Source organism: Mesoplodon mirus (genome assembly GCF_964341445.2).
Source record: "Mesoplodon mirus genome assembly, chromosome: 16".
Classification (NCBI taxonomy): Eukaryota; Metazoa; Chordata; class Mammalia; order Artiodactyla; family Ziphiidae; genus Mesoplodon; species Mesoplodon mirus.
Window position 1 is genome coordinate 60,518,894 of NC_138992.1, and position 60,948 is coordinate 60,579,841.

Genomic DNA, 60,948 nt, shown 5'->3' on the forward strand with positions numbered 1-60,948 from the left:
GTAATTTGTACTGTATAAACTCAAGACACTCACACTTTTTTTTTTAAGTTGGAAAACAGTTTAATGATCACTCACCAAAATTCATAGAAGACTCTTAAATGTTTACAGGGACAGACTATTCCACTACTCCTGCTGTCACCGTGTCCTTCACGGTAGAGTATCACAAGTCAAAAGTTTCTGGTTGTTTTGTTTACTTAAAACCAAATGTAAGAAACAACCTAAGTCATTGCAACTTCAGGCCTCAATGTGAAACCGTCAAACCACCTTGGAAAGGTTTTCTTTCTGAAAGCAGCATTCTTGTCCAGAAGATGCTTAAGGCTCATCAACCTTTCTTCTTCCAAATAACCAGTAATAGTTAAATGCCTCAAAATGCCCTCAGAGGTCCCAATATTTAGTCAAGTCAAGTATGAAAGAGGCTGCATGCCTTCACGGTATAATGAATATCAGAGTTTTGAGAAAGACATTAAAGCATCATGGAATCCTTCGAAGACTGAGATACTAAAGCACTAAATAGGATTTTTTTTCTTTTTTAAAATGGATCATATTTAAAGATTGGTCATTGTAAAATTTTAATAAAGAGACTAAAAACCAAAGTTTTCCAGATATCATGGTCCTTAAAACCTTATACATAGCACCAAATTAGTTAAGGAGTTGAGTTTCTAAATCTCAGTTGAACTAAATTGAAAAGCAGCTCCATCAAGGCTCATCGAGGTTAAACATAGGCAGCACCAGTTGAATGATTTTAGTTCATCCTGACTGTTCTATCAAGTGGTCTCTAAAAGTTACTGAAGCCTACACAACAGAGAGCTGCGAAGAAACCTGCCCAAATGTCTTACCCAAATACTGCTGACCATAATCCGTATACTTTCACTGGAAGTTCTGGTGAAATTCAGTGGACATGCTTCATTGGCAAAAGCTAAAATGTAAAATCATGTAAAACTTATAAATATTTGGCAGCCTTATTTAGAAGGAAAATTCCATAATCTGGGTTCATTTGCAATTCTAGCCCTCTCCCATGTAGAATGGTAGACCAAGAGAGCCACCCAAATAAAACATGTAAACATACACTGTGCTTTTCTCTGACTGGACAGGGAAAAATTAAGAATTAAACTTTTAAATCTATTTGTAGTGCCTTCTTCTTGTATGTCTTCCATTTAAATTTTATTCAAATGAACCAATAAAATGTAGTCAATACTATCACAAAAAATTGGCAGGATGAAGAATCCAATACTAATAAAATATAAGCCATTAAGCTGAATCATTAATATCATTAAAAAATAACTGAGTGTAATCAAACTTAAAATATTCAAATGTTTTGTTTTAATTTTTATTGGAGTATAGTTGATTTACAATGTTGTCAAATGTTTTTGATAAACAAAACATAACCAGTAAATGACTGTTTCTCCCATGATTTCAAGGTATAAAATTCACTTCTATTTCAATACATTCTTTGGCCATTATGGTCATATATGTATTTGTAAGAAAATGTCTATTACTAAATTATAGAGATTTTTCTATTCATGTTCATGTCTACATATCTGTTAACTCTTTTTCCACTAACTTTTGAAGAATGTATACATTGAGACCAAAATTTTCTTTTTTTTTAAATGATTTGTTTATTTATTTTATTTTATTTTAATTTTTGCGGTGTGTGGGCCTCTCACTGTTGTGGCCTCTCCCGTTGTGGAGCACAGGCTCCGGACACGCAGGCTCAGCGGCCATGGCTCACAGGCCCAGCCACTCTGCGGCATGTGGGATCTTCCCGGACCGGGGCACGAACCCGTGTCCCCTGCATCAGCAGGTGGACTTTCAACCACTGCACCACCAGGGAAGCCCCCAAAATTTTCTTTACTTAAACCAAGCTCAACAACAAAAGAATAAGGAAAGAATAGTATATCTGTTCAGATAGATAATTTTATGTAATATTAATTTCTATTAAATTTAAGTTTTAAAGATTAACATGTGCAGAAGTCACTTGCTTGCATTTTTGAGAAAAAATTATTTTTGCTTTTAGTGCAAAAATTTTTAATCTTTTTTTAATTTCTATGAGATATGTTACATTGGAATTGTGAAAACTAATAATTGCATGGACTTTTTTTGAATTTGTCTCACATTTAAAAATACCTTTCTTAGGAATTTCACAACTAAAAATCTGCATGGGGAGAGGGTCTCTAGTGCCCCAAAGATTATCATGTAAATTCCAGTGTTTCTATAGCAGAACTCCTTAAGCAGTGACTCTTAAATTCTTTTGATTATGGTACACAGTAAGGAATCTCTTTTACATCATGATCCAGTACACACATGCATACATATGGAAAATAATGTTCCAGAGAACAATACTACTTATTACATGGGAGGTACTCTATTTATTCTTCTGTTTTATTCTATACTGTTTCCTTTCTTTCTTTTTTAATGCCAATCATAATCAACTGAATTCATTTCACTATTCATTACTAAATTGTTACTACTAGCTTGAAAATGCTGCTTTACACCTAAACTATGTCTTTCACTTCTTTTAACCTGTTTCTCTATCACTATAAAATCTAAAACAGTGTGGTACTTATATAGATGCTAAATAAATGTGGGTGTGGGTGTGCACACACGCCCGTGTGCATATGTAGTTTTTTAAACAAATTTTCATGAAGCCTAAGGCCAAATGACTAGAGTTACAGGTACAGACATGGTAAAAATTTGCTTTATTTAGGTTTGACTGAAGATGCAGTTAAACCCACTGCCATTGTTAAAGCATTGTAGTCCTATGCCCACACGCAATAGGGCATCAGGAAATTACTGAAGGCAATGTGCCAGTATCATTCATTTGAAAGCAGGATTATGTGACCCTAAGTTTCATTCACACTCTCAACAACATGGTCTTGGGACTGCTATACAGTGAAACTGTCTTGTGCACAAAAAAGATTCTTTCTCATCATCCATGTCATGCATTGTTCTGCAAAAGAAGAGGACATGAAATTAAGACTCCTGTCTTCTGTGCATTTAACCTACCTCTGACTTTGGATTCTTCACCGAGACATACTGGGGCCTTTACATATAAGTTAGATACAGTACTTATAAGGCATAACCAGGTTCCTGGACTTAAAAGTAAGATTGGTAGACACTGAGTAGCTCCATGTTCTAACTAAAGTATTATTGAAGCAGTGTCCATACTCACTAACATGCTTAAAAGCTTTGACCTACCTCTAGGTTGATCATCTGTAAATTAAGCACTGTGAACAGAAGATGCAACAGAAGTTCACAGGCTAAAAAAGAAGACAGATATGGTCAAAGGGACACCCCACGGGGATGAAACAAGAAGCAAATCCCAGCTAAAGCAATATCTGGGCCCCACGCATGTGTTCTTTGCAGTTGATGCAACTTCAGGGATTCTTCCACTTTGGGTTTCATGATTTTACTTCCTGACCTGACCCTCTTACCATGACAGATCACTCCAGTTTTGAGCATCCTTTGAATTCCCATTTCCAGATGGAATTGGGCTCTTCTGTCTTTTGGCTCTTCACGTGCAATACCACTCCTGGTCCCCAGCTCAGTTTAACTCCACCGACCTCTCGGTGCCCTCTCTGAGTCATCACCTCATTACCCTTTTGTACTCAGCCCTCCGGTCAATATCAATGCATATGTGTAAGTGTGTGGATAACAGAGTTAAGAATCAAATGCTTTAGAAAGAGAGGGAGGAATAATTACCTCTGCCTGGGGAAGTCAAAGAGTGCACTTAACCTGAACATTGAGGCTGAGAAGAAGAGGACCTATAAGAAGACGTACTGGAGGGACAACTACTAGAAGATTCTATCCAAAGTGGCTGATTACCTCACATCACTCAAGGCAAACATTCATATGAGGATTATACCAGAATTTGCTATGGAAAGAACAAAGTCATAGAAGAATGAGGGAGAAGAGGGAATGTACAAGAAGGAGAAAAAAAATAGGCTTCAAAAAATATCCAATAGCGTGACCACCATTTGATGGTTCTACTTTCTTCAGGTACATCTCTCAGTAGGTAAAGAGTTATTTCACACTTAAAAGTATTCACAAATATATATGTCTTGTTGAATGACATTTGCCCCCATTTAACTGCACTTAAGTGTTAATTGAGAGGTTTATAATAATTTTTAAATTATCGGTTATGGTAATATTTAGTGATCTGCTTTTTGTTGATAGCAGTTTACTTTTTTATCAGACATACAATGTATTTTTTTATTTCCTAGATCAACATGAGGCACTTGAACAGTCAAATACATGGAAATTTGTTTTTAATTTCTGCCCCATATGTTTTCTTTCCTTGGTACCAATAAAAAAGACCTAAAATAGTCCTTATCATCTTACTTGGCTGTTCAGGACATTTTCATCCAGGATACTTTGCGTAGTTTATACACATTAAACAAAAATTGGGGGCCAAGATTTTTCATCTAAAATTCCCTGAGTCCTTTTATTCATCCCTTATGCCCATCATCCCTTGTCCCATACTTAGCTCACACAGCAAAAAAAAGAGGGAAACAACGTGGCAAGATTTCAAAGCCAGTAGTGGAGGGAGTGGAGAGCGGGAATTAAAAATTGGGTTTTTTCTCACTTTTTGTCTAAGCCAGAAAGTTGCTGGTTTTCTTTTGTGATTTTGTCAGTCTCTTTACTAGAAAGGAACCATTACTTAAATTATTTAAATTATTTAGCCCCACCCAGAAAATCTAAAGATGGTCTACGTCAGGACTTCCCTGGTGGTCCAGTGATTGAGAGCCCCCCTTCCAGTGCAGGGGATGCAGGTTCTATCCCTGGTCGGGAACTAAGATCCCACATGCTGCAGGGCAATTAAGCCCGCATGCCACAAGTAGATAGACCGTGTTCCACAACTACAGCACCCACGGGCTCTGGAGCCCCCGCGTACCACAACTAGAGAGAAGCCCGTGTGCCGCAGGTGGGACCCAATGCAGCCAAAAATAAATAAATTATATATATATATATATATATATATATATATATATATATAAAAGGATGGTCTATGTGCTGTAATATAATTCTCATGGTTGTTAAAAATACTACCTTAGATGATACAATTCTAAGACACTGCTGATTATATTAAATTTTCTCCCTATAAATTTAAAGTTCGTTTTAATACCATAATATTTTTGGTATGATAAAATAACACACATAGAGATTGAGTGTAAAATACCTTCTGTATTAGTAAGAATAATGCTAACACCTGCAACAACAACAACAAAAACCACCCAAAGGTTCATGTCTTAACCCTGTAGATTTTTCTTGCTAAGATAAGTTCAGTGTGGGTGTCCTGATCAGCAGCAAATTCCCTCTGGCCTATGTAGATCCTTCTGTCTTTTGACTCTGCCATTCTCTGAGTTTGATATCTGTCTGTTCCAATGGGAGGAGAAAGTATGTGGGCAGGATCAGGGAAGATTTGTAAGGGCCAAGTCTCTTTATGGCATAAATGACTTGGATTTGGTAATACCTAATTTCTACCTGCAGAAGAAGTACCATGGTAAAAAAAAAAAAATCCCTAAATCCCTTTTACTTCTATGATTCTAGGTCTTTTGGAAGTTGATAGATTAATATTTAGCTAATTAGCATTCATATCATTTGTCTTCTTAATCTTATCATTCGAGTATGGTTTAGAATAGATCCATATCCATATAATGTTGTTCTTTATTTAGTACACTGTTTTGTGTAATTTCACAATGTAAAGTCAATATTTGAATTTTATCTACAAATAAAATGTGCATAGTTGCATTTACTGCAAAACATTGAGTAGACTTCATTCAAGACTTAAAGACATAAATTAGTACCAGTATGCAATGATACATAAGCATGACATTTTGCTGGAAACAGATCACTCCATCCGGTATTGCTTAGTGCTTTTTTAATAAGGTTATATTAAATTTTTGTAGTGAAACTTGAAACCAAATGAAACTTTCTTCTTGGGGTTTATTTCTAGAGGTTTGGGTTTGTCTATAAACTCCAAATCCATGTGTGGTTCATAGAAAATGTTGGTAAGACTCAATCAACTTTTAGAAAACCTGGATATAATTTCAAGCAATTAGGAACAAGAAGATGAATGTGCTTTGTTTACTTTAGACCAAATTCTGTGGCTTTGAATTTAGAATTGAACAATTGGAGTTCAAGTTCCATTCACAGGGAAAACATGACTTCCTAGTGGAAAGACCTGGAGAAAACAACTTTTACTTTGGAAAAATATAAAAATTGTTCATGCATGGGCTCTGGAACAAAACATCGTGGTTGAAAAGAGGTCGCCTGAGAAGAATTTAAAGAAACTGTGTAATACAGTATGTTACTGCTGGTTGTTATTCTCACTACTGAAGTGAACTCCCAGCAGCCATAAGAGGTGTCAACACATATAATCTTCTTGGGCAAGAAAATGTTAACATAAGTCATATATTAATGAACAAAATTCAACAAGTTGCTTTTAAAATAAACAACAGAATGTTTTTAAAAGCAAACAGTTATCAGTGCATTGTCTGAATTCAGCTGATTGTATTCCAGATAATAATTCCTGGGAGGTAAATAAATGAAATCATTATCCTCATCATTTCAGAGGCAGGAAATCTGCTACTTGGTGTTAAGGGTTGAATTCGTGTGTGCTATGTGATAATGTGAGCCTAACAACCTTACTGCTCAGACAACAACTACCACCAAGACCTGGGTTGATTCACATGGTTGAAGAAAACTGTTCTATTTGTGTGCTTATGCTTTTCCTTTTGGCCTTTTATAGATTTTGATTGGATAGCTTCATGGAAGAAGTGAATTTTCAAGAGATATAGCTAAAAATACTGGTAAACTGGAAAACTAAGAGAAAAAATAACTTCTTCCAATTATATAGAGTGTGGAAAAGAGATACAGATCATGAATGTCAGAAGATGTAGTTAAAGGGATGATTAAGCCCCAGACCTGGGGAAGATGAAGAGACAGACTTAGAAATGAGAAAACTTCTGTCATGGCTTATATACGGTGTTGGATTCTCTTTTGCTAGAAAAACACATTTTTAAATTAAGGATGGAAATACTGTAAAAATTCAAAAACAGGCTATTAAATCTAAAATTTCTGAAATCAGTTTTACTCCTCAAAATTCAGCTGGATTCTTCTCTCCCAAGAGAAGAAAATGAGATTTCTAGAGATAAGTTTTGGACTAACCTGGGCTGCTATTTGAGTGGGATCCATTTGGAACAAGCTTGGGTCAATTCTAAAGTCAATGCAATCTGGTTTTCAAATAAACCTGGACTGAGTTAAAAGTTGGGATGAAGCCCAAAAGAAACCTGCAAACAGGTGAAATTTAACAAAACAAGCTAATTTGAATTGATTTTCAGATTTCTCCTGACCCAGTTCTGGAGGGACCAGCCAAAATATTGAATGGTTATTCTGGATTTGGATTTGTTTAAATAAGTTTGTATGCAAATACCCAGGGAAACAAAATGTCATGTTTTGTGAAACTTTGCTTAATTTGAAAGCCATAACCTGAAAAGACCCAAACTTAACCCAGGTTTGTAAATAGCACTGGAAAGTTTTAGATTTTGCAAGCTGATTGATTTATAAGCAAATTGAGGAAGAAGCTTATTTTTTTGTTTTGTTTTGTTTCTTTTTTGTTGTTGTTGTTTAAATGTAATTCAGATTCCATGAATTCTAAATTTTTAATTCAATAACTGGGGGTGAAAACCTTAGAACTGCTGGAAAGAAGAGATTCCAAATAGAGAGTAATTCAAATAAAAGGTAAACAGAATTAATAATTCAAAATTCTCCACTTGGATAATTCAAACTCCCAAGCAGATACGTACACAGAAGAAAAAAAAATAGAATTCTAAACAGAAAATATTTGTTACAATTTCATCTAGATTACTGATGACAACAAAACTCCAGCCTGCCATTTTCTCCTCATTAATTATTTTTCTAACTAAGGTCCCAATCATTAGTATAATCATCTGAACCCAGCACTGATGAAGAGAACTCAAAAGCAGTATTCACCTATAGAAAAAAGGATGATAGACTCGGGATTAATTCAAAGCATGTTACTCAACATTTTTTAATTCTTAGGCAAAAATCAGTAAACTCCAATTAAACTGTAAACTTACAGAGGACGAGTGACAGTATTTTCTATATCCTTTTTAAAGTACTCAAGATATCTAACAAGGTGTTAGCTAGAGAATAGGTCCTATTAGGACTTCATGCTTTTAGAACATACCAAGTTCTATCCACTGAAAAGATCTAGAAAAAAATATATCATCCTAATAACAGTAACCAACCCTCACATCAATTTCCCATTAACAGGGATCAAGACTCTGAAAAAAGAGCTGGTTCCAAGTCTGGGGCAGGAAATGTAAAACATGTGCTTGAAGCATTTTATCATACCATAAAGCAAGGGAGCTATCAAATTATATTATGCACATAATAACTCAGAAACCAACTTGAGTAGACTTATAGTGGCCAAAGATAGAACAGTATGAACATTAGTAAGATAATAAAGGCAGTGAATTGAAACATATGTAATATGTTTAAATGCCTGCAAAATATTACCAAAAATCCCTCATTGTTCATCTTTGGAGAATACTGGGAAACCAATCCACTATTTTGAAAACTGGAAAATAATAGAAAAGGACCAAGTCGTTAATGTACACTTCAGCATGGTAGCCAATATTAGGACATGAAGGAAAAAGCAGAGGATAGAGATCTCAAAGATATGCAAGCTATATTGATTTAAACACAGAAGGTAAAGTAAAAAGTTCAACTCCTCTCCCTCAAATACCCCTTCACAATTCCAATTCCCTCTCCAGATTCAACCACTATTAAGAGCTTTAGTGTTACATTTTTTCATATGTGCTTACATATTTCTGTACATAAATGGAATCACACATAGTAATACACATATACTAATCTTCAGTTTACTCTTGACAATCTTTCTACTTACTCTTTTAATTGCTACATATTATTATGGATGTGCAATAATTTGTTTATTAATTCTCTTATTGATAATCAAGATGGTTTCCAGTTTTTATGTTCCAACTGTGCTACCATGCACATCCTTATTCATATGTCTCTGTATTCATATGCAATTGTTCTAATAAAATGGAATCTTAAGGGTCAAATAATTGGGTCAGATGATACATGCAATTATAAGAGCCTTATTTGGGTACAATTAATATAAATAAATATACAGTTTAATAATTTTTGACATATGAATACACTTATGAATTCATCACTACCCACAAACACATGCAAAAACTATCCATCACCCCCATGTTTTCTCATGCCCCTTGGTAATACCTCTCTCTCACACCTTCCCCAATCCCCAAGCCATCACTATCTGCTTTCTGTCACTCGTCAAAGGAAATTGCACTGGACTGAGATAAACAAGCTAGGAAGACTTTATTCAAAACTATTGCAATAGAGGCAGGGGAAGACCTTCAAGATGGCAGAGGAATAAGACATGGAAATCACCTTCCTCCCCACAAGTACATCAAAAATACATCTACATGTGGAACAGCTCCTACAGAACACCTACTGAACGCTGGCAGAAGAACTCAAACTTCCCAAAAGGCAAGAAATTCCCCCACGTACCTGGTTGTGTGGCTGACAGGGTCTTGGTGTTCCGGCCAGGTGTCAGGCATGAGTCTCTGAGGTGGGAGAGCCAAGTTCAGGACATTGGTTGACCAGAGACGCAGCCCCACATAATATCAATCATCGAGGGCTCTCCAAGAGATCTCCGTCTCAATGCTAAGACCCAGCTCCACTCAACGAACAGCAAGTTCCAATGCTGGACACTCAATGCCAAAAAAACTAGTAAGACAGGAACACAACCCCACCCATTAGCAGAGAGGCTGCCTAAAATCATAATAAGTTCACACACACCCCAAAACACACCACAGGACGTGGTCCTGCCCACCAGAAAGATGAGATCCAGCCTCATCCACCAGAACACAGGTACCAGTCCCATCCACCAGGAAGCCTACACAACCCACTGAACCAACCTTATCCACTGGAGGCAGACACCAAAAAGAACGGGAACTAGGAAACTGCAGCCTACAAAATGGAGACCCCAAACATAGTAAGTTAAGCAAAATGAGAAGACAGAGATACACAGCAATGAAGGAGCAAGGTAAAAACCCACCAGACCAAACAAATGAAGAGGAAATATGTAGTCTACCTGAAAAGGAATTCAGAATAATGATAGTAAAGATGATCCAACATCTTGGAACTAAAATGGAGAAAATAAAAGAAATGTTTAACAAGGACCTAGAAGAACTAAAGAGAAAACAAACAATGATGAACAACAAAATAAATGAAATTAAAAACTCTCTAGAAGGAATCAATAGAAGAATAACTGAGGCAGAAGAATAGATAAGTGACCTGGAAGATAAAATAGTGGAAATAACTACAACTGAGCAGAATAAAGAAAAAAGAATGAAAAGAGTTGAGGAGAGTCTCAGAGACCTCTGGGATAACATTAAATGCACCAATATTCGAATTATAGGAGTCCCAAAAGAAGAAGAGAAAAAGAAAGGGACAGAAAATATTTGAAGAGATTGTAGTTGAAAACTTCCCTAATATGGGAAAGGAAATATTTAATCAAGTCCAGGAAGCACAGAGAGTCCCATACAGGATAAATCCAATGAGAAACATGCCAAGACACATTTTAATCAAACTATCAAAAATTAAACACAAAGAAAAAATATTAATAGCAGCAAGGGAAAAGCAACAAGTAACATAGAAGGGAATCCCCATAAGGTTAACAGCTGATCTTTCAGCAGAAACTCTGCAAGTCAGAAGGGAGTGGCAGGACATATTATAGTGATGAAAGAGAAAAACCTACAACAAAGATTACCAGCAAGGATCTTGTTCAGATTCAACAGAGAAATTAAAACCTTTACGAACAAGCAAAAGGTAAGAGAATTCAGCACCACCAAACCAGCTTTACAACAAATGCTAAAGGAACTTCTCTAGGCAGGAAACACGAGAGAAGGAAAAGACTTATGATAACAAACCAATAACAATTAAGAAAATGGTAATAGGAACATACATATAAATAATTACCTTAAATGTAAATGGATTAAATGCTCCAACCAAAAGACATAGACAGGCAAAATGGATACAAAAACAAGACCTATATGTATGCTGTCTACAAGGGACCCACTTCAGACCTAAGGACACATACAGACTGAAAGTGAGGGGATGGAAAAAGATATTCCATGCAAATGGAAACCAAAAGAAAGCGAGAGTAGCAATTTTCATATCAGACAAAATAGACTTTAAAATAAAGAATGTTACAAGAGACAGAGAAGGACACTACATGATGATCAAGGGATCAAACCAAGATGAAGATATAACAATAGTAAATATTTATGCACCCAACATAGGAGCACCTCAGTAAATAAGGCAAATGCTAATGGCCATAAAAGGGGAAATCAACAGAAACACAATCAGAGTAGAGGACTTTAACACCCTTCTTTCACCAATGGACAGATTATGCAAAATGAAAATAAATAAGGAAACACAAGCTTTAAATGAAACATTAAACAAGATGGACTTAATTGATATTTATAGGACATTCCATCCAGAAACAACAGAATACACTTTCTTCTCAAGTGCTCATGGAACATTCTCCAGGATAGATCATATCTTGGGTCACAAATCAAGCCTTGGTATATTTAAGAAAATTGAAATTGCATCAAGTATCTTTTCTGACCACAATGCTATAAGTGTAGATCTCAATTACAGGAAAAAATACACACACATGGAGGCTAAACAATGCACTACTTAATTACCAAGAGATCACTGAAGAAATCAAAGAGGAAATCAAAAAATACCTAGAAACAAATGACAATGAAAACACGATAACCCAAAACATGTGGGATGCAGCAAAAGCAATTCTAAGAGGGAAGTTTATAGCAATACAATTCTGCCTCAATAAACAAGAAACATCTCAAATAAACAACCTAACCTTACACGTAAAGTAATTAGAGAAAGAAGAACAAAAAAAACCCAAAGTTAGCAGAAGGAAAGAATCATGAAGATCAGATCAGAAATAAATGAAAAAGAAATGAAGGTATTGATAGCAAAGATCAGTAAAACTAAAAGCTGGTTCTTTGAGAAGATAAACAAAGTTGATAAACCATTAGCCAGACTCATCAAGAAAAAAAGGGAGAAGACTCAAATCAATAGAATTAGAAATGAAAAAGGAGAAGTAACAACTGACACTTCAGAAATACAAAGGATCATGAGAGATTACTACAAGCAACTCTATGCCAATAAAATGGACAACCTGGAAGAAATGGACGCATTCTTAGAAAACCACAATCTTCTGAGACTGAACCAGGAAGAAATAGAAAATAGAAGCAGACCAATCACAAGCACTGAAATTGAAACTGTGATTAAAAATCTTCCAACAAACAAAAGCCCAGGACCAGATGGCTTCACAGGCGAATTCTATCAAACATTTAGAGAAGAACTAACACCCATCCTTCTCAAACTCTTTCAAAATATAGCAGAGGGAGGAACACTCCTAAACTCATTCTACAAGGCCACCATCACCCTGATACCAAAACCAGACAAGGATGTCACAAAGAAAGAAAACTACAGGCCAATATCACTGATGAACATAGATGCAAAAAATCCTCAACAAAATGCTAGCAAACAGAATCCAAGAGCACATTTAAAAGATCATACACCATGGTCAAGTGGGGTTTATCCCAGGAATGCAAGGATTCCTCAATATACACAAATCAATCAATGTGAAAAACCATATTAACAAATTGAAGGAGAAAAACCATATGATCATTTCAATAGATGCACAAAAAGCTTTTGACAAAATTCAACCCCATTTATGATAAAAACCCTCCAGAAAGTAGGCATAGAGGGAACTTACCTCAACATAATAAAGGCCATATATGACAAACCCACAGCCAACATCGTTCTCAATGGTGAAAAACTGAAACCATTTCCACTAAGATCAGGAACAAGACAAGGCTGCCCACTCTCACCACTATTATTCAACATAGATTTGGAAGCATTAGCCACAGCAATCAGAGAAGACAAAGAAATAAAAGGAATCCAAATCGGAAAAGAAGAAGTAAAGCTGTCACTGTTTGCAGTTGACATGATACTATACATAGAGAATCCTAAAGATGCTACCAGAAAACTACTAGAGCTAATCAATGAATTTGGTAAAGTAGAAGGATACAAAATTAATGCACAGAAATCTCTTGCATTCCTATACACTAATGATGAAAACTCTGAAAGAGAAATTAAGGAAACACTCCCATTTACCATTGCAATAAAAAAGAATAAAACACCTAGGAATAAACCTACCTAATAGACAAAGACCTGTATGCAGAAAACTGTAAGGCACTGGTGAAAGAAATTAAAAATAATACAAACAGATGGAGAGATATACCATGTTTTTTGGATTGGAAGAATCAACATTGTGAAAATGACTCTACTACCCAAAGCAATCTACAGATTCAGTGCAATCCCTATCAAACTACCAATGGCATTTTTCACAGAACTAGAGCAAAAAAATTTCACAATTTGTATGGAAACAGAAAAGACCCCTAATAGTGAAAGCAATCTTGAGAAAGAAAAAAAGAGCTGGAGGATTCAGGCTCCCTGACTTCAGACTATACTACAAAGCTACAGTAATCAAGACAATATGGTACTGGCACAAAGACAGAAATATAGATCAATGCAACAGGATAGAAAGCCCAGCAATAAACCCACGCACATATGGTCACCTTATCTTTGATAAAGGAGGCAAGAATATACAGTGGAGAAAAGACAGCCTCTTCAATAAATGGTGCTAGGAAAACTGGACAGCTACATGTAAAAGAATGAAATTAGAACCCTCCCTAACACCATACCCAAAACTAAACTCAGAATGGATTCAAGGCCTAAATATAAGGCCAGACACTCAAACTCTTAGAGGAAAACATAGGCAGAACACTCTATGACATAAATCACAGCAAGATCCTTTTTGATCCACCTCCTAGAGAAAGGGAAATAGAAACAAAAATAAACAAATGGCAACTAATGAAACTTCAAAGCTTTTGCACAGTGAAGGAAACCATAAAGAAGACCAAAAGACAACCCTCAGAATGGGAGAAAATATTTGCAAATGAAGCACCTGACAAAGGATTAATATCCAAAATTTACAAGCAGCTCATGCAGCTCAATATTAAAAAAACAAACAACCCAATCCAAAAAATGGGCAGAAGACCTAAATAGACATTTCTCCAAAGAAGATATTCATGTGTTTCATGTGCCAACAAACACATGACAAGATGCTCAACATCACTAATCATTAGAGAAATGCAAATCAAAACTACAATGTGGTATCACCTTACACCGGTCAGAATTGCCATCATCAAATGTCTACAAACAATAAATGCTGAAGTGGGTGTGGAGAAAAGGGAACCCTCTTGCAGTGTTGGCTGGAATGTAAATTGATTCAGCCACTATGGGGAACAGTATGGAGGTTCCTTAAAAAACTGAAAATAGAACTACCATACAACCCAGCAATCCCACTACTGGGCATATATCCTGAGAAAACCATAATTCAAAAAGAGTCATGTACCACAATGTTCATTGCAGCTCTATTTACAATAGCCAGGAAGGACATGGAAGCAACCTAAATGTCCATTGACAGATGAATGGATAAAGAAGATGTGGCACATATATACAATGGAATATTACTCAGCCATAAAAAGAAACGAAGTTGACATTTGTAGTGAGGTGGATGGACCTAGAGACTGTCATACAGAGTGAAGTAAGTCAGAAGGAGAAAAATAAATACCATGTGCTAACACATATATATGGAATCTAAAAAAAAATGGTCATGAAGAACCTAGGGGCAAGACGGGAATAAAGACACAGACCTACTAGAGAATGGACTTGAGGACACAGGGAGGGGGAAGGGTAAGCTGGGACAACGTGAGAGAGTGGCATGGACATATATACACTACCAAACGTAAAATAGATATCTAGTGGGAAGCAGCCGCATAGCACAGGGAGATCAGCTGGGTGCCTTGTGACCACCTAGGGGGGTGGGATAGGGAGGGTGGGAGGGAGGGAGATACAAGAGGGAAGAGATATGGGAACATATGTATATGTATAACTGATTCACTTTGTTATAAAGCAGAAACTAACACACCATTGTAAAGCAATTATACTCCAATAAAGGTGTTTAAAAAAAAGAAAAAGGAAGAGCTTAGGGGGAAAGCGGACTTTAAAAATGAATTGAAAACAAACTCAAAGGCACTGGACCTTCATTACAAGTTCCTCCTGCTGGGCAAGAGGCTGTTAAAATGAAATAAAGAATTTAAGCAAAAAAAAAAAAAGGAAAAAGAAAGTGTGTTCACATTACTCTATCATCATGTTGAATTAATTTCAAGATAGACTTGTCCTGAGTAAATTCAAATTAATTAATTTTAAATGTTAATATTTTATGATTATTAAATTAATACATGCTCATTCTAGACAATTTAGAAAGAAGAAAAAATAAGCAGAAGGAAAAAATTGAAAAAAAAATTCTGTATACTTTCTGATTAAGAATTCCATCTTTAAGTCATTTCTCTCTTCTCTAATTTTACTGTAAGGAGTCAAGAGAAGCCAAGCCACGTCTTCAACACCAGGCCTAGAAATTTCCTCAGCCAAATATTCAGTTTCATTGCTCACAAGTTCTACCTTCTACAAAACATGAGAACACAAACATAATCTAACCAAGATCTTTGCCACTTTAGAGCAAGGATGACCTTCCCTCCATTATCCAATAACATGACCCTCATTTCCACCTGGATCTCATCACATTGGCCTTCACTGTCCATAGGCCTATCAAAAATCTGTTAAGATTACCAAGGTATTCTCTAAGATTCTCTATAGCCTTCCTCTTTTATTTCTGGGTTGTCACCAGAATCACCCTTTACAGTCTGCTCACAACTAAGGAGGTTTTTTTCTACCATGTACCTCAAAACTCGTCCAGCCTCTACTCATTACCCAGGTCCAAAGCCACATCCACATTTTTAGGTATCTGTTACAGCAGCACCTCCACTTCTCAGTACCAATTTCTACCTTAACCCATTCGGGCTGATATAACAAAATACTGTAGACTGGGTGGCTTATAAACAACAGAAATTTATTTTACAATTCTGGAGGCTGGGAAGTCCAAGATCAAGACAGCAGCATATTCAGTGTCTAACGAGGTTCCATTTCCCTCTTGATGGCTATCTTCTCATTGTAACCTCACATGGCAGAAGCGACAAGGGAGCTCCCTCGGGCCTCTTTTATAAGGGTACTAATCCCACTGGTAGGATTCTGCCCTCATGACACAACCACCTCCTATAGGCCCTACCTCCTAATACCACCACATTGGGTTAGGATTTCAACATATGAATTTGGGAAGGGATACACACAATTAGTCTATAGCACCTGTTAAAGGAAAACCTTAAGCAAGAAAAAGACATTCAAATTAAGGAAACAATTACACTGCTTAGAATAGAAAATTTATGGTATGTATTTTGATTATATGAAATTATAAGTCAGGACTTAATATTTTAATTGCAATATTTTCAATCTCACAGACTTTAAGTTGAAAATATTTAAAGAAAAATCATTCTTATTTTATCTTTTGAAAAATTTCCAATGACTTTATACTTTACCAGAAAAAAAGAAGTAAATTAAATTGAAATACTTCAACATTGTCTTTAAAAGGATGGGCTGTGAGCCAACAGCTACCATGTGTATACTTGCCCTATAACTTTTTTTGTATACATTTCTATACTTTCTTGTAATGAAAGAGGTGGGCCTGGCCACAGGCCCCTTGGTGAAACATTTGTCAAAGAAATATTTGTGGCAAAGAAATATTTGTCATGCACTCTTGTGGTGAAACTGCAAGTTTGTTTCTCAAAGGGACATAGTATCGCCTTCAGACAACAAACTCGGGGGTCTGAGAATTTCTTTAGATCTGGAAGCTGAGTGAAGGATCATGATTTTCCATTACAACAACTGTTAGACTTCTCACCCACACTCAATTTTTTCTGGTTATACAAGCCAAGTAACCCCCTAGTGGGTTTTGCCCATATAGTGTTCCTCTGACAACACATGGTCTATTAGCTGCCCAACAGGTCCCTGTGGGTCAAGGACTATTGACTCCCCGTTGCTCCTCATTTTGGTAATTATGTGCACCTTTTACTCTGTTGATTAAATGCTACCAACTAGCCTCTGTCAGTTCCGAATCCTTTGGAACTGATACCAGTTTGACGACACTGATAGTTTGATAGCAGTATCTTCCACTGTAAAGCCTGGTCAATCAAGATAGCCACTCCCGAACTTCTCAAACATCTCACTTATCAGTATTGCCCTTAAACTCAAGCAAGCAGTCTAGGTACCTCCAGGGTACACCCCCAAGGTACCCCCCGGGATTCTCTGCACTTTAGAGGGATATGTTTACATTTTTCTAAGTTCTCCTCAGGTGCCTGGGACTGGCAATGACCAGCAATTCCATGCAAGTGGAGAACTTCAAACTTGGACCTGGACTCACATCCCTCTTTCTCCCATTTGGGACATTCTCCAACTACCTAGCCTACATGTAGGGTCACCACATGCCCTGAGGAACCCCATAATCTGCAACTATGGGACTCTCTGGATCAGAACCCAGTTCTAGGAGAGCAGCCTACTAGGCAAATCATTCCTACTGACCAGTGCAGTTTTTCTTTCACAGGATCACATGAGGTTGGTTCACCAGAATAGTGTTGACACACTGATTTGAGGTGACTCTCACTCACGTCAGACACAGGACAAGTTCAGGGCTCTTGGCTAGTGATGGTCACTCTTGGGTTTAAGTCACATGTGTGAACCCATGCCTTCTTTCACATAATGTGATTTTGAGATTCATCTATATTAGTGTATATATCATTAGTTCATTCTTTTTATTGACGAATAGTATTCTATTGTGCAAATATAGCACAGTTTATCCATCTATGATGTACATTTCCATGGTTTCCAATAATTGGCTAGTATTATTAAAGCTGCTATAAACATTTGTGTATAGGCCTTGTACCTAAATGTGGATATTGGTTATCAGTCCATTGGGATAAATACCTAAGAGTGGAATTGTTAGATATGTTAAGTACCTGTTTAATGTATAAGATACTGCAAAACTGTTTTCCAAAGTGGATGTAAAATTTACCTTTCCCTTTAAATTTATAAAAGTTCCAGTTGCTCCATATCCTTGTCAAGAATCAATATCATCGGTCTTTTTAATTTTTGCCCTTCTAGTGGATAGAAAGTAGTACCTCACTGTGGTTTTAATTTGGATTTGGCTTAGACTGTATAATGTTAATACCTTCTATACTGGCATAATGATTGGTTTATTTTATTTCCAGTTGAATCCAACTATCTCATTGGATTTGATGAATAATGATGTTGAGCATTTTTCATGTGCTTGTTGACCATTTATGTACCTTCTTTTATGAAGTCTCTATTCAATTCTTTTCAAATTGAACTATTTGTTTGTTATTATTGCATTGTAAGGATACGTCATATATTCTGGCTTTAAGTCTTTTGTTAGATACAAATATTGTGACTATTTTCTTCCATTTTGTAATTTGCCTTTTTATTTTCTTCATGGTGTCTTTTGGAAAGCAGGCAGTTATAATGTTGATGAAGTCTAATTTATCATTTATGATGATGAGTACTCTTCTGTGTCCTCTCTCTCTAAGGAGTCTTTGCTCATCACAAAGTAGCAAAAATTTTCTCTTATATCTTCCTCTAGAAGTTTCATAGTTGTAGCTTGTATATTTAAGTCTGTGATATATTTAAAGTAATTTTGTGTACCGTTTGAGATTAGCGTTGAGGTATATATATGTTTATATAGATATCTCTTTGTTCCAGCATCATTTTTGAAGAGAGTGTAAAAAGATAATGTAAGTCCTGCCTCCAGCTTTGTTCTGTCTCAAAATTGTTTTCATTCTTCTAGGTCCTTTGTATTTTCATATAAATTTTAGAATAAGATTGTCAATTCCTTTTTAAAAGGGGAGAAGGGTTACTGGATGTCAGCTGGCACTTCACTGAATCTATAGATAAATTTAGGGAGAATGGACTTCTTAACAATATTGAGTCAGATCTTCACTAACTTCTCTTATCAAATATTTGAGGTTTTCAGTGTAACTGTCTTGCACATCCTCTGTTAAACCTAAGTATTTTATCTTTTTGATGTATTGTAAAAGGAATTTTTTATTCCATTTTTCAAATGTATATTGCTAGTACATATCAATACATTGAGTTCTTCATATTGATCTTGCATTCTGTGACCTTGATAACTTCACTTAATATTTTTAAGTTTTTTTAGAAGATTCCTTAAGATTTTCTATATAGACAGTCATATCAATTGCAAACAGAAACAGGGTTTTTTTCTTCCTTTCTGATTTTATACCTTTTATTTCTTTTAGAAGTTGCCTTATTGTACTATTTATTCCAGTAGGATAATGAATAGAAGTGATGACAGTGACATCTTTACCTTATTCCTGATCTAAGAGGGAAAATGTCAGTCTTTCACCATTAAATGATATTAACTTGGATTTTTTGTAGATGCCTTTATCAGGTTGAGAAAGTTTCCTTCTCTTCCTACTATGCTGAACGGTTTTATTTTGAATGTGTGTTGAATTTTACCAAAATCTTGTTCTGTATGTGCTGAGTTGATCATATAATGTTTCATCCTTGTTCAGTTAATGTAGTTAATTATGTTGTGTGCTTTTCAAACATTAAAATAAGCTTGCATTCTGTAAACAAACTCTACTTGGCCATAATGTAGTTGTAAATCTTTTGTATATATTTGTGAGTTCATTTGCCTGTACTTTGTTGAGGATTTTTGAATCTTTGTTCGTGAGGGATACTTGCCTCTCTCTTATTCAATTCAGGCTTCTATAACAGACCATAGACCAGTGGCTTCTATACAACAGAAATTAATTTCTCACAGTTCTGGAGGCTACAAGTTCAAGATCAAGATACCAGATGATTGAGTTCTGGCAAGAGCCCTCTTGCAAGTTGTAGATGGCCAACTTCTCATTGTGTCCTCACATGGTGGAAAGCAGACATTAAGCAAACTCGGACCCCTTTCCTGACCTCATCTATTCCTAATTACCGCCCAAAGGCCCCACCTTCTAGTACCATCACATCAGGAGTGTAAGGTTTCAATATACGAATCAGAGCGGGGGATGGAGGAGGACACATTCAGTCCATAACAGTCTCTGATCTCTTCTCTTATAAATCTTTGTCAGATTTTGGTATCAGGCTTATACTGATCACATGAAATGACTTGGGAAACATTCCTCTCTCTACTTTCTGAAGGAGAGTTTATATATGATTGGTATTATTTCTTACTTTGTGCATGATAGAACTTACCAGTGAAACTGTCTGGGCCTTGAGTTTTCTTTGTGAAAAGTTTTTTGATTATTATTACAAATTCAATGTATTTAACAGTTATATGGCTATTCCAATTGTCCACTTCTTGAGTCGCTTTTGGAAAGTTGTATTTTTCAGAAAACTTATCCATTTCATCTAATTGCCAAATTTGTTGGCACAATTTGTTCCTAATACTCTTTTATTTTCCTATTAAAATCAGTAAGATATATAATAGTATTTCTTCTTTTATTTGTAATATTGGTAATTTATATTTATTCATTTCTTGGTTTGTCCTGTTGGGGCTTATTGATTTTATTACTCTTTCAAAGAATGAATTTTGAGCTTTGTTAATTTTTCTGTTTCTAAATCATAGACTTCTGTGCTGACTTTATTATTTTTTCCTATTATTTTTTCCTTCTATTTTTTATTTTCCCTTCTACTTATTTTAGGTTTAATTTACTCTTTTTCTTTACCTCTTAAAGTGGAAACATGTCAACTTTTTTAAACCTTCCTTCTCTTCTGTTATAGACTTTTAAAGCTATAAATTTCCCTCTAAGCACTACCTTTCCTGTATCCCACAAATTTTGATATGTTGTATCTTTACTATCATTCAACTCAAAATATTTTATTATTTTCTTGTGATTTCATCATTGAGACATGGGTTATTTAGACATGTGTTATTTAATGTCCAAATGTTTTGACATTTTCTAAATAATTTAATTATTGATTTCTGATACAACTATTGTGGTCATAGAATACAATCTGTAATTTACAAATCTTTGGAAACATATTGAGATTACTTTAATGATCTAACATATGTCTGCTTTGATGAACTTTCCATATGCAGTTGAAAAGAATGTTTATTCCATGGTTATTGGGTACAGTGTTTTGTAAATGTTGATTAGCTCAAGTTGGTTGAGAATGTGCTCAGATCTTCTATATCTAAACTAATTTTTGTCTACTTGTTTATTAATCACTGAGAAAGTGGTGTTCAACACTTCCATTATTCTTTTCCATATGTTCTGTCAATTTTTTCTTCATGAATTTTGAAGCTTGGTAATTAGATACATATACATTTATGATTATGTCTTCCTAATGAATTGATCCTCTTTTGACTTATAAATGTCCCTTTTATCTCTTGTAAAATGCTTTATCTTAAAGTCTACTCTTTCTAAAATTAACATACACCAGCTTTCTTGTGCCATTTGGTTGGTATATTACTTTCTTTTTATGTTCAATTTATGCATATATTTAAATTTAAAGTGCATCTTTAATAGATGCATATACTTGTGTCTTCCATTCTTGTCTAATCTGACAATCTCTGACCTTCAGTGGGAACATTTTACATTTAATATAATTTATATTACATTTACATTTAATATAATTATTGGTATAGTGTGTTTAAGTCTACCACCTTGCTATTTGTTTTCCATTTGTCTCTTCTGTTTTGTCATTCTGTTGTTCATTTCATTGATATTTTATTTATATTACTTCTATTGGTTTCTTAGCTCTTCTTTAGAATTTTCAGTGTTCTTTCAGGGCTAACAATGCATTCTTTATTAGAGTCTGGTTTGAGTCAAAATTGTACAATTTCACACATTACACTTGACAACACTTCCTTCTTCACACTTCTCACTTGTTACTTGACACTCGACACACCCCTCTTCACATTTCATACATATACTCCACAAATCTAACAGCCTTGCAATATTATAATTCCATTTATCCAATGCCCCCAACTTCTGTGCTTTTTTTGGTCATATATTTACTTCTACATATATTATAAAATCCATCTATAATGTTATCATTTTTGTTTTAAACAGTCAGGTGCCTTTTAAGGAAATTATGAAGTGATAAAAATAATCTTTTATACCATCCACATGTTGCCACTTCTGGCAAACTTCTTTTCTCATTTGTGTAGATTTGGGTTTTCATCTGGTTTCATTCCCTCATCAGTCTCAAGAATGCCTTTAGAATTTTTTGTTTTGCAGGCCTGCAAGATCCAATTCCCTCAGCTTCCATTATCTGAAAATGTCTTTATTTCACTCAGTTTTTAAGAGATATTTTCTCTGGATATAGAATTCTGAGGATTTTTTTTCCCGTCAGCACTTTCAGGACATTTCTGCTCTCTTCTGACATCCACTGTTTCTGATAAAAACTAGGCAAACTTTCTTATTGTTGTTCACTGGTATGTTATATGTCCTTTTTCCCCTCTGGCTGCCTTCAAGATTTTATTTTTATGCTTAGTTTTCAGCAGTCCACTATGATGTGCCTAGGTGCAGCTTTCTTGGTATTTATCTTTCATTGAGCTCAGTTTTCTTAGATTTGTAAGTCAATGGTTTCCATCAAATTTGAGGAAATTTGGCATTATTTAATTATATATTTTTCCTGCCTCATTCTTACTTTCTTCTCTTTCTAAGACTCCTATAACACATATATTAGACCATCTGATATTATCCATGTGTCCCTGAAGTTCTGTTCCTTTGTCTTTCCTTTACCATCTCCTATCTGCTGTGAAGCCGATCCAATGAATTTTTCACTTCAGTTATAGTGCTTTTCTATTTTCGAATTTCCATTTAGTCCTTTTTATGGTTTTTATTTCTCTGCTATGAATCCTTATCTATTGACTTAATCAGACTGTATTTTCTTTTAATTCTATTAAAAGAATTAAAAGATCTATTCATTTTTATTTTTTCGAGCCCTCTGTTCTTAAAAAAAAAAAAAAAAAGGGCTTCCCTGGTGGCGCAGTGGTTGAGAATCCGCCTGCTGATGCCAGGGACACGGGTTTGTGCCCCAGTCCGGGAAGATCCCACGTGCTGCGGAGCAGCTGGGCCCGTGAGCTGTGGCCACTGGGCCTGTGCGTCCAGAGTCTGTGCTCTGTGACGGGAGAGGCCACAACAGTGAGAGGCCCACGAACCCAAAAAAAAAAAAAAAAAAAAATTTCTGCCAAGAATATTTATCCATGCATTAACTTTGGAAATTATTGATTTGTAAGATGTACCTGAACAACAATGGAAAGTGTGGAAGTTGTGAGAATGGGCTGGCTTGTCTGGGGCCTAGGCTTGACTATCAGATCTAGATGCAGATCCTGTATCCTGGCTTTCACACTTAATATATGTATTAGCTTGCATCAGGTACCACATCTCACTGAGGCTTGGTTTTCTCATCTGTAAATTGCAGATGAGAACAAAGTTCTCTTGAGAATAAGAGATATTATGTGTAAAGGGCCTAGCATTGTTCCTGACACATAATAGGTTCAGTAAGTAGTAGATCTAGGGCTTCCCTGTTGGCTCAGTGGTTGAGAGTCCGCCTGCCGATGCAGGGGACACAGGTTCGTGCCCCGGTCCGGGAAGATCCCACATGATGCAGAGCGGCTAGGCCCGTGAGCCATGGCCGCTAAGCCTGCACGTCCAGGGCCTGTGCTCCGCAACAGGAGAGGCCACAACAGTGAGAGGCCCGCGTACCACAAACAAACCAAAAAAAAAAAAATAGTAGATCTGTTGGTCTTTAGTTGCTTTAAAATCTTTACTAAATCCAACATTTGAGTCATATCACATTGTTTCTATTTACTATTACTTTTTGTTTTTGCATGTCTGGTAATGTTTTTATACTGTGCACTGGACATTGTTAGTGATACATTACAGGCTCTGGATTCTGTTATCTTTCCTCTAAAGGACGTTGACTTATTCTAGTAGGCAGTTCATTTACTGACTAATACCCTTCATATCGTGTAGGTTCGGTTTTATGCCTTGTTACAGAGGATATGTGGAAAACCAAGACGTTCCCCAAGCAACTCTAACTTGGCAAGACCCAACCTCCAAAATCTGTCTCCCCTGTAGATCTTGTCAGGGCTTGGTTTTAGGCTTTGTTAGGGTGGGTGTAGAGCAGTGGTCTTTGAAAGGAGGTGATTTTCTCCCCAGGTGACATTTGTCAAATCTGAAGACATTTTTTTGTTGCCACAACAGGGGAGCAAAGGGGAGTTACTAGCGTTTAGTGGGTAGAGACCAGGGATGCCGCTAAACATCCCACAGCACATGAAACCCCTCCACATAAGAATTATCTGTCCTGCAATATCAATAGTGCCAAGATTGAAAAGCCCAGGTCTAACTTAGGGCTTTCATTAGGGCATGGTTCTGCCTGGGGGGTTAGCGAGGTGTTCAGGAGGCCCTCCACTCTGCCTGGAATGGACTTCCAGTGACTTTCTTCACTACATGATGTGTAATATCTCTGGTAGGTTACTCTCTGGTAAGCCTAATATATCATGCTCTGCAGATGCTATTTCTTGAAGGTAAGATTGCAAGGAAATGACTGGAGAAATGAGAAGAATTTGTGGCTATTTTTACAACATAGCCACCTCTGCTTTTAGTGCTAGTAATTTTTAGTTCATCTAAGTTTCTTAATGCAAACCTTTACTTTCTTTTGAGCACTAAACTTAATATAGAATCTCTGAAATTATATCATTATATTTTTGATATAATGCATATTTGATGACGTATATGTGTGACTATTGAATATCAGAACCTTACATTCAAAAGATAGCTTAATCTGATAAAAAAAGTTATACATGCTGACCATATGCCTCAAAAATTACCTGACACTTTGAATTACATTTCATTAACATCTCTACATTTTCACCCATATTATTGGCTTTTCCTAGTAAGGGAGTTCAGTGACAGCACATTGTAATTAAGTAGCCAACATATAAATAATGAATAAAGGCTTAAGACCAAAAAAAAAATTCTGTCCTTCCCAAAGGAGTTTTTTTTTTATCATCTTTATTGGAATGTAATTGCTTTACAATGATGTGTTAGTTTCTGCAGTTCCTGCTATATAACAAAGTGAATCAGCTATACGTGTACATATATCCCCATATCTCCTCCCTCTTGCGTCTCCCTCCCACACTCCCTATCCCACCTCTCTAGGTGGTCACAAAGCACCGAGCTGATCTCCCTGTGCTATGGGGCTGCTTCCCATTAGCTATCTATTTTACATTTGGTAGTATATATAAGTCCATGCCACTCTCTCACTTCATCCCGGCGTACCCTCCCCCCTCCCCATGTCCTCAAGTCCATTCTCTACATCTGCGTCTTTATTCCTGTCCTGCCCCTAGGTTCTTCAGAACCATTTTTTTTTAGATTCCATATATATGTGTTAGCATATGGTATTTGTTTTTCTCTGACTTACTTCACTCTGTATGACAGTCTCTCGATCCATCCGCCTCACTACAAATAACTCAATTTCATTTCTTTTTATTCCCCAAAGGAGTTTTATGACAAGGTACTATGGGTGAAATATGCCACCCTACTTGAATCAGAGTATATTAAGGCCCATAATAAGCAGGAGTTGTCTCCAACTCCACATGGTGGTGTCACCTTGCACCTCACAGCCTGCTCTACCCCACTGCCTCATGACACACATGTCAGTCTTCTTCCTAGGACAAAATCCAGGGCTCAACTCAGGCACAAGTAATAAAGTATATTGTTTTCATCAATGTACTGCATTTCTAACCCATAACGTGAGTTCGCCTTCTCTTTTCCTCTCTTCATTTTCATAATGTAATACACAATTAAAACAAAACTATTATCCCCACTCTAGAAATTATACTTCTTCACTTGGCTTGGAATCTACTACCCTACTTAGTAAAACACGGGTGTTGTGGAAAATTAGAAAACCAAGACATTCTGGTATGACTAAGTAGAAACAACATAAATGGGCCAAATATTTTGCATAAACAATATGAAGATTATGTCTAAATACTAAGTTGTTCACAGTATTAATTTGACTCTTCTGTCATTACCATACTGCTTTTTTCTTTCTGGGCAGACTATAGAGTGGTACATGCACATGATGTTCCATGGTATTCAAAATTGTTGCCTTTTGTTTGCAAACTTAGGGAAAATGAGGTCAATTCGATTCTCATTTCGTTGGCTTTGTTCAATGTAAAACAGAAGTAGTACTCAATTTCTCTTTGATGATTAGAATAATGGCTAAGCTCACCAAGGCTAGAAATATGGATAGTAATTTGAATATTCATAATCCATGACTCGGTAAAAGGAAAAGAATTAGCTATATCAAAAATATACATAAATATAATAAAAAGAGTAGTATTTGAAACCCAGTGAACATGTAACAAAACTATTTAAAAAAAAAAAACTCTTGTGTTTACCATTTTCATGCTATATACCCTGTTAAGTGGCTGGCTGCAAAAGAACCCCTTTAATGATCAGGATCAATATGGTATTCTTTAAGCCACGATTCATTTTAACCATAAAATTATGTGTATTTAAATAAATCGAGTCAGTAATTTTTATGTTACAAGGAACATATGACATCCTATAGCTAAATATTTTGAATACCTAACTTCTGCTTATTTTACCTTAATTACAACATTATGCTTTGACATTAAATGGAAAAACATAATCTGATTTATCAAAAAAGATTACAAAGTTAGTACTTTCAGGACACATTTATTTTCCAATTGATTTCATTGATCTTACAGGCGGAATAGTATCTTGATCTATTACATTCAACAACACCAAAAAGTCTACAACTCTGGTGTCAATATCAATAATTACTAAAAATCAAGCAAGCAATTTACAACTATCTGCAATTAAGGAAATTAGATCCAAAAGGCATGTAACAGCAATAACAATAAAATAGTATTTGTGTTAAGACATAAATAGCCAACATAAATTTAGTACCTCAGGCATTTTTCTAATTTATACAAATTCTGGAAATTGAGGAGCACATTGGCCAGTCCACCAATGATCATGAAAGAGAAAATACATAAATGTGCCTATTTTGCTAATAGTATATATTTCAGCACTTTATCTTGACGTTGTGTGGTACAGTTATCCCTTCCAAGCATTAGACGTCAGTACTACATATGCCTCAAGCTCTTTTACAGATGAATGATCTGATGAAGATGCCCTCATTTCAGAAACTAAGGTCATAAATGTTAATCTTCACTTGTAACATTTCGGAAGACTTGCTGAACCTAAAGAAAGCCCAATCTCAGACTGCTGGATGAACAGCGACACCTAGTGATCATTTTAGCCCTAAACAAATATCTTAAAAGTATAAACTCAAGGGTATCCATGAAACAAGTGAAATTGACACAAATGCATCACCTTTAATAGCGACACAAGCCTATTTCCAATGAAACTGTATCTGAAAATCATAAATACTTTTAGTAGATTTTCTCTTGATCAGTAATAATATAAATTTAATGAAAAGCCAGCATTGGACTTTGAATCTTTATTCTTAATCAACAACACTTATATAGGTAAATATCCTCCTTTGTAGATTTTTGTAAAAATCCAATTTCAATTTCTTCATGTCTGAGTTCTTGCTCATAAAAGGATGACATAAAGAACTCTGAAACACTCTGACCTACTGAATAATCAGTTCTGTGGCTCTTTTATGAATACATGGTTTGGAATGTCCCAGAAACAAATTCAGACACTCTATACAACAATGCACTGAGGTTCAAACTCAAGACATTATAAAAGCTGCCACTCTGTTCATTATTATTGGATTGAGTTTACACTGGAGATGTTATTAATTTTTTGGAAACAGAGAGTATCCAGTTCAACAATATTTTCTAACGCAACTGATTCATGAATTATGGAATCATTTTACCATCAAAAAGTCATCGTTTAGTAGGTATGACTGTTTCCTGTTAATGAAAAAGTTGGTAGGTACATTCTTTGGCCATCTGCACAGCCCATCTGAGGCAGTCCAAGCAAGCTTCTGCTGTTCGCTGGAACCTTAGCTCACCATTCCCCACACACACTTCCCGTCACACCTAACACTGCTCCCCACACCTTTCTGGCCAACTCCAGAGAAACTCCACCTTCCTGTCACCAGGAAAGATTCTTCCTGGGCACAAACTGTATCTTGCAGTTCCATTATTGTTCATGGGACACACAGGGTTTTTCCCTTCCAGAAGGACTGAGGCACCCCCTACAGTGCCCAGACATACATGAAGGAATATAGGTGGAATCACTATCTATCGACTTATTTCATCTCCCCTAAATTAATTGCCAAGGATCAAGACTAGATTTTCTCCTTCCCTGTAACCTTTTAAGGCTTTGTTGATGATAATCAATAGATGCAACGTTTAGACAACAGTTTTTGCATTAACACACAAGCCGCCCTAAATGCAGAATGAGCCTATTTAACACTCCCAGATCAACAAAATACCCACTCCCGAGCCACATGCCATGCTAGCAGTTACCTGGGACATTCACCTAAATGACACCTGTGGGCACAAAAGGGCTGGAGAGGCCAAGACTCCCAGTGACTGTTCACAACAGGCACCTTCGAATTGGGGAACCATGAGGACATTTAAGAGTTTCATGTAAATGCTAGTCACACATGTTCCAGTAGGCATCTCATGCCCAAGGAGGTAATCAGTTAATTTTAATAAATTAGTGACTGTGATTTATGCGCATTTAAAATGAACACTAAGGTCAGATTAGGTGCTGTAAGTGTAAAGCCCAGGGTTTTCTCCAGCCAACTCCCCGCAGTAACTCCCCAGTCCTCTTTTTCCAAGGTCCTCAGTTACAGGAGGATGCACGGGCTGTAGCCACTAGTAGTCAAATATAATGTTTACTAAGGGGACGGGCAGCCATGAGTGGCATCGGAGGCACCTGGAAGTTGCCTTCTATTGTCATCATTATATAGACTTCATTCTCCCTTTTCCCCCTTCTTTGTCCCTTTGCCTCCCTTATTTCTGCCTAAAGCTAACAGTGAGAGTATGAAACACTGCTGTGCCCTGCTGCTATCTGAACTCCTGTGTTGAGTAACAAAGATGATTTCTGAATTCCAGGAGAAAATACTGCTAACTATTCAACACTCAACACACCCAGATAGTCTCAGATGAAGAGCTACGGGCAATCATAGGTTATTATTACTGTCTGCTCATAATAATAAACTTCTCCCCCAAAATATCCCAGAACTTGAACTGACATTTTGAGCGAAAGGTCTATTCTCTGTCAACATTCACATATCTTGACTTTGCACATGTTTTAAGGATGAATTAGTTCAGGTTTGCAAATAAGTCCTCTCAAAGTTACCAGCCCACAAAAACATCTTCATTGCCTCCTCTCCCTGCAGAAACTAGCCAAAGAGTGAAGTAAATTATGCTTTTTACTAGCTGCCCAGGGTCATTCTTCACTGGGCCCGGAAGAGTGGAGAAGGGTCTAGTTGAATGGCTAGATGAGTTGCCGCCACCAGATCCCCACAAGCCTAGAAATAATTTGGTCTGGGTCTGAGCACTAATATCATGCTGCCAAGTCTCTTTCTGAAAAGAGTAAAAGCAAAATATCCCATTCCTGCAAGAAAACCAACCACAAGGATGGTGCCAAGAACTTTTGGGGCCCTTTTCTTGGCCACCCGGAATGCGGTTGGCAACACTGCAGAGATTAATATATTGTTGACATGTCCTAAAACCTTGTTAAATGTTTTTCTCTTCAAGACACGCTCGTAATAGGTTTCCAAGTTCGGTCGCTTTCCATTTCCCCAGTTTCTCCTCGCAAACCCCAGGAACTTCAGTCGATGCAGTGTAACAGCAAGCGAGATGTCAGCCAACGTGAAGGATTCCCCGCAGAGCCATGGCTGGCGGCCCTCTTCTAATTAGAGAAAGGGACATGGAGGATAAGGGGCAAGCACTGTACAAATAAACTTTGGTTGGCATCTTTGGTCTTAGTCTTGACGGCAAGGGTGAGTGTAGCAAAAGATGAAGGCCGTGGTACATTTTCTTGACAATACTCAGCAAGTAATTCTATGCTTTAAAAAAAAAAAAGTCCATGCAAATGTATCCCAAGCTAGGGGAGACTTGTGTGACATCTGTCAGTGCCACTAGTGACTGTGCCACTTGAGCTCAAAGCCTGTCTATCATTTTGAGGGGTTGAGAGCCTCCAAGCCAAAGGAGTTAACAGATATTTCCTTCTGGGTTAAGAAAATGACAGGTGTACTTTAGGAAAGTCCGTATGTCACTCAGCAGGTGTTGTTTTTAGTTACTTATTTAAAACAGAAGAAAGTCCCTACTGTGAAGCAAGTTTCAGGTAAAATAGTCTTTAACTTTGTTGTCAATCAGAATAGTGCAGATGGTCCATATGTCTGCACCTGGGCTTCATCGTGAAGCCAGGTTCACAGGTGTAGCAGGTGGATGCTCACCAGCCAGCCTGCACATACGCACAGGCTGGCTCCCATGTTATACTTTACTTCAATTTGCAGTTTTTCCCCCTGCCTAAGGAAAAAACTAGAGGGAGCATTCAAGCAGGTACTCAGGGTATTCAACCAAACTAACCACTTCAATTAAAATTTGTGAAACAGGCCAGGTAGGAATCTACGAAGCATAACTTAAATTGTGCAGAAAAATTCTTCACCAGTCATATTTCACATAGATGCAGAGTTACAATTAGACACCTGGGTTTTGCTGAATTTGACACCTAGTATTGTTGCTGTCATAATTTAAACTGCCCATGAGTACTAACAATTAAAAACAGATTACAGAATGTTTTTGGTGAAACCTAAGAATGTTCCCATAAATACCCCTGATGTCCAGAAAAAGAGAAAAAGGACACAAATGGGAACCTACCTGGGGTTTCTTCATTTCTTCTTTGCAACTCAGTTTCAACCTGATCCAAGACTTTTTCCAACTCATCAAGAATTTTCTTCAAATATTTGACATTGTCGTGGTCAAGGAGCTTGGACTAATTAACAAAAATAACTTATAGGTTATTTATGCCTGTAAAAATAATCAGTGTAGAGCAGAACAGACACAAACTCGTGCAGAGTTGGAGCCTGTTTATTCTAGACAATGAGAAGAAATAGAATAACTTTGTTAAAGCAAAAGCAAACCTGACAGAAAATGTCCTGGCTGTGAAAATATCCCAGGGGTCAGACCCACTGTTCACTGGCAACTCCTGTGGAACCAAATGATCAGAGAGGGCAAAGAATATGAGGGGTTGGGCTTCCCTGGTGGCGCAGTGGTTGAGAGTCTGCCTGCCGATGCAGGGGACGCAGGTTCGAGCCCCGGTCTGGGAAGATCCCACATGCCGCGGAGCGGCTGGGCCCGTGAGCCATGGCCACTGAGCCTGCACGTCCGGAGCCTGTGCTCCGCAACGGGAGAGGCCACAACAGTGAGAGGCCCGCGTACCGCAAAAAAAAAAAAAAAAAAGAATATGAGGGGCACGAAGACTCCTCTCATGCCCAACTCCAGAATACAATGTCAACAGCCTTCAACAAATGAATAACTGAGGGCTCAGAGATGCGAGAGGAATCTGAATGCAGTGAGTTAAAGAGCAGGTGGAGAGTAAGGCGTGCTGTGTGAGCAGGCGTTTCTCTGGAGAAGCTCACTTATTTAGCTTGTGTAGAATAAAGGAGGCTGGGAAGTAGAGGCAGGATTGGGAGGGCTGACGTTTGTTAGATTTTCAACGTGGGAGAAGCTTACACAGTTTGCTGGAGGAAAGAATCAGCAGAAAGAGAAAGGCTGACTCTAACTGATGAAGCAAAGACCTGCTCCTCAGGAGGCAGACACATCAAAATGCATTAACTCAAAATGGATTTAAGACTTGAAAGTAAGACCCGAAACCATAAAACTCCTAGAAGAAAACACAGGCGGTAAGCTCACTGACTTAGTCTTGGCAATGATTTTTTTAATCTGACACTAGAAGCGAAAGCAACAAAAGCAAAAATAAACAAGTGTGACTACATTAAACTAAAAAGCTTCTTTCTGCACAGTAAAGGAACCCATCGACAAAATGAAAAGGCAACGGACTAAGTGGGAGCAAATACTTAAAAATCATATATCTGATAAGGGGCTAATATTCAAAATCTATAAAGAGCTCATATAACTCAATAGCAAACAAACAAACAATCCAATTTGAAAATGGGCAGAAGATCTGGATAGACATTTTTCCAAAGAAGACATACAATGGCCAATAGGTACATGAAAAGATGCTCAACATTGTAAATCATCAGGGAAAACAAATCAAAACCACAATAAGATATCACCTCACCCCTGTCAGAATGGCTATTATCAAAAAGTCAAGAAATCACAAGTGTTGACAAGGATGTGGAGAATGGGCAACACTTGTGTTCTGTTGGTGGGAATGTAAATTGGTGCAGCCACCATGGAACATAGTATGGAGGTTCCTCAAAAAATTACATATAGAACTAACATATAATCCAGCAATTCTACTTCTGGGTATTTAGCCAAAGAAAAACAAAAACACTAACTCGAAAGATATCTGCACTCTTATGTTCATTGCAAAATTATTTACAATAGCCAAAACATGGAAACAACCTAAGTGTTCATCAGTAGATGAAGGGATTAAAGAATTGTGATTTGTATATATAGAATGGAATATTTTTCAGCTATTAAAAGACTGAAATTTTGCCATTTGCAAAAATGTGGATGGACCTTGAGGGCACTACGCTAAGTGAAATAAGTCAACCAGAGAAAGACAAATCCCATATGATCTCTCTTATTGGTGGAATCTAAAAACAAACAAATAACCAAGCTCATAGATGCAGAGAACAGACTGGTGGTTGCCAGAGGCAGGGGGGTGAGGGGTTGGGGAAATGGGTGAAGGGGATCAAAAGGCACAAAGGAAAAAAACTGAAGGCATGTGGGGTATATGTATTAAAAAAAAAAAAAACTCGCCGGTAGCTTTATTGGTATAAAAAAGTCATAGACAGAGGTCTAGCTGCCTCAAAGTGGAAAAATACCTGAAATGACAGCTTCCTAGGATATTTTATTAACTTGCTTTTACATTTTATAAGTTTCCTTGGCAACCAGCATGAGCAATGACTGCTTTTTAAGCAATTGTCATTAGGTCTGAATATCAAATCTAATAAAGACAAATTCTTTCTAAAAGCAGAGCATAAGCCAAAGGTAACATGTGTTCTGGTGACTTGCGATATTTAATAGAAGATGTTCTAAAAAATAGTGATACTGTACAAAAAGTAGAACATTTAATACAAACAGTGGATGTCAGTTGAGGACAGCCCGGTTTACTTACCTGAAGTCGCTTCTGTTTTGCAATGTACGCCTCTTGTAAATCTGGGTTTTCTTCGGCAAGTTTTTTCAGCTCAGACTCTGTGTTACCAATTTGGCCTGATAACAAAATCATTTTTGACACAGAAAATTATTTCCTCCCTTCCATACAAGAAACAAAGCAAAGCAGGGAAACTCAATGGTAAGAGCATAAGCCCTGGGGGTCGTGCCCTTCCTCTGCCTCAGACTCCCCCTCTGTGTGCCTCAGTTTCCTCACTTTGAAAATGGAGCTATCTGGTGCTTTGTGACCACCTAGAGGGGTAGGATAGGAAGAGTGGGAGGGAGACACAAGAAGGAGGAGATATGGGGATATATGTATAAGTATAGCTGATTCACTTTGTTATAAAGCAGAAACTAACACATCATCGTAAAGCAATTATACTCCAATAAAGCTGTTTAAAAAAAAAACACTACAAAGTCTAAATAAATAAATACTGCACTCTGTTAAAAAAAATGTTTAATGCATGAGATCCCCTATGCACACACGTTGTCTCTCTCTCTCTCACACACACACACACACAAACACACACACTCACTGGAGCAACCAGTTGTTCTTTTCTTCCTAGTGACTCTCTACTCTTTTTCTGAAGATCCTCTCTCACTTGTAACATTCTGACTTTCCTAAACTATAAGGGTGACCTTTCAGCTATTATATTACTAAGAAGAATGAATCAGGAAAATAAGAAAACTAAACACCCATCTTGATCCTTTCATTGTCCTCTTAAAAGGGGGTTTCTACCTCTACGTTGTTCCTCTGCATCAAAGGACCCTGCCGCTTATCGCAGTAGGTGGGAGCTGCTAGAGAGAAAGACGGGTAGAACCTTGTCGTGGCAAAGCCCATTAACAATTCCCAGGAAATAAAACTAGAATCTGGGTAAATAAATAATAAAATAAAATGGAGCTCTCAGAGTATCTGCCGCACAGGCTGAGAATGAAATGGGAGGCACCGTGGAAAAGCATTGAACACAAAGCCCAGCACATCATAAGTGCTTGAGCAGGGTAGTTCTACCTTTCAATACCTTCCAAGTTTTCTGTAATAAATTTCTATGGAAAGGGAAGGAAAAAGCCTTATTTAGAGAAATATTTACTCTAGGGAAATATAATCAGAATACTTGTTTCAAATCATATAATGAGTATTTCTGAGGAGAAGGCGGAGGAACAGGAGGAAGGTGAGAAGCTGGAAGAGGGAGGAGAAAAATGGAGGGAGGGAGGGAGAGCAGGGCAGGGAAGGCAAGAGGAGAGGAGTGAGGAGGAGGGGGTCGAAAAGAAAGTAAAATAGCATCAGTAAGAGAACTGTAAAGGCGAGGTAGGATGCAACAGAAAGAACGTGCTTTCTGGAATCGAAGTTCTGGGTGTGAGTGTTCCTGGTCAAAACCCCCGGTCCGGGGGCTTCCCTGGTGGCGCAGTGGTTGAGAGTCCGCCTGCCAATGCAGGGGACGCAGGTTCGTGCCCCGGTCCAGGAAGATCCCACATGCTACGGAGCGGCTGGGCCCGTGAGCCGTGGCCGCTGAGCCTGCGCATCCGGAGCCTGTGCTCCACAACAGGCCAGGCCACAACAGTGAGAGGCCCGCGTACCGCAAAAAAAAAAACCCCGGTCTGATCACAGCCCCTTCCCTTCCCAATCCCCTGGGCCATGGAGCACACCTCCTCCTCACCTTAATTAGTTGTTTGTATCTTTGTATCCCATGCACTGACCCTTCCCTACCCTCAGAGCAGGAGGAACGAGAGAGCTGGAGGTTACAGCTCAACCTCAGTGAATCTCTGATCACTAAACTCAGAGGAAGAGTAATGGGTAGACAGCCTGTAGCCCAGCTCTTCACATAATGAAACAAAAATTAAGGACCAGAAATGTGAACTCAGTCGCCCATAACTCCCAGCAGATCCCAGCTTTCCTTATTTCCTAGTCTATTTGTCCATGAGAACATGTTATGTTCTCTACTTTTCCACAGGCCACTCTTCTGAGTTTTATTTAAGATTGGCCCTCAAGGCCAAGAGCTGGAAAATCAGGTCCTGTAGACAATAAATGTCCAGCTGAACAGCTGAAGCACAGATTCATCTGACTGGTGCGTGGATCGATATATAACATGCACGTCCATGAGGCAAACTCAACAACCCCGCCCCCAAGTCTTCCTGAGGTGTGCTAGGTCTCAAAAATGAATTAAAAGAAACTTGATACAGAATTCCAGGTCTTTAAGATCTTTACATACTGCGAATCCTTGTTGTTGCATAAGCTGGGATCATGGAGTCCACAGTTAGCTCAGGATGTAAAATGCAGCCATGTGTATAGGCATCCATGGGCAAGGAGTCAAGTAGTTCTCGATAATGCTGTACCCGTGGGTAATACATGCTTCCTTTATCAGGCATTAACCTGGGTGTTTTTTCTAAAATACACACACAAACACATACACAAACATTGAAGGAAAAGTTACAAATGAGATGTTACATCCAAAAGCAAGAAACAAAAACTCCAGCCCCTCTACCTTAACATTTTCAGTATTATATGAAGGGATTTAAAGGATGCTATCTCTCCAGCCCAGACATTCAAAATTTGAATTGGACTGAGGTACCAGACCAGATTCCCAAACCACAATCACACTTCTCCACCTTGCAAATCACTACTCTCAAGGTCTAGTTTTTTATGCCAACTCCTCTGCAGAAATTTCCCCAACCTTCCACAACTACCAACATCTGACTAAGTCAAGTGTGCCTTCCTCTGTACATGCAAAATACTCTGTACATACTCCATTATAGCCCTTATCACCTTAATTAGTTGTTTGTATCTTTTTGCCCCATAAACCCCTTCAGGGCAAGGAACGTATGATCCGGAGTCTAGCATAGTGTCTCATACATTTTAGGCCCTTGGTAAATGTTGGTTAAGTGAATGAAGGCTCATTATGGAAAGATGATCAGGGACCACACTTTCCCAGGCTCCAGTTAATACCAAGAGTGATCCCATTGATGCTATGCGAATGGGAACTGATCATCTTCATGGAATTCACCAGCAATTTCTAATATTTTATCTCTGGAAAGTGGGTTCTACATAAACCTTCATTTGCTGGTTAAACTCTAGACTATAGACTCCTTAAGGGCAGGGACTATGTATTGTTCTTTGTTGAATCCCAGCGCCCAGTATAATGTTTGGCTTATAGTAGGTGTTGAATAAATTTCAATTAATGAATTAATATATACCCAAATTGCTAGTTATTATAGAATATTTGAGCTGCAGAAGCTCTGTAGCAGTTAATGAGGACACTGAGGTATATAGGCTGAGACATTCTCCCAAGATCCCACAGCTAATTAGAGGCAGACCAAGAACCAAAGTCATTAACTCCTAATGCAGTGCTCAGTTTTGTTACATCATTGTAACATCTTCAAAGGGTTTACTTCTCAGAGACTATTCAAGAAGAATAAAAATGAACCATGTGATCCAAAGGTCAGGGCTAAGTCCCTACAGACAGAATCTATTCCCACTTCTGACTCTCAAACTTCCCCTAAAAAAAAAATGCCAACAAGCTTATTAATCTAACAGGTGAAAAGAATGACCTCAACTCTATTCATTTCTTTTTTGCTTATTCACTTATTCATTTAGTTTGAGTTATTTATTTAATTTGGAATCCTTTTGAGCATCGCACACTCAATCATAAGCATTGACAATTCAGAGTTGGTTGGAGAGTAAGATTTCAGGCAAGATCTCATAATGCCAGACCAAGTAGTACAAGATTTTAAACCAACAGGCTATTTTTGACTCTCTAAGAAAAAAGAATATGGATTACTCCTCAAACCAGTGGGCAAATGTCTAATTCCCTGCTGGGAGTCCAATTCTGAAGTCTGCATTAGAATGACCAAGAATGAAGTGTCAGCTACATTCTGCTTGTCAACCATGAATTTGCCCAACTAGAGCACACTTCCTTGCTGACTTTTCAGGATCTCAGAATATCACCAGGATCCCAACCAATGCATGGTAAACATTCCCATGAGGATAACCGACTGGAGGCCTTCTAAGCTCCTTGAAATTCTAAAGAGTTCTTAACCTTTTGTGTGCCACTGACCTCTTCTCAAAATAATGTTCTTAAATGCATAAAATACAAGACATAGGATTGCAAAGGAAATTGATTATATTAAAATAAACTATCAAAGTAATTTTAAATTATAAAATACTAATATGGGTGTCTTTTTTTTAATTTTTTAAAATTTATTTATTTATTTATTTACGGCTGTGTTGGGTCTTTGTTTCTGTGCGAGGGCTTTCTCTAGTTGTGGCAAGCAGGGGCCACTCTTCATCACGGTGCGTGCGCCTCTCACTATCGCGGCCTCTCTTGTTGAGGAGCACAGGCTCCAGACGCGCAGGCTCAGTAATTGTGGCTCACGGGCCCAGTTGCTCCACGGCATGTGGGATCTTCCCAGACCAGGGCTCAAACCCGTGTCCCCTGCATTGGCAGGCAGATTCTCAACCACTGCACCACCAGGTAAGCCCTGGGTGTCTTTTTATTAATACACTAACAAAAGCTAGCAGCAGGTCTAATAACTACCATAATTTCAAAGTAGTGATGGGCATAAGTGATATCTTAAGATATCTGCAATAACTTGATATGCTATGAATACATCACAGTCACATGAACATATGAACAAAGTCACAGGCACTCCTGATATTGCTTTGGATTATGCCTACATTGGAAATGAAAGGAAATGATAAATTTCTGTTTGAAATTAGTGAAAAATAAAGATGTAATTTTTTCCCCTCTAAGATATCAAATGTCCTGAATTCTATTCACAGATGACTAGCAGTAAAAGTTCTCAAAGTACGGTCTAAAAACCCCTGGGCTTCCTGAAGACACTCTCAGGGGGTCTACAAGTCAAAGCTATTTTTATAGTAATACTAAGATGTTAATTGCTTTTTCACTCTTATTCTCTCTTGCGTGTACGACGGTATCTTCCAGAGCTTATACAACATGTGGTAACTCCATCACTCTAGCATTAATGGAATGTGGGGTTGTATATTCTTGTATTTTAAACTATTCTCAATTTTAATTTCTAGTTTGATAGATATTGATAGATAGAACACATAAACAAAATCTCTCAAATGTCCTCATTAACTTTTAAGACAAAGGGGCCTTGAAACCAAAATGTTTAAGAACCACTGTTCTGGGGGGTCCAAGAACCACAGGTTAATAACCATAAATGATACGGCATTTTAAAATGCCTCTCAAGTGGTTAAATTTATAGCTACTGGTTCTGGCTGCTTTCTTGTGCCTGGCCGGGGGCTTGTCTTCAGAAGAGCATATGACTTCCTTCCTGGGAAAGAGAATAAAAGCAGGAAAAACAACATCCAATTGCTTTCTGGGGAAGGTTCATCTGGCCAAGTCTGAATCCAAAGATTTGAATGCACTAAAGTAATCTTCTACTCAGTGCTCCATTACTAGATAACTATCTCCTAAAACACTTGGTCAGGCAGAGCATCAGATACCCACTGAACCCATGTTCTTTTCCCAGCTCACTTTCTCTCTTCAAGGACGCCCTGTCCAGTATCACACATCCAATGTGCCACCAGCACACAAAAGTGTCCAGTGCCTCTGGAAAGAGAGTTTTCCAAAGACAACTGGGAATTTCCTTTGAATTATACAGAAAACTTCCCTCTCATTCTCATTTTATTTTCCAGTCCTTCCATAAAGCATTTTTGTTAGGACACTAAAAAGAGAAAATTTTTTCTTGGTATTCTACCTCAATCAGGAGTGAGAAAGCAGTAGAAGGGTTACAGGGTTTGAGAAACAGGCAATAAGAATAATTCTGGGAACTCTTCATTGGGGTGGAAGGTTGCAGTAGTGGAAGCCAGGATTAGTGACTAAGCTGGAAGAATAAATAAGTACATTGGCATAAGACCTGAGGTTGTAGAACTGAGTAGGGACAAAGGCAGGTCTTGTACTGCACCTAAATTTAGGCATCAAATTAGAAACAGGCAGATGGACATAAAGCAGAAAGATGTGATAAACAACAAAGAGAGAAAACAAACGAACAAAATTCTAAATCAGAAAGAAACAATAAAAGCATTCTGTAACCATTTACTGGGGACCAACAGCTCCATATAGTCTCAAGTCCCTGTACTGTTGGGTAAAATAACAATGGCCCTGAGCCATTAAAAAAATTACATTCAGTTTCCCCAAGAGCAAAAACTAAAAAGAATCGAGGGGCTTAAGGCATACATTTTAATTATTTTCCTAAATTGGCTGCTTTGATTTCCTACACTCCCCAGTGATGGCAGATAAAGGAGGCATTATGACTGTTTTTCTCTAGAAAGACACCCCCTAGGTCTATTTGAATAATTGTCAGGTCTTCCTTCAATGAGAATAGATTAGACTTCATTTCTATCTCTATCCCTTTGCCGATTTTTTATTTTACTTAGAGCACTTAGTGATGACCTTGGTACATAAGATAATATGCAGCATGTAGCTGAACAAAATTGTACCCTTCAACTAGTCATACACCAGGCTATTAAAAATATAATAATGGTAAACAATGAATTATGACCTGAAGCAAAAGATATGGTTACAAACTGACTACAATTCAAGGCTGTCATAACTTCAGAGCTAGGAAGATCAAATCTAAACACAGATGAGAAAAAGCACAATGTCAAATTACACAAGTTCATTATACACATCCAGAATTTTCTGAGACCTTAAATGTTTAACTACTTTTTAATTGGTAGTATATTTAAAACTTTTATAGGAACATTCATAATTGGGGGCCAAAAATTCCTTGATCAGATAGTTTGTTCCAATTATTGTATACACATAATAAAGAACCAGGACTTCTGTAATTTTAACACCCCGTCCTGTTCACTACAATTGAACAAATCTGAGAACGTTTTTTTAAATTACTTTTTAAAACCACTTTTATTGGCATAATCATGAGTTTTAAAGGCTCATTTTCTTTTCCTTACCATATACCGTATTTTCTCTGCACTCAGTTACAATCCTTTGTGCTAACCTGCAATTTCAGTAGATGTGAGAAAAAGTGTATAATGTTATTCAACTATATATGAGACCCTTTTACTAACAGATATAAAATTATTTATTCTATGACCTTAACAATAATTGAAAATTCCTTACATAAATAACTATATTTTTAATATAACAGTAATTTCAGAATGAATATTATCTTTAAAATCTGAGTTGATTTTCAATATATATTGATAAAACTGTATTTATAAAATAAATTTATATTTCCTAATCAGACTTAGTATGTGATACTTTAATATATACCAGAATACTTGGATTATTTCCAAACCAAATTCTTTTCCTAAGAATACTTAAAATGATATATCTAGACATAAGACATGGGACATAGTCTTCAGAGAACTGTTATAAAACATAATAAATTACCAAAATTCAACATTCACCATATGACATCCTTGATTCCAGGTTACCACTGATTGGCAGTAATAAACAGTATATATTCTAGTATTTTGTAGTTATTTCATGCTCTCTTTTTTTTTTAACTTCTAAAAATCTGAATTTAATTGGGCTGCCAGATTCCTAGCAATTTACATTTTTAATTTTCCAGATAATCTGGAGATTACATGCTCACTTTTTTTTATTATTTAGTGGCCAAGTTACAGTTCACTAAAAGAGATTATGATATACCAAAAGGATGTAAATATGTAAATACTGATTATACAGAAAGGTTGAGAAAAGTGTACAGGTCAGCAAGCCATCATTTTTAGTACAATCCCCAGTTGACAGACTAATAAAGGATAGCAAATAAGAGCAAAGGAGATGCCAGTTGACTATACTCTGTTCTTTAGATGAATGGATACACTTAATTAAAGTCTCTTGTATAACCATGGGCAACTATACACCTCATGAAATCCATTCACTCATTATCATTCTAATTTGTCACCTTTCCTCAAAGTTCCATCCATAATTGGTCAGAATGCTGCATGTTCCAACCAGTTCAAATATAGCAGGTCACAATTTGCCATGTTCTAGAGAGAATCTATACTTTTGAAACAACTTGAAATCACACTAGTCTTTTATTTCATTGTTGGCTTTTGTTGGTAACTTATTAGCAGGCCAGGTCTCCCATCCTTCATTAATGCAGCTGAATTTTTAAAAGAAAATTCATATCCTACTTTTAGCCTTGTTAAACTTTATCGTAGTTATTGTTCCATTTTATTGTTCCATGAGAAGCAGTTCATAAGCTAGTCATCATTTTAACTATCACAGCTCACACATCCACAAGTATAATAGTGTTTCTTCGATGTCTTTATTCAAATCATTTATGGAATTGTTAAACTCAGTCAGAGAATAAAAGCCTAAAAGAACACCAGTAGAGATCCCTGTCCAGGCTGACATCTGTTTTCAATAACTCATTCATTTTAGTCATTCAAAAGTATTTATTAAGCTCCCATTAAAGAACAGTCACCATACCAGGCACTGGGAATACAGTTGTTAATGAAACAGGCACTGTCTCTGACCTTAGGTGCTTACAGTGGTCTACAAGTAATTGAAATAATTAAAGTGTGATAAAATTATCATAGGATAAGTGAAATGAGAGAATATAGCTAAACAAGCAACATGGTATAAGAAATTCATAAATGAATATTCTTCGTTATGGTGGTTTATTCATCGGAAAATGTGCATTACTTTCATCTAGCCATATATGCTCCTTCATTCCACAGGGGTATCATATGACTTAATCTCAAATGCTCTGCTTAATTCAAGATACACTGTATCTAGAACTATGCCCAGCACCTAACAGATTCACTTTTTAAAGTGTTAAAGACATTCTCCAGTAATGTAAAACTTAAGCTGTTTCCTTTTCATCGAGATACTCAAAAAATATATACTTTAAAAATTTTTGACAACACATTCTAGAACTCTGCCACGCTTAAAGACAGTAATTTATAGCACTGCTTAAAGCTTAAGCAATTATTTAATGCACCGTAATTTGTAGTAGTGCTTCTCAAACTTTTATGTATACATGAATCACTTGGGAATCTTGTTAAAATGCAGATTCTGATTCAAGAGACTTGCAGTAGAGTCTAGAATTCTGCATTTCTAACAAGCTCCAAGGTGACACCAATGCTGCTGGTCCATGGAATACGTGTTAAGTAGCAAGGATTAGAATTCAGCCTCCCCTCTCGTTAACAATTGGGATAACATTTGTCCGTCTCTTGTCTGGCCCTTTTCCTAATCTCCATGAGTTCTTAATGATAAATACAAATTATCTCAATGATCATTGTGATAATGCTTACATGTTTGTTTTTTATTTTAACACTTTGACACAAACTTCATCTGGAGACTAGATGCCTGCATTTATATAACTGTTTTCTTACTGTCTTCATATCTACCATGGGTTTTAGTTCCCTTAATCTTAATCTTCCTTTACCCTTTCCAGTTGAATGACTACTCTCCTTGCGAAATGGGAAAGAGTGAAATAAGAGTTAATTGGACTTGCTTTATCTCTGCAACTGATAAAATTATATCACCTAATCCAAGAGGACAAACAGAAAAGTCAGGTCACCAAGGATATGCAACCAGTTTGCGACAGCTTCAGACTAAGAGCTAGAATTCTTGATTGTCTACTTATTCTATTGGTGCAGCCAGAATTAAAGTCCTTAGTTTCCATATTTTCCTCTTAATGTTTAGCCCACAGTACCTTCTCCTCTGATTCAATAAACAGTAGTAAGAAAAGGTCAGTATTCACCTTGAGTAGGACTCCGAATGCATTTCAGTTTTGCTATTATATAGTCAAAGAAGAAGAAAAAGCCTAAAAAATGTTGATGAAGCCTAATAATCATTAACATTACTATACTGTAAAGTAATACTGTATATTACTGAATATCTTACAGGAGAGATCATGTCACAGAGATAATGTCACAAAGAGAATGGTCGTAATAGTAGTTCAAGGGATGCTAACAAAAGATTTAAACATGATTTTCATTTGCTGTATCTTTTTAAAGTTTTTGATGATTTAAAGCAGAATTCTTATGCAATTATTTTGTCTTATTCACATTATTATAATCACTTCTCCCAAGAAACACAAATTATTATTCAACAGACTTGTCCATTTCCAAAAAGCTCAAGATTGAGAAAAAGTGTCTTAAATCAATTAGCCCCCATTTTCTGTGCAGTCCCCAGCATTCAGACTTATAAGGAATAGCAAGTAATGATGGATGGAAAAGCAGTTTAGATCAGTGGCCTTTGGTTTAGATCAGTGGCCACCTCCAATCAAAATCTTAGGGAACTAAACACTTGGGTTAAGGATAAGGGAAGCCCACTGCTAATCTAATTCCCTGGGGTAAACCCCCCCCAGCCCCCATTTAGGTCCTATACCTATCTTTCTTCTAAGTACCTCAGACTTTTGGGGGCCTTATAAGTTCCCTTCTCAGCTTCCAGTAATTTGGGGTTATATTCTGGTTTTATCTTGCCCAATTAACATCCACATAACTGGTGGCAGATGAAGAGTAACTGGATCTCGTCGTGCAACTTCTTTTTCAGAAGAGTACTTAGCTGATAGCTAAGAGCCCTCTGTTCTCTCTCAGTTCTGTCAGTGATCAGCTGTGCAATCCTGGGCAAATATTGAAGCTACAGTTTACCTCAGAGGCTTGTTATTAGGAAGAAGCAAGACACTGCGTAAGTGGCAATGACTATGAGAGATGGTCCGTGCAATAGGAAGGTTTGGATTGGAAAGGCTTGCATTCCAGCCCTAATCTGCCATAAAATAGCTATGGTACCTTAGGCAACCCCTCTGTTTCTCTTTCCTCATGTACAAAAGGGGAATCATTAGTCTACCATGCCGATCTCAGGTTGGTTTTTTTTGAAGACTGACTAGAACAGAAATTATAAAATGTCTGACACAAAACAGGCTGTCAATAAATGATTATTACTTGAAAGCACTGTACAAATGTGAGCCCTATAATTCCTCACAAAAGATATAAAATTCAAACCATCCAGATGGAACAAGGGCAAAGATCTCCAAGTATACCAGTATTCTAATCTCCCTTGCCTAAGATGTATTCCTCCTTTTCCCTCCTATTGTTTTTAAGGTAGAACCATTTAGTAGACTAAATGAAACTGATTTTCATACTGTTCATTTAAAATCAATATTATGAATTTGACTTCAAGGCTAATAAATCACCACCACACACCATACACCTGCAGGGTTTTTTGCAAGTGAATTTAAAAGGAAAGTTCCAACATTAAAATTGGTAGTTTACGTGAAATCTTTTCAGTGGAGTTACAATGGCTTATACAAAATGTATGCTATTGACCCATTTTATATTTGTGTGCTTATGGAAATGGAAAAGGTTGTTGGCACTAAACCACCATCATGAAACCCAAAAAAGGGGAGGAAGGGAGGAAAGGGGGGAGGACGGGAGGAAATAGGAAGGAGGGAAGGAAGGAAGGGAGGAAGGAAGACATATATTCGTGTTGAAAGTAAATCCAAGAAATCACAAATAGCCTTAACATTACCATCCAGGAAAGTCTGTTCAAGATAATCAATGATCTGAGTGGCCTCACAAATAATGTTTTCCCCGTGGATAAGGACGGGCACTTCTCCAGTTGAGTTCAAACGCATAAACCAGGGCTCATTGTGCTCACTCAGGGGCAGACTTACATCATGTTCCTCGCACTTCAATGCCTTTTCAGCAATTACCAAGCGCACCTGGAAGAGTTCACACTGGTTACCACAACGCGTGGAGGCTTTTAATTAAATGACATCCCTGGATACCATCAAGCAGCTCTTTTGTGCTTCCCTGAGTTATTAATATTTTCAACATTCTTTTCAACTATACCTATTCCTGGAATTAACAAGTGAGATATATTCTAGCGTCTTCCTCTTATAAGTGAGAAAAGATAATTAAGTAATGAAAAGGATACTGGCTAAATTCAGTCCACAGTCACCCTCTTCATCACTGATACTTTCTCGGTGTCCTAGACCTTACGATGTGTCCTCCCCATAATAAGGACCTGAAACAGATAGGCTAGGCCTGTTGAAGAGAGTGAATGCGACCAAGAGTAAAAGAAGGAACCCGAGACGATGTGGTTACAGGAAGGCGCTTCCCTCTGCCTCGCTCTCCACGGCCCCGGAGACAAGGCCTCCCGCCCAAATACCGAAAGCGATGATTTTTTGTCGCATTTCACGACTGGTAGTGCCTTTGCACCTCAGACTGATGCTCTCTGCTCCCCTACAAGGCGCACCGCCGCCCCTCAGGGAGCGCCCGCCGGGGTTAGGGCGTCGGAGGCCTGTTTCTAAGTGGGCCGGCTTACCCAGGCAACACCCAGAGGGAGCTGTCCCGGTGCTGAAACCCGATCCGCACCGCCCGCCCGGCGGAGGCCTTTACCTTTTGAGAGCTGAAGGAATGCGTCCAGTGGTACAGAATGAGCTTAACCTCTGCGTCCGACTTGCCTTCCGCCATCAAGGGCGCTCCCCCTCTCTGCTCGTCCTGCCTCCGGGCCATTTCGGGGACGCGCGAGCGCGGGAGGGCCTCGCCTGTCCGCCCTTTACTTCTCCAGGCCACAGCGCCCTGCAAAGCGCCCTTAGCTTTGCCGGGATGCCACCCGGAGCCGGGAAAGATGAGTTCGCGCAGATGAACGAATAGACCGCTGGGAAGTGTAGTTTCGTGGGCGAGAAAGCTGCGGGGGGGGGGGGTGTCTGCGCACAGAAGTCACCTGGGAGGTGCAGTTGGACGTTTTTTAGGGAAAGCGATCTCAAAAATGAGTCCCTGATTATTTAAGATGAGTAATGGAAAATGTTGATTGCAAATTATTCATCGGTTTTGTAGATGGAGTAGAGGTTGCTCAGGCATAAAAGCATCAATTTCCCAAGATACTTAGGGGTCCTCTTGGAGAGTCTGTGCCTTTGGTGGAAGGGAAGTTCCCGGTTTACAGACAAAACAACAGGATGAAGATTTATGAGTTTTCATTAGAAGATGCTATTATGCGGTCATGTAATAACAACAACAATAATAATAATAAATCTCATAAACAATGGCGAATTAAAATAGCCTAGTTAAACACAGAAAATATTTTGCCCATTTTTAAATTTTTTTAACTTATTTTATTGAAATCTAATAAAATATTTATATTATAAATATTAAAACAAGTATAGTTGATTTACAATGTTGTGTTAGTTTCAGGTGTACAGCAAAGTGATTCAGTTATACATATATATATATATGTATTGTTTTTCATATTCCTTTCCATTATGGTTTATTACAAGATACTGAATATACTTCCCTGTGCTATACAGTAGGACCTTGCTGTTTATCCATTCTATATATAATAGTTTGCATCTGCTAATTAAACTCAGAATTTTTAGAGCAGAACTACTTGGGTTCATTTCCTAGTTTTTCAATTTTCACAATTTTTGAAGTAGAGATAATTCTATTTCCCCCCATAAGGTTTTTGTGAGAAATAAATAACTAAATACAATGTTAAACACTCAAAACAGCCTAGCATGTTGTAGACACTCCATATTATGTACAAGTTCAGTTGCCTTAGAAACATTCTCTTTATAATCATGGCCAAAATCATAATTTTATGCTAATCTAGTTGTTACTATTCACCTCTCAAAATTTAACATAATAGTAAATTAGAAAAATTTCTCTTTCAGTAAATATGTATTAATATGACCATGAAATGAATGCTTGTATAACTCATCCAGCAAATGTTTATTGAGTACCTACTGTGTTCCAAGCATTGTACTGGGCCCTGGTAATACAAAGTTGTATAAGACCTGATACCTGGCGCCCAAGATATAAGTCTGGTGGCAGAGACAACAAAATAAACAGACAACCACAGTGGAGCTGAGAACTATCAGTCTTAGAGTAAACACAGGTACTAAGAGAAAAGAGAGGTAGGCATCCAACTCAGGTCAAAAAAGGCCCCCTAGAAGAGACAAAAATCTCATGAGGTCTTTCCTGCCTTTTACAACACTTTATTTGTTGCTCTCTCTAATTCTTGTATAATTTTTTAAAATTTTTATAGTATCTCTTTATACCCTTAAGTTAATTCAAATGCTACAGCAGAAGTGATCCTTACCAAATTTGTTTTTTACCAGTTCACTCTTCAGAATAGAAGAGGAAAAAGCAAAATTGTGACATCAGTCAGAGTGGGGTTTAAATTCTAGCTCCACCCTTAACCTGACCTCTCCTGAGCCTTCACTTCATCATGTGCAACATATAGGCATATAAAAATATATGACTGACATGGGCATTCGGTGAGGGACTGTGTATAAAGCACTTAGCACATTGCCTGCAAAACAGCAGTTGATGAAAGTATATGTGGAAAAGCCCCTCCGTGACGTTAACAGGACATCATATCACACTTGCTCCTCTCTCTTTAGGCCTCAAAATGTTTACAACTACTGTATAATCCTCCTCTCCCATCCCTCTGCACAAGAACTTCATTTTTAATTCTCTAACTTCAGATTCCAATGCATACTCTCCATTCCCTTTCCTTAATGTGCTCAATCACCTCCATATCTGAATAAACCCAATATTCTTGTTAGGTCCTCTGTCACTTGCAGCTGAAAAAGTCCTGACAATAAAGCCCACGTCTATCAAACACTGGGCACTTTCTCCATCACATATTCCCAGCAGCCAAGCCATATAGGAATCAATGAATTGACTGATTACTGTATTGGTGTTTAGTATTGAGTATTCATGTATGTCCTTGGAGGTACAAATGCATACAGAGCTTCTGAAAGGAAAATTATCAATATGCATCAATAACCTTGAAAGTGGGCATAACCTCTATTAACTCCTCTCTTTGCAATTTAACTAAGGAAATAACTGCAGCAAATTCTGGTCCTAAATATCTATTTTCCCCTTCTTCAGTGGTGATAGAAATTCTAGCCAAGCACATGGTTGCTGAGAAGAAAAACTGCATTTCCCAGGCTCCGTTGTAGATAAATGTGGCATGTGACTATTTTCTAACAAATGGGATGTAATGGACATGCCAAAGGGCAAATTCTGGGAATCTTCCTAAAGGAGGCAGTTGGCCTTGTGCCTCTTCTTCATCCCATCCTCCATCCTGCTACCAGGAGGGTGGATGCTGACTTGCATTATGATGAATGGGGCCACACCCCAGGGATGGCGAGCTCTGAGCTGTCCTTGGGACATTGGGAAGCAGAACCACCACATGAACCTCAGTCTGCAAACCTCCAAACTTCTACCTGAAAAAGAGATAAAGCATCTTGTTTAAGCCACTGTTATTTGGTGCTTTTCAGGCGCTATTATCTTTTTTTTTTAATTTATTTATTTTTTGCTTTATAACAAATTTAATCAGTTATACATATACATATGTTCCCATATCCCCTCCCTTTTGCGTCTCCCTCCCACCCTCCCTATCCCACCCCTCCAGGCGGTCACAAAGCACCGAGCTGATCTCCCTGTGCTATGCGGCTGCTTCCCACTAGCTATCTACCTTACGTTTGGTAGTGTATATATGTCCATGCCTCTCTTTCGCTTTGTCACAGCTTACCCTTCCCCCTCCCCATATCCTCAAGTCCATTCTCTAGTAGGTCTGTGTCTTTATTCCTGTCTTACCCCTATGTTCTTCATGACATTTTTTTTTCTTAAATACCATATATATGTGTCAGCATACAGTATTTGTCTTTCTCTTTCTGACTTACTTCACTCTGTATGACAGACTCTAGGTCCATCCACCTCATTACAAATAGCTCAATTTCATTTCTTTTTATGGCTGAGTAATATTCCATTGTATATATGTGCCACATCTTCTTTACCCATTCATCCGATGATGGACACTTAGGTTGTTTCCATCTCTGGGCTATTGTAAATAGGGCTGCTATGAACATTTTGGTACATGTCTCTTTTTGAATTATGGTTTTCTCAGGGTATATGCCCAGTAGTGGGATTGCTGGGTCATATGGTAGTTCTATTTGTAGTTTTTTAAGGAACCTCCATTCCGTTCTCCATAGTGGCTGTACCAATTCACATTCCCACCAGCAGTGCAAGAGTGTACCCTTTTCTCCACACCCTCTCCAGCATTTATTGTTTCTAGATTTTTTGGTGATGGCCATTCTGACTGGTGTGAGATGATATCTCATTGTAGTTTTGATTTGCATTTCTCTAATGAGTAAAGATGTTGAGCATCCTTTCATGTGTTTGTTGGCAGTCTGTATATCTTCTGTGGAGAAATGTCTATTTAGGTCTTCTGCCCATTTTTGGATTGGGTTGTTTGTTTTTTTGATATTGAGCTGCATGAGCTGCTTATAAATTTTGGAGATTAATCCTTTGTCAGTTGCTTCATTTGCAAATATTTTCTCCCATTCTGAGGGTTGTCTTTTGGTCTTGTTTATGGTTTCCTTTGCTGTGCAAAAGCTTTTAAGTTTCATTAGGTCCCATGTGTTTATTTTTGTCTTTATTTCCATTTCTCTAGGAGGTGGGTCAAAAAGGATCTTGCTGTGATTTATGTCATAGAGTGTTCTGCCTATGTGTTCCTCTAAGAGTTTGATAGTGTCTGGCCTTACATTTAGGTCTTTAATCCATTTTGAGCTTATTTTTGTGTATGGTGTTAGGGAGTGATCTAATCTCATACTTTTACATGTCCCTATCCAGTTTTCCCAGCACCACTTATTGAAGAGACTGTCCTTTCTCCACTGTACATTCCTGCCTCCTTTATCAAAGATAAGGTGACCATATGTCCGTGGGTTTAACTCTGGGCTTTCTATCCTGTTCCATTGATCTATCTTTCTGTTTTTGTGACGGGCGCTATTATCTTAACCTATCCTCCCTAATACATTAACCTCGTAAAATATAGGTGGCCTTTATTTCTTTATGCTTCTACATTCTGTAATTTTTCTATAATGAATATGTGCTGCTTTTACTTCTTAAAGATTTGAACATTAAAAGAATGTTATTAAATAGATGAGATAAGGAAACACGTTGGTGTTTTGTTTTGTTTTGAAATCACGATAGGGGTAGAAATAGAACTGCTACATCTACTTCGATTGATCCATAATCTCTGTTATTTTCCACCCTCATAAAAGCCACTCTTAGGTGATATAAAAGCCTTATTATCCATTCACATGTTTATTCAGAGCTTCTACTAAATTTTGTGTGTATTCTGTAGTGATGTCTCTTTGTACATCATCACGGTAGATTGCAGGCTCCAGGACAACAGGAGCCAGATCCGGGTCAATTTATTTCTTCAGTACGCTTTTGTTGAGCTCTGCCTGTCCCAGGAACAGTGCTAGATGCAGAACATAAGGAGCTAAAAGTCACAGGCACTGGGAACTCAAGTGTGGAGGGAGAAAAATGAGATTTCAACCCAGTGTGGTAATTGCTTTGATATGTAAGAGATTATAATGGGATTACAGAGAAAGGCACCTAACATAGATAGGCTTCCCAGAAGAGGTGATGATCTTTACCCTAACTGGTACCGTACTAGAGCAATTACCACTCTACCCACTGCTGCCACTGGCTCATACTGCCTCGAGAGTGCTGATTGTTAAATTTGCAGAAAGTTTGCAAGCTGGATATTCAACACAGCCATTATTAAAACTTAGATAAAATTAAATTGCATTTAAGAAATTATTTTTAAAATAAAGCTAGCAAATACTCAAAACATCACTTTCAAATTATTTTGCTATGTTTACCATCATCTATACTCTTGAGTTGATTTATGTCTATTATATTTGTATGATGGAAATCATATATAGGGGTGGGTGCATCTCTTCCTATCTCCCTGTTCAGTGATATCATGTTAGTAGCTTAAAATTGGCTGTGGCAGGAGTATTTACACTACGGAAATTGACAAATGCTCTCTACCGTGTGTTTTGGGTTTTTTCTGGAGAGTTGGTTTTTAAATATTTACCAGCACACCATTGAATGTATGTATGTTATTTAGTATTCAAAAAATTGTCTTGACGATGATGATGAGCAGGAGAACTGGGGGTAAATTCGTGATTAAGTTTGAATGTTCATCTCCCTTTGGTACCTTTTCCTGTCCCAACCAGCTTCAGTTCTCCTTCCTTCTCCATTTCTCAGACCCCACTATCCTTATTTCCTTTTCAGTCTCTTCACTCTGTTTAGGAAGAAAAGAAATGTGCACACATCTATCTGCCCACTGTTAAACACTGAGCATTTTCCCTAGCACATCCTCCCAGCAGCAGAACCATGAACCAGTAAACACTGAATGAATCGATTATTGCATTAGTGTTTAATATTAATAATACCGTATAAGCAAAAGGCATAATGTAGAATTTTCACATCTAAAACTCACTGACCACTTTCTTACAGTCTCATCTGATCCTCATGGTAGCCTGTGAGGTAACTACCATCCATCATGACTGAGTGACTGGTCCAAAACCCTAGAGCTAGTAAGTGAAAGAGCTACATTCAAACATGACTCTTTTTTTCTTTTTTTGCGGTACGCGGACCTCTCACTGTTGTGGCCTCTCCCATTGCGGAGCACAGGCTCCGGACGCGCAGGCTCAGCGGCCATGGCTCACGGGCCCAGCCGCTCCGCGGCATGTGGGATCTTCCCGGACCGGGGCACGAACCCGTGTCCCCTGCATCGGCAGGCGGACTCTCAACCACTGCGCCACCAGGGAAGCCCCAAACATGACTCTTCTGACTACTAGTAAAGTATTACTTTCTACAACACTGCTAGCTTTACACCAAAGAGACAAAGTTGTGGACTTTCAAGCTTTACACAGCCTAGGGAAATTATAGCCACTTTCTTAAATAGTAGTCCACATAGATAGATACGTCTATTGGAACACAAACTACCATATCAAACTACTGCTTATATGTCTTTCTTGTGCATTAGACTCTGAGCCTCTTGAGGTCAAAGACCCCATATTATTCACTTTAGTATCCCCAAGAATCCAAAATAGTGCTTGGCAAAGTGAGAGAGTGGCATGGACATATACACACTACCAAACGTAAAGTAGATAGCTAGTGGGAAGCAGGCACATAGCGCAGGGAGATCAGCTGGGTGCTTTGTGACCACCTAGAGGGGTGGGATAGGGAGGATGGGAGGGAGACGCAAGAGGGAGGGGATATGGGAACATATGTATATGTATAACTGATTCACTTTGTTATAAAGCAGAAACTAACACACCATTGTAAAGCACTTATACTCTACTAAAGATGTTAAAAAAAATAGTGCTTGGTACATAAAAGATGTTCCAAAACTGCTTATTAATTGAGAAAAAGAGTAGATAAACACCACCACCAACAAGAGCAACAGCAAACAATGACAACAATAACAATAGTAATAATAAATTATAGCCTATTTAGCCCACTGCTCTAGAAATTCTATGTGTAAAGGTGATTGTATTTGACAAAATGTGATACTTACAAACCTGGACTGTGGATCATGGCTCATTAAATTGACTGTTTTTTATGTTCATTTTTATTGAAATTCTTTATTCATTGAAGTGTTTCTGAGTGAATGAAGTTAAAATGGATTTGATTGATATTGTGAAATAACAGATCACATACGCTCTCTGAGCCTGAGTCAACTTACCTATAATTATGGTTAAAATCTACCAGATATGCTGGATACACAGATATAGCCAGTTTGGGAAAGTTCTCCGAGCTAAACAATTATGATTTGTGCACTTTCCTTTATGTCTTATGTTTCTGTCAACTTTTAATTTATCATATAGATCTGTTATAGCTGAATGATGTATATGTTTATGAGTTATCATTACGTAAAGTCCTATTACTTATATTATCTATTTTGACAGGTATTTGGTAATTCGTATTTTTTATATTTTTTAATATATGTCAACTAAGCCAGAGATCTTGAAACCTTTTGACAAACTGAAATACTCTAGGTTTCTGTTTTTTTAAAGTACTTTTATTAATGACCACAAGAGGTCTCTATCCTTTTAAGAATAATCAATCCCCCGCCATTTTTTTTTTCCCTTGACAAATTAGAAAACAGAAATGGTGATATTCTCCAGAGAATATATTTAACTAATTAAGCTATCTAGTTCAAAACCAAATTTTCCAAAATTAGGGGAAAAAATCTTATACATATGTAAAAAAAAACAAAACAAAACAGAATATCTCCACTTCTCCTGGTAACAGCAATTACCACCCAGAAGCTATTTGGCCTGACGCATGCCAGTTATCTGACCCATGTGAATTGCATAAGATGTGTAACTGGTATATACATAAGAAAAAAGGGGAGAGGTCCTTATTTAGAAACTATTTTTGAGAATTTTTACCTCAAATGTGAACAATTCCTGTTATCTGATATTCTCAAACATCTACAAAACTAATTATCTAATTGAATAAGATAAAAGATACCTCCTCAAATATCAATACATTGATTTGGTTAACATAATTGTGATGGTTTCAACTAGTTTACCAGAGCTCTTAATCAACTTGACTCCTATACTTATCACCGTGCTTCTCAAAGTGTAGTCCCCTGACAAGCAGATCAATATCACCTGGGAACTTGTTAGAAAGGCACATTCTACTCTGAAGGTGGAGCCCAGCACTGGTGTTTTTAAAAGCCCTCCAGGTTTTCCTGATGCACGTTCAGTCTGAGAACTATCAACTTAGTGTATAACCGATGAACCATCTCAATTCTCAGTCCCTAGTTTGCCACATCTGTAAAATTGATAGAGCAGAATAGTGCATGAAAGCCAAAGACTGACTTATGGTCTCTGGAAGAAAAGGTTAAATAATTTGGAAGCACTTCCACAAAATAGCCGGGTAAAACCCCATGGTGCCAAGCCACCAGTTAGAGTTTACAGGCGCAAGATGCCAAGACTCCTTCGCTTTCCCCTCAGAAAATGTAGATTACTCTCTGCGGGCTTCTAGGCAAGAGCCTCAATAACCTTAGAATAGGGGGCTTCCTTGGTGGCTCAGTGGTTGAGAGCCCGCCTGCCGATGCAGGGGACACGGGTTCGTGCCCCGGTCCGCGAAGATCCCACATGCCGCGGAGCGGCTGGGCCCGTGAGCCATGGCTGCTGAGCCTGCTTGTCCGGAGCCTGTGCTCCGCAACGGGAGAGGCCACAACAGTGAGAGGCCCGCGTACCACAAAAAAAAAAAAAAATATATATATATATATATATATATATATGACCTTAGAATAGCCCAGACTTGCTTTCGAAACTCCAAAATGCATCCCAGAGCAAAGAGTCATATTGAACACCAAGTGCCACTTACTAATTCAGGAGGCTCTCACTGTGAGGTTACTGTAAACTTATAATAATTTTATTAATTTCCTAGTTTCTCGAAGAATCACTACTAATGTTGACGATGCACTAAACTCTTTATTTTTTAGTAGAGAATTCACTTTGAGCTGTATTTCTGGTGGAAAGGATTTGACATATCTGTCCACCCACTCTTACCCATCTCTACTGGTGTACATTTCATAATAAATACATGAATGGTGGAAATTTCAGAATAAATTCATGAATATGGACCCGTATACAGTTAAAACAAAGACGCATTTGCACTACACGGTTGCTAATATTTTTTGAAGTGTTTACTGTGTACCAGGAACTATTTTGAAGACTTGATATGTGGATTCTGTTTTAACACTTGCAAAATCCCTTAAGGCCGGGAGAAATATCATCCCTGTCTTATAGATGAGGATATTGAGGCACAGAGAGGTCAGGAAATTTCCCAAACTCACACTAATAAGTAAGTGTCAAAACTGGGACTTGGCCCCACATGTTCATTTCTGGACTTCAGGCTGTACTCACTGGAGTACATCACTAAAAGAATACTTTGGTGATTAAATTAATATTATGCAAATATCATTTATGGGGACAAAAGAAATTAAGGAGAAAAAAAGGAGTCGCTTCTCAGTATGCTCTGCTGGTAAATGAATAATAGCCCAAACATTTCTTTCATTAATGTTACAATAATAAAGAGATCTATTTATAAACGTTTGATGAAAGCCTCTAGGACATTTAGATGTGAAAAAAGTGTATTCCACAGAGAATACTTATTGCTTATGTCTGAAATTGCAGCTTTTGATTAGTTATGTTTCCTAAAGTTAATGTTTTCCTACTAATTTACAGTATGCTTATGTACCAATCACCCTTTCATCATAACCACAGAATTGCCATTCTCTCGGTGGAGGATACCTTTTTCTTCCTGTTTCCCAATAAATGATCCAAGTAGTTTTCCAGGACACCTTCTTTTATCACTTTCTTTTTAAGTTTAAAGGAATCTTTCCAGGGATTTAAGATCATTTGGCATTTAGCCTGGTAATTCAAATTAGAATATTTAATAATACATTGGCATTTCTTCTTCCAATGTCCTTGCTTTTGTGTTCTTTTAGTCACTAAATAATAAGCAGAGAAGTTCACTTATGCCTGCATTGTCCCTGGCCACATGAGAAAAATGGCATTAAAACTCAGAGTCATAAGCTTTAAAGAAAGAAAATGCTACTGTTTCAAGGATTGTTCTAAGTCAGATTTTGCTCTGTGAATGTATAAATAGGACAAGATAAGGTTCTGGGCAGCAGCGGATACCAGGCACCAAACAGTCCTCTCTGTTCCTTTGGCACCAACTTCAACACTCCGGCATGATTTTTCTTCTTAACCACCCAACGTCACCAGGGGCGTCAAGAGAACAAACATGAGAGCTAGTGCTATAAAAACTACTTCATTTATCTTGTTGGTCTTAATAAGATCCTAAAGAAGCATAAGATAATAGTAAGAATAAAACACAGTGCTGAAGTTTATATTCAGATACGAAAGTCCAAAGCAACATTTCCTTTCATTTTTTATGTGCTGTATTTTCCGAATGAAAGCAATATTATGATCCATGGAGAAGAGATTCATTTAAATCCTAAGCATGTAACTGAAAGCGTGGAATCGAATCTGTGCCTTTAAAGCTACATGAGGGAGACAGGTGACACGGGGCCACAGTGAACCTGTTTCCAGTGACCCCCTGTGTGACATTGGGAACGGGTTGGAGAGACCAAGTGAACCACAGAGATCTAGAGAGAAGGAGCTGGGCTTTATAAGAAATGATATCCTTTTAGAGCAGGGAAGTTTAGCAGAAAAAGGAAAACTGGTCAAATTCAGGTGATGCTTTGGTTTTCGAAACGTGGAAAAAAATCAGGTACACATATATTAGCTTAAACTGATTTCAGCCAAGACTACTGCTGTATGCAAGTTATGAAAATGTAAAAGCCCAATTTGGCCAATTCCACGTGGCAAAAGAATGTAAAGATGGTAAATCCACAACCACCCGGAGACGTGGCCATAAATTATATGAAATTGAAACGTGTCTGAATAGGGACACAGGAAGATGAAGCACTCGGAATCACAGAAATGGTGAGAGCCCGGGGGGCTGGTCTGCAAAGGGAGACTTGAGGAGGTTTGAAGGGAGGGAGATGCCACTTCCTCCAAGACCTCCCGGAGCAAAGGTGCTGATGCTGTACAATGAAGGGGCTGAAATCCTATGGGCCCGCTTTAAATAACTGATGACCAACGGGAGCCCTCTTTTTCACCTTCCTCCTTACGCATGTGCCTTGATGGCTGTGGCAGCTGCAGATAACAGCAAGTTCTCAGGCAGACATGCAGGGAAGTTCTGGGCTCAGCTCTGCAGAGCCCTGAGCCAGCTGTCAGGAAAGCCGATTTAGAATGGACCCCCATGTGGCCAGAAGGGTGCCTTCGCTCTGCGGCGGGGTTTGTGCCCCCCTTCTTTGCGTGCTAAGTCACAGCTCCAAAATGAAGCCGCTCCCTCAGCAGCAACTTTTGTGCAGGTTTCCTCCAAAGCCCTGAGCCAGCCTCCCATAGCCAGCAGGCGTTGGGTGCTGCAAATGTGATCCTGTCTGTCGTTTCGTCCTCAGCAGAAGAGCGACATGACCATATTTATTGCTGTTGCTATTCTGGGGGCCGGGTGACGTTTTTCTCCCCTTGTGGCTGAGCACTGCCCGTTCATCTTTCACCACGCCCTCCAAGTCTGCAAGGCTAAAACCAGTGATACAAATAGATTCCATCAGAAGGAAAGTTAAAATGAGAAGTTCTGAAGTATTCCCAAATCTATCCGCTTATGGCTTGAAAAGCTATACGTTCTGTGGTCCTGTGTTAAATGTGTACTGTTAGCACCTCACTATTATCATAAACTGCTATTGATGGTATCTTTGCTAAGGAAAGAAAACATGGACGGGCGGGGGGCAGGGCAGTGGTGACAATCTGGCTGATAAACACGGCTTGGAAATTTGGCAAATGTTGAGTTTTCCACTGTTGAGTGTTGGGAGTGTCCAAATGTTACCAGAACACTTGAAGCTTTTCGCTTAGCCTCATACTCTTCCTTACTAAGGCACTCCTCTTTTGTGACGCCAAAGGGACTAAATGACAAGCCACAGAAACTCCTATTAAGGATACAATGGTGCAGGGCACAGGTGACACGGCTCCTAGAAAGTAACTGTATACAGACTTGCTAAATGAAGAACTTAGATACATAAATAACTAATTACCACATGCGTTCCACGGTGCACCAAATGAGAGGGATTCTGACTTTACCACGGAGCCCTGTTCTTTACCGAGTGGTCAGATCTCCGCCGTAGCTTGTAATCACTCCACGTTCGCGCTCACCTGGCTGATCGTCTGCGCTTGGCAGCAGTTATGTCTCTAGCTTTGCAAGAGTGACTCTTCAGATTCCATGAGCCCTGCTGCAATGCCACTCTGTAACATACAAGGCAGCAGAACATTCTAGAGGAGGCAGTGGGTTGCAGATGTGGGCACATGGGCTCTGGAGCCCGCTGCCGGGGTTTGTCCTGGCTAGCCAGCTGTGGGACTTCTGTAAGCCTCCCTTTCCTCTGCAAAATTAGGACGATAACAGGAACCGCCTCCCAGGGTATTGTGAGAATTAACTGGGAAAAATATATATGTAAACACAGTTAGAAAAATGAAAAGGCTGAGAACAGGAGGCTTGTTGTCATCTTCGAGCCGGGACGTTTAACCTCCCTCCAGCATATTTCTTTTGCCTCAACTGTAGTTGGTCTTCAAACTGTTCACTCTCAAAATCACTATAGGCAAGTGTGCTGCAGATTCAGAGGTTTCTAGCTGTCTGCCTGGGAAATACCTTTCCAGTATCCAGGGGGATATTTAAAGTGCACTCTCAGCTGGCAGCTCGGCTGATTTTCACCTGAAATGTCCGTAAACTACAGAAGTATTTCAGTAAAGGGCCTTACAACAAGGCCTAGTTGTTCCTGTTAAGAAAGTGATATATATAAATACATATCACAACGATGGCTTTTTTTGCCCTGGTATGCTTTTGGTCTTTCTTCCCTCTTTTCGGTTGCATATTTCTGTACCATCACACCTCAGATGTGTAAAAATGGAACTGTTTTATTTCTCCAGGACTAAAATTAACAGCTCTAGAGACTCATTTCCACTGATAGTGGAAAAACTCTTAATTTTGTCCCTTTCAGGGTAACTCAGCCACTCTAATATAATACAGATCCCTTTGGGGGAAATATTCAGTCACTCTTCTCTTTCCCTCTGGTGGTGGGAGGGAGGGTGGGGAATGGATCTAATTTTCTGGTGGTTTACAATTCACCTGACCTCAAGAGAGGGGCTTTGAAAACAATCCCCCGGTCCTCAGTAGTCTCCCCTGAGATGTCTTGTCCAGCTGGATCTTCGAAACTTGACCCCTGGCCTTGCTGCATGTGCTGAAGGCTTCATAGCTGGCCAGTCCTTCCAGCATCAGGCATGGGCAACATGCGGCCATCCACCCCTCCCCCGCAATGCTGACTCTGTCTTTGCTCTGACTGATCCTCTGAAATTCAACCACGCCTTCCAACCAGTCCCTGCCTTTGTAACACCCATCCAAAGCCTTACCTCTCACCACACCAAGGAAACCCACGAGCAGTCCACCTGCTCAAAATCCTCATCAATATCAAGTCAGGAGAACTCATCTCTGGCTTCCTCCGTATTTCAACCCCCAAGCCCCAGAGCTAGTGAGACCTAGGAGGCCTGCTGCAGATAATGTTCTCCAGGAAACCGCCTTTGAGATGCGCCTATAAAGGGTTTATTGGCACATGTTCTCCAGAACAACACTTGTAAGGGAATGAGGGAAGCTGGGTGAGCAGAGAGAGAAGTTACTACTGCCCTGCAGTTGCAAAGAAGCTGACAGTTCTGGGAGCTCTGGAAGTGGGAGGGCATTTCAGAGTTGTTCCAATAGAGGCAAGGGGTCTAGACCTTTCTATCCCCAACAGTGGACCAGTCACTGGATATATGCTGCCTTAGGGAGTTCATTTGACCTTGGGCTAGGAGGCCTTCTTTGGCTAAGGGCAATGCTTGGAGATGGACTCAGCTGCAAGGCATCGGCTGCCAGGACTCCCAGCAGCCGGGGGAACGAGTACCTGACCCAGGAGGGGTATCTGGGCAGCACGTCAATGTCCACTGCACAGCCATCTCAGGCCGCCTGCCCAAATATCCACTCCATCCCCTCTGTCCTAACGTGGCTGTCCTGTGTTGCTTCCAACTGTTTGATGAGGTGTGGCCACCCTTCTCCCCAGATGTCCAAGAGGGAAGTAGAATATGCATTCCTTCCACCCTCAGATTCTCTGTGTATCTGGGAATATGTCTGGGAATTTTTGTTCCCACTCATCCTCTCCCAGACCCCTCCAAACTGCTCTGATGTCATAGCCTACATCCTCCCTAATCCATGTTCCACCGAAAAACCCTGTGTTCAAGTCTCCAGCTGATGGCTTTGGGGAACCCCACAAATCATTTCTTTTTCTTAGCAAAGCCTGAATGTTGCAAATATTTGGCTTGGCATCTTGTAAACCTTTTCTGACGTAAAATTTGTTTTCAAGCTGAAAGTTTCAAGTTTAGTCCTTTGTACCTTGCCCACCCCTCTCCCTGAAGTAATGGATATTATTGATGGATGGAAGACCAGTGACACCTTGAAATGGTAAAACTTAACTTTAGTTGACATTTCATATATATTAACCTGATCAACTTACAAGGATAGACGACATGATATTCTGCCTTATCAGAAAATGCACACTTCTTTTCCTGGCTGCTCTTCGTGTTTGGTAAATTATACAAACTGTTGAGAGCTCTCAGTTTTACAGAGCCCCCACTCACACTTCTTTGAGAGCTGCTCTTTATATGCCTGAGATCAGGGCTCAGGTCTCCCAGGGCTCTTAATATTTTCTTCCCACACCCCATAGGTTTGTGCACCTGACTTGGGAGGCTAGTGCTATAAGCCTTTTTCAGCCAATTGACCAGAAACATCTGGGAGGCAGAGGCATCTCAGTAGCCTCTTTCTAATCTTGTCTGTCATGAGTACCATAGCAGGAACCACAGGGACTTGTGACCACACCCAAGTTGGTCTCTCCTTTCACTCAAATCTTAATGATCCCTCTCGACCCTACCAAACCTTGGATTCCAGTGATCCCTTTTTAGAAAGTTAGAAGGAACAATTTATCCTGTCTCCATGGCTCTATGGGAGAAGGAATAGTGCCCTTTTTTCTCCTCTAGGAAGTCTCTGGGAA

The 60,948-nt window shown here is 38.4% G+C and overlaps 1 protein-coding gene across 1 annotated transcript; it reads right to left on the minus strand.

Annotated features, from left to right (window-relative positions):
• Positions 1–29,664: 29,664 nt before the first annotated feature.
• GDAP1 (ganglioside induced differentiation associated protein 1) lies at positions 29,665–46,014 on the minus strand (the record flags this gene model as incomplete). Its single annotated transcript, XM_082601543.1, has 6 exons — positions 45,825–46,014; positions 44,953–45,145; positions 35,689–35,862; positions 33,447–33,541; positions 31,019–31,133; positions 29,665–30,047 (listed from the first exon to the last, which is right to left on the minus strand). The coding sequence occupies exons 1-6, from the start codon at positions 45,939–45,941 to the stop codon at positions 29,665–29,667; spliced, it is 1,077 nt and encodes a 358-aa protein (XP_082457669.1). The 5' UTR covers positions 45,942–46,014.
• Between the last annotated feature and the right edge of the window lie 14,934 nt (positions 46,015–60,948).